This window comes from Cupressus sempervirens, chromosome 6, assembly GCF_028749045.1.
Source record: "Cupressus sempervirens isolate cs-2001-9-10 chromosome 6, ASM2874904v1, whole genome shotgun sequence".
Taxonomy (NCBI): Eukaryota; Viridiplantae; Streptophyta; class Pinopsida; order Cupressales; family Cupressaceae; genus Cupressus; species Cupressus sempervirens.
Window position 1 is genome coordinate 684443292 of NC_143123.1, and position 72089 is coordinate 684515380.

Below are 72089 nucleotides of genomic sequence, written 5' to 3' on the forward strand. Positions count from 1 at the left end.
ATGAAGAAGAAGAATCAGAAGAGGAAGAGGAACAAGTGCCCCTATAGGGAAGAACTCAGCTAGCTAGAGCCATAGATTTGCAAAGGAGAAAGAGTGCCATGGGTACCCTACCATCCAGTCAAGCAGAAGCATTAGAGCTCTCTTCTTCAGAAGATAAAGTACAACAGTGGGTAGATGAGCATAATGAAGAGAGAAATGATGTTTTCTCAACATTAGATTTTGATTTCATTCTCGTAGGTATAGAGTTGATTGGGGATAATATTAGGGACATCCCTATAGGTGAACCTCAATTGGAGGACTGGATCCAAATGCCACCAGATACACAGGTTCTTGATCTTACTCCTCCATCTCCACCACGAGATACAATGGTAGAATAGGGCTCAATGAATCCTCCACCTTAGAGTACAAAGGAAGAACAAGTTTGTAAGGAGTCATCATCAAAGGAGGACCAAAAAAAATAGCAATCAGTGAAGTGTCAGAAGGGAAAATGGTAGAATATTCTCAACCACTTTCCCAAGACACTAAGGTTCAAGCTATAGGATCTACTAAGATTAAGGGTATGGAAGAAGAGCCCTCCCAGTAGGAGTGACAAAGGGAAGGAAGTAAAAGAACATACCCCTTCATCATCAAGAGCCAGGTCCTCAACAGGACCCATCCCTAGATGGATTTGAAAGGAAATAATGAGGAGTACTAAGCCTCAATTCCATGCTTCAGAGGAAGACATTTGTGACATTGTAGAGATCTTGAACAAACCTGAGTCTCCATGACATAAGGCAACACCATTGACATTTTTCACCACCATACGGAAACAATATTTATTTGCACAAGTGGCTCTCCCTCCTAAAGGCATAGATGTAGAAAGCCTTAGCCTCGAGGACTATGAATTAAAGGATGTTATGTTGGGAAGGCCTAGATGGGATTTAGCCCAACAAATGATGACTATGGGAGTCAAAGAGGTCCTCAAGAACATGGAACAATAAGAGATTAAGCTCCATGCACTTCAAAGGCAAGTTGAGATCCTAAAGGGATATCTCACTGAAGTTGTTGGTCCTCTTGATCTTGAGCATACATTGAACACTGTACTTAGAGAGGGGGGAGGTGTGCAACTTGACCCATTTTTGAAATTTTGTTAGGAGTGGCGAGAAAGATTTGAGGAGAAAGGTGTTACAATCATCACAAGGAATTGGAAGTTACTGCATGCTACAAAAGAGAACGTGAATAAGATCGTAGCAATTTTGAAGTAGGACTTTAGTATCATGGATAAGGTACGTACCTGGAGTAAGGATTTGTAGACTCTAAATCCCATAAAGGGCCAAAGATATCAGGTTTTGATTGATGTATATACTAAAAAAGAATTAGACATGATTGATGATTGGATAGAGAAAATAGCAGATAGCAATAAAGTAATGGAGACATTACACGAGGAGATTCATCGGCTCAAGGACCAAGCTTCAGAGCGAATTTTGGAAGCAGAGAGACACTACAGTGATGCATGCTTGGATATTTTTGAAGATGAGGAATGAGAGAAGTTGTTACCTATAGAGATAGTAGTGGAAAATTTCAAGAATATTTTTGTGGAGGTTGCTGATGATGAGGACATCCAACAAGCCTTCAGGATAGAAAAAGCCTTGTTAGAGTTAGATACCAAACTCGAAGATTTTGCTGATACTCAGATTGAGGTAGACAATTATAGACAAAAGGTCAAGGATAAATATGAGGCTTTAGATCTTCTAGATGAGGCTAAGATAATGGAGATGATAGAGAAATTCAAGGGCAAACATCCAAACATAGCTTTGGGATGAAGAAGAACAAAACCCAGATGCCAGAATTGAAATTTTGACACTTAGTAAAATTTTGAGATTTTTGACCCTGTCAAGGTCTGCAGCTCCATAGGTCCATAGCCCCACAATTCAGAGGTGTACCGATAGTTAACTGCTAGTTCCAAAAATTGCACTTTTCATGCATGGGAAACACATTCTGACGGTAGTTTAACTTTGACACACACCTAGTAAAGGACCAACTTCTATTTTTGGCACCCCCAGACACTCCTACTTCAACTGAAGGCTTCCTCCTACTTTCTTTCTCATGCTTTCTCTATTTTTGACATGTAAAGGGCTCATGCATCCAATTAATGAATAAATATGGATGGAGTCCCTCTAAGCACCAGATTAATTGTTAGTCTATATATATTTAGTTTGTTTTAATGTTTTAAAAGCATTTTATTGATTGAAGATATCTCTCACTCTCAACACAAATTGAGGAGATAATTTCTTATAAATACCCTATTGTAAAATGTAACAAGGGCCGCCATTATTATGCAATAAAATTATGCTTTTGGTGCTCACATTTGGAGTATAGTCATTCTTGCTTGAATGTGTCATATTTTTGTAAATTTTGTTAATGAGATTGTGATTGAGCCAAAGGTTTATTGCGTTGTTTCTGGTTGTGTGATCTTTTAGTTCTGGTGTTTGCTATAGATTTACAAATTTTGTTGATGTAATGAGCTTGAGAAGAGATCATCAAATTGTGCCTGTATAGCTTTTCATCTTGCATGATCGCACTTTCTATGGCCTTGCAATTTAATGAAACGTGAAATATCATATGATTGTTAAATTTTCTCACTAACGATTGCATCAATGGATACTAGGAAGTGCTGCTCCTATTTTTCATTGGTTTCCTACCTATTTCTTCAAAATTTTAACTCACAACATGTTGTTTTCTATAGCTTATGTCTGTTTGGGATCTCAATCTCAAGTTATTTCAATTTCATGTTATTTTCTTTCAGTTTTGTTATTTTCCTTGCTAACCTCTTGTTAGAATAGGAACTCATTTTAGTTGCACTATTAGAATTGCATTCATTGAAAACCTAGAAAATACAAAAATATTGTTCTTTTGTGTGTGATTTTGAGACAACAAATAGATCTACTTCATTTCAAGATTATAATCAGAACCAACAAAGGCCTCCTCATGAACAATCACATTTATCTTCAACTGAGCAGATTTTGGTATGTCACAAGACAAATATTGAACCTTGGAGTTGATCCCAAAAGATTAGCTTTTCAAGAGAGGAATTGCACAATGGATTCCTGCCATTGACCTCGTGCAGAACAACCACCCAAAAAAAGTGGCACTAGAAGGAGGGCCCCTTTAGACTCCTGGAAAGGAGAAAAATTTGTCCAAGTTTTAGAATTTTTTCACTCCCACAAATAATTTGCACTTCACAAAAGTTCAAAAAATTTCCTGAGTTTTTTGATAAATTCAAGTCTGTAGCTTTTCAACTCCATAGGTATGTACGTTCACAGGTCCACAACTACATAGGTCCATAGATCCACAACTTTTTAGGTTTCCAGGTGTGCAAAACTCTATGGTGCACAAAATTCAGAGAGGTGAGAAAGTGTACTTCTGCAGAGAGGTGCTCTTTTTCTAGAATTGATGCAAGCTGGAGAATATTGATCCTAAATCCCCGTTTCAGTGAGCATTAAGGTCTACACAAGGTGCACACAAATTTCTTAAGCTTACCCACTTCTGCAAACCACCTAGTGACAAGGGAACATCTCAAGTTCAACCACCACCATTGAAACTTTCATCATCTTCTTCAACTCCACCTCCACTCCAACCACCTGGTAGACCACCACACATTTCGATAACTACTCCTCAACAACCACTGTTAGGTCTACCAAACCCTCCAGTGGCTTTTTCTGCAAATTTTGTAGACTCACCAATAAATTTGAGAGGTGCACTCCATGACCTCCCTAAGAATCACAAGAAGTTTTGCCCCAGATTGATCTATGGTGAGACATGAACTGCCGAAGATCATGTCAAGCTATTCAAGGAAATTTGCAACCGCAAGCAAGTTGCGAATGAGGATGTGGTTCTTCATTTATTCCCCTAATCTTTAAGGGAAATTGCCTTCAATTGGTACATTAATTTTCCACCTGGATGCACTGGAGATTGGGACACATTCGAAAAATGATTCTTGGAACAATTCAAAACATTCATCAACCCAGTTGTGATACATCAGCAATTCATATCAATCAAAAGGAACCTTGCTGAGATAGTTTCTCACTTCAACCATCTCTTTCATATGGCCTACTACAAGTTGGAAATGCCATACACTATACCGATTGAAGCTGCTATTTAGATTTATTTGAATGTTATGGACCATCTTATTGCAATTTTTCTGAGAAGACTTCCTACAACAAATATTGACACATTGGATAAAGTCTTCGTAGAAGCGATCATGTTCATGAAGCAAGCTAATCCTAATGGAGGAGGAATGAGGCTTTCAACACAAGTAATCACTACAATACCAACATACACCGTGGGAGCACCCACGATGCCTAGCCAATTCATACCTATGAATCCAATTCCATTACAACAGGCACCCACTCCACAAAATCAAATGATAACATATCCAGGGTATGAGCCTCAAAAAATAGCTTTCTTTGAATAGAAGGCCATAGTTCCCATGGAAATAGACAATAATCTTATTTCAGAAGTTGGTCAAATGAAGAAGACTATGTCACAAATGAGCAATGAATTGACATGTCTTAGATTGTCACAAGGACAAAATAAAAACTTCCAAAGAAAAAAAATTGGCCCCTACAACAACAATTTTGGTCAAAATTACAATAGGAACTTCAATGGGAATAACAACAATAACAACAACGCAGGAAACAACAACAGAGGAAACAATTTCAATCCTCTTGATCGCAACAATGGCTTCCAAAGATAGAACTGACAATGGAATACCTGTCAAATAATGGAAGCATTCCTGCTAATAAAAACAACAACAACATTTAGTATGCTAATATCAACTAGTATGATGATAGCCAAAATGCGCTCAACAATGATGGTTCTTACTATAATGGCAATCATGAGATGAATCAAAATTCATAGGTAAATGACAATCCTCCTCTTGTACAATTCAATGCTATGCTATTAGAATCCTATGATTCTACACAAAATACACAAGTGGAACAACCAGTGAGTGAGGAATTCTCATTCCCATTTAGTCAAGAACTTGATATTCAGCATGATGAGATGTTTGCCTTTCGCAATTACAATTGAAATATGTATAATCTGAGAAATAGAAAGGAACCTTTGATGGATGGGATTCCTCCAAGTTTACAATCAACTCCACCTGATCCAAGAGCAAGTAACAATCTGCCACTAATAAGACTAGTGTATGGAGGACAACATAATCCAAACCTAGCTAATGTACCAACTATACTAAGAATCCTGCTTGGTCCACTGAAAAGTACAATGCGGTAGAGGATTTGAAAAGAACTAAAGACAATATGTCTATGTTTGACATGTTACAAAATTTCCCACAACAAAGAGAAGCTCTTATGAAGACATTGGATCATACAAAAGTTTCCCACAATACGAATGTTGTTCCTCAAAAGATAGTATCTCAACAAGTGAATGCTGCAGAAGTGATGTCCACTATGTTCAAAGATAAAGTTGAGGTACCCCAATTTTTGCCTAGCATCAGGATATATGGGAAGAATCTTCACAATTGCCTTATTAATTCTGGAGCTTCATGTAACAGAATGCCATTATCAATAGCTCAAAGGCTAGAAGTTAGTCCTCAACCCTCTAATCAAGTGGTGATATAGTTGGATAAAATGGAGGTAAAAGTCATTGGTGTATTGAAAGATGTGTGGATATAGTTGATAGTTGACCCTTGGATTTAGGATGTTATTGACATACATGTGGTTGATATCCCTAAAACATATGGGTTTCTTCAGAGTAGAGAATGGAAAAAATGTTTGAGAGGATGGTTTTCTACATACTTCACTCAATTGTGGTTGCCATGGAAAGGATTGAACAATCAAATCAAGATAGATGTTGAGCCCAAATTGAAAACAATGATCACATATTACAATACCCTAAATGAGATAGAATTCTTACAATTAGATTTGGGTTCATACAAAGTGATGGTATTGGATATGGTTCCAAACACTTTACCTCAAGATCAGAATGAAGAACTTGAGGTGCTAGTACCCAAAAGTGAAATCAAGACATAGTTCATAGATAGTATGGTGACTAATTTACAATTTTTAGGAGAGGAAGCTGATCCCAACATCCTCCTCCTTCCAGGATTTTTTGCTTGCACAAAGTTAGTCACTCTGAGTTCAAATGTTCATCATGTCAAGAAGCAGTAGCAAAGGTACTGACACACATAATGGAAAACAAGGATAAAAGAACCTCAACAGCTAAACTCACAGAAAGCCAAAATCTGGTGAACTCATCCAACCTTGTTGAAAAAATTGAAGAGGAAAGCAAAGATCTAAATGTGTCATACAATGATACCTCTTCAGATGGGAGAGGTTTGTCTTTTGCTCCTCTAGGGATGATTAAAATTCAAAGGAGAAGATGATATGTGAAAGGTAAAGGATGAACTTCAATAGTCATTCATATTGAACCTAAAGTTGAGGAAATCAAAGAACTGATAGGGGAAATTCAAGATAAACAAGAAAAACACACACTTCCTCTATCTACAAATTATGAAGGGGACTCATCAAGTCCTGCACAAGGAAAGTTACAATGGGTCCCTAAGAAACAATCATTCAAGGCTCAAGTGAAAGAGAAGTTAAGGACAAATAAGCATACAATCAAAAAACCCAAGGAAAATGCAATTTGAACACTTTGCTTCAATGGTTCTAGGTGCAAGATGGGAGCCGGTGCAAGTATTGAATTGGTCAACCCAAAAGGTAGGTCTTTCTATGTCACATATTGGTTACAATTTAGATGTACTAACAATGCTACAAAATATGAGGTATTAATTTGAGGACTTCTCTTTGCACTAGAGAAAGGAGTTACAGCTCTCAAAATTGAAAGAGACTCTCAATTAGTTATACGACAAGTAAAATCCATATACTCTTGCAATGATAAAAGATTACTTTCTTATAGAAAAAGGGTATGGGATATATTGGATGACTTTGAAGCCTTAAATGTCAAATCCATTCCAAGAAGAAAGAATATGGGTGTAGATGCTTTTGCCATCTCAACTAGTGCTTTGCAACCAGTCAAAAGAATCAAGTTAAAAAGATTTTTAGTGGAATTGGTTACTATTCTGTCCATTCTTGATAATATCACAAACTTTCAGGTCTTTCAAGATGACCAACATAACTTAATTTTATCATGTGTAGTCACCATTTTGAGGGACAAGAGATTGATGATACACCAGATGACAGACCTAAAGATGATGGGCTTGAAGATGAAGATGAGATTCTTAATCTAAAGACCAACACTATTCCAAAAGGAATGGTTAAACTAGAATGCATCTTTGACCATGATGAATCAAAACTCAATAGGAGGGTAACCCAAGAAAAGGGAATCGAAGAATGTGACTCATATAATTTGGGTATTGATGAAGAACCAAGAATGGTACAGATAGGAAAAGCATGCAACTCACAGAAAAGGGAAGACATGCTCAAATTACTCACCAAGTATAAGGATGTCATTGCTTGGAGCTATGAAGAATTAAAGACTTATGATCCTAAGATTATCATGCATGACATCTCACTGAAACCAGATGCCAAACCATTCTGAAAAAGAAAAAGATCGGTAAATCGTATCGTAGAACCATTGATCATGAAGGAAGTAAAGAAGCTATTGGATGCTAAGATCATATTTCCTATTCGCCATTCAACATGGGTGGCAAATTTTGTTTCTGTACGGAAGAAGACTAGAGAGGTCCATCTTTGTGTTGACTTTCATAACTTGAATCTAGCATCTCAAAAAGACAACTATCCTTTACCCTCACTAGATAAGGTCTTATAGACCATGAATGGTTAAAAAATGATTTCATTCTTGGACAATTACTTAGGGTATAATCAAGTGATGGTCGATGAAGAGGATCTACTAAAGACAACTTTCACAACAAAGTGGGGAACTTTTGCCTACAAAAGAATGCCCTTTGGACTAATTAATGTGGGAGCTACATTTCAACGAGCGATGGATGAAGCTTTCAAAGGATTTATTAATAGATGTATAGTTATCTACATATATGACTTGACTATCTTTTAAAAAGATCAAAGTACCCACATTGCTGATCTAAGATAGGTATTCAATAGATGTCGCAAATACGACATATCTCTCAATCCTAAGAAATGTTCATTTGGCGTTACTAAAGGAAATCTCCTAAGACATGTTATTTTTTAGGCTAAAATCTTCATTGATCTGGATGGAGTCAAATCCATTCTAAAGTTAGCACCTCCACATAGTCAGAAGGAATTGAAGTTTGTCTTTGGGAAGATAAATTTTGTACGAAAGTTCATAAGTGGATTTGCAGAGATAGTTTGTCCCCTTAATGATTTACTCAAAAAGGGGGCTAAGATGGAATGGGTTCTAGAGATAAAGAAATCATTTGAATATATCAAGGTTTCCATTTCTACGGCCCCAGTTTTGGTGAGTCCTGATTACAAGTTACCTTTTAAGATCTATTCCTTTGCTTCTGAACATTCTTGTGCAGGCATCCTGACACAAAAAAGGGAGAAGGAAGATGAAAGACCAATCACTTTTATGATTATTCCTTTGAAGAACACAGAGTTGAATTATTCAAACCTTGATAAACAATCCTTTGCAATAATCAAGGTAGTAAAGAAAATTTACCACTACATACTAAGAAGTAAGGTGTATGCAATTGTACCTAATCCAACAGTAAAGACACTCTTGATGCAAAATGAACTTGGTGAAAGGAGAGGAAAGTGGATGGCCATACTTCAAGAATTCGATCTCAAAATTCAATCTATGAGATTAGTTAGAGGTCAAGGGTTGTCAAAGATGATAGTTGATAACCAAGATGGAAATGAAAAGAAATTCAAGTTATGGTTGTATCACAAGTTGACATTAATTAGAGTGTGGTGACAAATGTTTGGTATCAAGACATTGTTTATTATCTTCTACAAGACCAATGCCCAAAGTGGATGAATAGTTCACAATGTGGGACTTAAAATGAAGTGTGAATCTTACATACTACTTGATAACAAGTTGTATAAAAGGAACTATGAAGGGATTTATCTGAAATTCTTGGGACGCAAAGAAGCCAAGGAAGTCTTGGAACATTTCCATGAAAAGTATGGTACAAGACATGGTTCAGTAGAAGCAACGACCCACATGATTCTAAGATCGGGTTATTTTTGGCCCTCAATATTCAAAGACACTTTTGAACATGTGTGTTTTTGCCATATATGTCAAACCAATGCTAATAGAGAAAGGAATCCAGCAATGCCCTTATAGCCTGTGTACAAGATATGCCCCTTTGCAAAGTGGGGGTTGGATTTCATTGGTCTAGTCAACCCACCATCATCATCTGGACATGCATTTATTCTCATAGCTATAGATTACTGCACACGATGGATGGAAGTAGAAACATTCAAAATAGTGATGCTAAGGTGGTGACCGACTTTTTAGAAGAACATATTGTTACCAGGTTCAGAATGCCATTTGCCCTTGTATGTGATAACGGGTCTATATTTGCATCCGCATTCTTGACCTAGTGGGCATTTGAAAATCAAGTCATTATCAAGTTCTCTTCAAATTACTACCCCCAAGGAAATGGGGTAGCAGAATCTACAAACAAGAACTTGATCATAGTAATAAGTCAATTATTGAAGGAGAATCCTAGGGATTGGCATACACAACTCAAATATGCCCTATGGACGGATTAAGTGAGAGTCAAAAATCCTTTGGGGACTTCTCCATATTTGCTTCTTTAAGGACAAGAGCTAGTGTTCCTACTTAAACTCAGAATTTTGGTTTTGAAGTTCATGAGTGGGTATGTTGAAGATGTTGAAAAAGTACAAATCAGATTGATGAATCTTTTAGAGATGGATGAAAAATGAATAACTATAGTGGAGCACATGGCTAAACATCAAGCTGTTGTCAAAAGATGGTTTGACAAGAGAGCCACAATAAAGTCATTTAGGATTTTTGACCTTGTTCTACTCTAGGATAAGGCAAAAGAGAAGTTGGGAAATCATATTAAGTTTCAATGCTTGTGGATAGGCCCTTATCAAATTGCAAAAATTCTAGGAGAAAACACTTTTAGGCTTAGTTGCTTACAGGGGGGAATTTCTTCCCTTACCCATAAATGGGCAGTTTCTAAAGTATTATTTTGAAGGCTAAAAGACAAAAAAAAATTAGTTAGATTTTATTTTTTCTTTTAGCTTAGATTTTCATTCCTGCAAGTGTGTTTGCTTTCATGTTGCATGTTTTCTTTCAGTCATGTGTTTCCTTTCAAAGTTCTATCAGTCCTGGGGGGTAAGGTGTACTTGAGATTTCCTCTTAAGATTTCACTAACCACTCTTTGGTCCCAATTTTAGGAAGAGGTATTTCTTTGTCAAAACATTTGGATGATTGTGTTTCTTATACCAACTAAGCAATCAACATTTCTTGTGGAAATAGGGGATTTCTAGTCTAAAAATTAGATGCCTAGACCAACAAGTTCTCAACACTTTGCAAATTTAAATATTTGATTATTTTATGTGCTGTCAAATTGAAGTAAAAAATATGAGAGATGATCCACTCTTCAATTGGTTTAAATAGGAGGGGTCTCCTCGAAAGGTTGCTAAGATCATTATTCGGCGTAAGAGTTTCTAAAAAGTTCTAAAAGAGGAATGCAAGGGGTGTTTATAAGAGATCAAATCCAAGAAATGACACTGATGTTCTGACTACACAGTTTAAGCATAGTCAGGATACAAAAAGAAAAAAGAAAAAAGAAAAGAGAGATAGAGAAATACGGTGTTAAGACTGAGGGATTCTAAAGATCTAAAATGACAAAAGATACGTTCTCAAAACACAGTATCTTGTATTCAAAATATTGCTTCATCAAAAGTAACATTCTGAATGACATGAAGCAATTATTCAAATGGCTAGAAAATTAAAAGAATGTGGCATCCCGCCAAGAGGCCTCAAACTGATTCTCTCATCTAGTCAACCAATTGATTGATGAAAAGCCTTTGTGGAGATTCTGAATGAATGAGCTAGGAGGAGTGGAAGATTGTGTCAAGTTGTCAAAAAAGTCTAATAGGCAACATTCTAAGGTGTTAAAGGGAATGAATACATAATGCACACACTGAGTTTGAAGGTTTTGAATTTTAAGATTTTTGGTTGCCAAGTCACCCAAAAGATGCTCGAGGTGCCTGAAGTTTGGTTGGTGTTTAACACATGTTGGAGAAGTGCTTGTTGATGAAGAAATGCCTTGGTCATTTCTTCCTTTTTTCAAGGCTATTTTTTGTGGTGTCCACAACACACACCCCATTCCTCAACTAGGAATGTGGGGACCCCCTACTTTTTCAACTCCTGCACTCACAGTTTGAGAGTTGAGAGAAGAAATTTTATTAGAGTTAAACTCTTAGAGTCATCAAATTTTATTTTTTAAATCCATCATGCGTGCATGCGGGCAGAGTGCATGTCACACACCTGACCCGATGTGAGGAAGGGTTATAAAACCCCCCCAAGAACTCTTCATGCACCATTTTTAATTTTGAAGGCAACAAGTTTGACTCCTACGCTAAGGTGAGAAAAAGTGTCGCGGCATTTTTTATTTTGTGTGCCTGTGCCAATAGTGGCAATGCTTTTTTTTCTCGCACTCATGACATGATCTCAATGGCAACACTTTTTATTTTGTGCCCACACCAAGCATGATGACATTTTTTTGTCTTGCGCTCATGGCATGATCTAGGCAGCGGCGCTTTTTTTTCGCGCCCGCACCAAGCATAGCGGTGCTTTGTTGTCTTGCACCTGTGGCATGATCCCAGTGGTGATGCCTTTTATTTCACACCCTCACCAAGTGTGGCGATGCTTTGTTGTCTTGCACTCGCAGCATGATCTTAGCGGCAATGCTTTTGTATTGTGCCCGTGCCCATGCCAAGCACGGTGGCACCTCTTTGCTTGATGCTTGTGACCGTGGTGCCTTTGATGCCTGCATCTTTGTTGTGCCTGATACATTGTGCCTTCGCACCCACACACCACTAGTTGGCAATGCTCACTTCAAAACCCTAATTGCGCCCGTGACACACTTCTCACCCTTGAGGCGCATTCATGCACCCATTTTTATTTTTTCAAAAACTTATATATATATAATTTTTAAAAAAATATAAAATTTCAAATAATAATAATAATAATAAATAATAATAATAATAACAAATATATATAAAGTAAATAAAATGGCCAAGGGGACTTTTTTTTATGCTCATTTTAATTCTTTAGCTTTTACATTATCTTTGGGCTAATAACATTTTTCTCACAATGTGTAGGTGATTAAATGACATCCACGTCTAGAGTAGCACCCAAACCTATCATGTTCAAATTCTAAGGTGTACCCTCGAAGTTGAGATTCCATGATGACTATGCAAAAATTTGAGATACCGACTTAGGACACACAGACTTAGGAGAATTCTTTAGGATTTGCAACAAGCCAATAGAGAGATCAGCCATGATGTCTGCATTGATCCATTCCAGATTGGTGAATACAGCATCACATCTTGTGTCGATACAATCGACTAAACTAATCATGGCTCTGTCACAACATTTTGTTCCTAACGAAAGAGTGGTCAAAAGCATCACAAGGGAAGCAATGTTGGATCTTCGACCCAACAACATTGAAGGGCCTTCCATCTTTTGAGAGTAGACCAATTCATTAGGCTCTCATATGAAGCAACTGAGAGATGGTACAATGAGCATCAACTAGAGGCCATTGACATCATACAATCCTTGTACCTCATTCAGAAGCCTCCTTAAGGATGGATAACATGAAAAGTGGATATGACTCAAGGATACATGAAGGAAGACATTGGATACTCTATCATTCTCCTGAGTAGAGTCATGGGCTTACCCGCAACAGGTCACCTCAGCACCTTCATGGTCAACTTCATTCAGACCATCAGACAGGCAAACATACCATTGGACTGGACCACCACACTAAGTGAAAACTTGTGTGAACAATTGAGGACAGTGAAGGACAAGAAGAAGTTTTACATGACTTCTTACATAGTGTACCTACTTGTAGCAAGGGCGAAAAAATATCCCAATTTGTATAGGAGAGGCAGTATGCAAGATCCCAATGCCTGGCCATACATAGTCTACCCTCAGTTGGTGAAGAAGAAAATCTTAACGTAGAGTAAGGAATACAAAATCGTGAATGATGCATTCATCTTTGTAATCATTCGATTCATTGAGGGAGACTATGGGAAGAGGTTATCTGATGAAGCCAAAGCACAAATCACAACTCTTGGAGCCTACTTCACCTAGTTCAAAATGTTCACCTATCTACGGGTAGCTGGTGCATCCATCAATCCTAAGAAGCTCCCAAGATACCCAAGTGACAAGTTGATACTATTGGAGATCTCTCAAAAAATTGAGTCAGCCTATGAGAAGATAAAGAGACAACGGAGACCCCGTTGGGCATAGTCATTGGTCATAGGACCGTATCAGGTGAAGAGGAAACATGATATTTCATCCTTTGAATGGGAGTGGGAAAACTATCCTCTTGAAGAATACAACTCTCCCCAGCCATATTTTGATAATGTCAAGAAAGTGGAGAGTTTGGTAGGAAGAGACTTCCATCATGAGGATGGTGTTGAAGATCACTAAATGAATGCTACAAGTGACTATGATGTCTGCATTAGGGACTACTGTAGGATGACTTTGTATCTAGTAGAAAAGGCTCTCCAATTCAACATCCCTGATGAGATAAGGCAACACGATTCTAAGGAGTTATTGGACCACTTGTTCAACATAGATAAAATTGGTGAAATACCTATTATTAATGCTGAGGTTGACAAGGAGGAGGCAGATGATATTAATCATCGAGCGAGGCATGTCATTAGAATGACAAAGGATTGGATCAAGAAACCTTTTCCACTTGATCCAATTCCTAATATTGTAATCTTCCATGCACATGCTCACCTAGAAAGAGGTAGAGGAAGGAAAGTAATAATTCCTACCTTCGTAGCTCAGTCTCCTATCAGGCCAGAAAAAATGTACTAGCTCGATCACCCAGTTGGATATTATCACCCTCTTGAAAGGAAGGGAAAGAACAAAAGAAAGAGGATCTCTCCTCAGAGGATTCAGAAAGAACAAGCCCCTCCCCAGTAATAGGAATAGAGTCCACAAGGGTCCCAAGAGACTGGAGCTACCCAAGTCTAGGATGAACCATAGTTGCCTATTGTTGTGTCTAGCCAACTAGAAGAGGGAGAGATTCTACAAGTCTCCTTTCCTCCTACGCAAGATGAGCCAACTTCTCCTTCTACCTCCAAGAAACAGAAGAAAAGAATTAAGATTTGGATGAAGAAAAGGCAAAGGATCAGTAGAAGATTGGTGCCCAATCCATCTATTCTCGAAAGTATTTTGGAGGGAGATTAAGAGGAGGAAGAAGAAGAATCAGAAGAGGAAGAGGAACAAGTGCCCCTACAAGGAAGAACTCGGCTAGCTAGAGCTACAGGGTTACAAAGGAGAAAGAGTGCCATGGGTACCCTGCCATCCACTCAAGTAGAAGCATTAGAGCTCTCTTCTTCAGAAGATGAAGTACAATAGTGGTTAGATGAGTAGAGTGAGTAGAGTAATGATGTTTTCTCAATGTTAGATTTTGATTTCATGCCCATAGGTACAAAGTTGATTGGGGATAAGATCAGGGACACCCCTACAGGTGAACCTCAATAGGAAGACTGGATGCAAATTCTACCAGATACATAGCGTCCTGATCTTACTCCTCCATCTCCACCATGAGATACAATGGTAGAACAGGGCTTAGTGACTCTTCCACCTCAAAGTATAGAGGAAGAACAAGTTCATAAGGAGTCATCATCAGAGGAGAGACCGAAACAAATAGTGATCGGTGAAGTGTCAGAAGGACAAATGGTAGAATATTCTCAACCACTTTCCCAAGACACTAAGTTTCAAGCTACAGGGTCTATTGAGTCTAAGGCTATGGAAGAAGAGCCCTCCCAACATGATACAACTCCCAACAAGAGAGACAAAGGGAAGGAAGTAGTAGAAAATACCCCTTCATCATCAAGAGCTAGGTCCTCAATAGGACACATCCCTAGATGGATTTGAAAGGAAATAATAAGAAGTACTAAGCCTCAATTATGTGCTTCAGCGAAAGACATTTGTGACATTGCAGAGATCTTGAACAAACCTAAGTCTCCATCACATGAGGCAACACCATTGGTGTTTGTCACCACCATATGGGACCATGATTTATTTGCACAAGTGGCACTCCCTCCTGAAGGCACAGATGCAGAAGGCCTTAGCCTTGAGGATTATGAATTAAAGGATGTTATGTTGGGAATGCCTACACAGGATTCAACCCGAAAAATGATGACTATGGTAGTCAAAGAGGTCCTCAAGTACATGGAACAAGAGGAGATTGAACTCCATGCACTTCGAAGGCAAGTTGAGATCCTAAAGGGATATCTCACTGAAGTTGTTGGTCCTCTTAATCCTAAGCACCCTAAGCATACTTTGAACAATGTACTTAGAGAGGGGGGAGGTGTGCAACTTGACCTATTTTTGAAAGCTTTTTAGGAGGGGCAACAAAGATTTGAGGAGAAAGGTGTTACAATCATCATGGGGAATTTGAAGTTACTGCATGCTACATAGGAGAGTGTGAATAAGATCGTAGCAATTTTGAAGCAGGACTTCAGTATCATGGATGAGGTACGTGCCTAGAGTAAGGATTTGTAGACTCTACAAGTCATAAAGGGCCAAATATATTGGGTTTTGATTGATGTATATATTGGAGAAGAATTAGACATGATTGATGATTGGATAGAGAAAATAGCGGATAGCAATAAAGTAATGGAGACATTACATGATGAGATTCATTGTCTCAAGGACCAAGCTTGAGAGAAAATTTTGGAAGTGGAGAGATACTACAATGATGCATGCTTGGATATTTTTGAAGATAAGGAATGAGAGAAGTTGTAATGAATGGAGCTCCCTCTAGTAATCTATGGTACCTCTTATCTAATGTGTGGGTATCATGTCTTTTGCTTCTCTACCAAGTCAAATTCTTGAAAGTATGAGTTTGAAATTTGTTGTTTCTTAGTGTCTCGTAAATATAGTTTTAAGATCCCTTTCAATTGATTACTTCCACATTTTTAGAAATGTTATAGTGTTTCACCTACAAAGGAGAGTATGTAGCATCATCACGATTTGATGATCATTCTGAAGCTAACTTCAGCTTTTAGATCAAAAGTGCCTAGAGGAAAGTCCATGGCAGGAAGAGAGGGTTGGTTTCAGGATGCCCTTTAGCATTTGACAATACCACAAACAAGGTATTTTTTGGCTCTTTCCATGAGAAATACTGATACACTATTTCCACAACTTCCTTATCCCCATAGAAGTAAAGGAGGTAATAGAAAAAAAATCATTGATTTAGTGTGAAATTTTGAAAATTTGGAGCCTTTTCCATATATCATTTAGTGTGTGCCCTTGCAATCAATGTATTTCACATTCAAAATCTTCATTCTGAAGTTTATCTTCCCCTATGGACACTCCTTTTGATGGATGCATCTATCTATTCCAAAGTAGGCAAATAAGAGGAGGGCAAAGCCTATGGTATTTGATTGTGCACATATCATTTCATCTTCAATTTAGACAGATTTACCATCATCGTGTGATTAGGATGCATAGCAAGAGAAACAGTGGGCAAAAACTTGTTACAATTGGCATTACAACCGTCAATTGCATATACTTCAAAGTTTCCTTGACAAACCTATTTTATGTATATCCTGAGATCAATGTTTGGGAGAAATTGTGCAACATTTTTTCAATAAAAATTTTATTGAAAATTTGATTTTAATAATATATTGTGAATTACATTGTTTTGAAATAATAATAATTATTTTTTATTGTTAAGAATGGAGTTTATTTAATTTTATGTTTAAATTATTCTTGAATTTTCATTGTGATAACACATCTTTTTTACCATTGATTTTTTAAACTCATAATTATTAAAAATATTCATAACTAGAATTTAGATTTTAAAAAGAAAGTATAATTAATATATATATATATATATATATATATTTTTTATGTAGTTAGAAATAATTTATTAATTGAAATTTTATTGATAATTAAGTAGGAGATGGGTATTGTGAACTATTACTCATGTAAATAGGTCAATTAGTTTGACTAAAAAATGACACGTAAATTCTAAGAACAATATGACAACTAAATTATTATTATTAAATGATGATTTTTATGACAATTTATATTTAATTTTGATATATTTTTTAAAGAAATTGTGTTATTCACTAACATAGTGAAAAATAATATAATCTTGTGTAAAGTCAGTTTCATTTACTTAACCTCTCTCTACTCACAATACAATTATCCATATGTGATTTCTATTCACATAACATAAAAATATCAATTAATTACACAAAATTTCAGATAACAAACACTAGTCTAGCATTAAGGTAAGTTCTAAGAAAAAACCCTAAATGGAAAAGATGGACTTTTGTGAAATTGGAAATGAAAAGGAAAGAAAAGAATTTGGTTTAGGTTTAGAAGATCATGATGAATATTTTATCTTTACAATTATAGAAAAGTAGTTGTTCTTCAAGTTGTGTGTCCATTTGCATTGAAATAGAAAATATATTCCTTCTATTTCACTATTGTTTTGTTCTAGTTGGTTTTTTTTATGATTATAATTAAAAATTGGATATTAAGATAGATGAAAAAAATCATATTTCTTGAATGGTAACTATTATTTTTCTAGTCATTTGATATCATCTCAAATTCAAGGGGTTTTATATCACAATGTTTCTCTTTATGTAAAGAGTGTGTACTTCACAACAAACACTACTTTAGCATTACAGTAAGTTCTAAGAAAGACCCCTAAATGGAAAAGATGGATTGTTGTGTATTTGGAAATGAAATGAAATGAAAAGAATTTGGTTTTGGTTTAGAAGATCCTGAAGAATATTTTATCTTTATAGTTATAGAAAAATAGCTTTTTTCGTCAAGGGTGTCCATTTGCATTGAAATATAAAATATATTCCTTCTATTTCACTATTGTTTGTTCTAGTTGGTTTTTTTATTAACCATGATCTTACTCGATACTTAGATGTGATATTGTGTTCTTATGATTGTAATTAAAAATTGGATATTAAGATAGGTGTTCTCCAACATTTCTTTCCCTCTCTCTACTTTAAATAATGAAAGAATGAATATAATCATTACTCTTTTGTATCACATGGTGAATCTAATTTAATCATTATCCCTTTGCGTCATCTACCTTACCCGCACCCCCCTCCTCCCCCACCTCTCTCATATCCATAGATACATTTTTATCTCTTTCCCTCCTTTGAATCTCTCATTTTCTTTTTCTCTTATTCCTCTCTCCCTCTATATCTCCCCCATAATAGTTACCTCTCTATCTCTCTCAATTAAACATATTGAAAAATAGGATAGACAAACATACAATGTAGAGAGAGGGGGAAGGGAGAGATGGGTACAGTGATAAACAAAAATAAAGAAGTATAGATAGAAAAATGTAAAAAGGGAGGGAGAGGGAGAGGGAGAGGAAGAGGGAGGGAGGGGGGGGGGGGGGGGGAGAGAGAGAGAGAGAGAGAGAGAGAACTAAACTCCAAATCCTTTCTCATTTTTGGCCCCATTCATCCCATCACAGATAACCGATCTAAGAATTTTTTAATGGACTAAAATATCTCATAGTGAGATAATGTGTCAGGTTATCTTTGCTAACCTTTGTGTTATCCCATCCTTGGATTTTGTAGAGGGTCAAAATGGTATCCTACAAAATGGATAACACAACATGTTAACCAAAAATTATGCATGTTAACCCACCTACGACATATAAGGAAGGAAGCTTTGCAAAATAGCAAAACTTTGCTATTTCAGAAAGGCAAGGAAGGAAGCTTCGTGAAATAGAAAAAGTTTTCTATTTCGCAAAGGGCATGAAAGTGGCATTGTGAAATAGTGAAAATGGACAACACAGAATTTTAACCACCAATTGTGCATGTTAACCCACCTATGGCATATAACAACCCACTGAGAATATCTCAAATCAGTTACTATGATGGGCTGATTGGGGTTAAAAATAGCCAATAAGTTCTTCATCAATGTTTTCACTACACAAAGTTCTCCTTACCATCAAATTTTTTCCATCCCTAGGGCCATAAAATATTATAAAAATTATTATAGCAAAAATGGGCAACACAACATGTTAACCGCTGATTGTGCGTGTTAACCCACCTATGACACATAAGGAAGGAAGCTTTGTGAAATAGAAAAATTTAGCTATTTTTTGGAAAGGGCATGAAAGTGGCACCACAAAATAGCAGAAACAAAACACCTAACATGTTAACAACCAATAGTGTGTGTTAACCCACCGATGACATATAAGGAAGGAAGAGCCTAACTAGTTTCTCCATTTTGCTAGGAGCATTAATGGGATAACACGAAATGTCTTCCCAATGCCACATGGTACAAAATTATTGGTTGGCACATTTCCAAATGCATGGTGGAAGAGGAAACATTGATTTCACGATTTTGCAGGTCACCAAAAATGACCCTTGTGAAATGCAAAAATGGGGATAACATGCAAGTTTTCCCACCACCACGTGGCACAAACCCATTTGTCATAACTCAATGTCTCTATTTCAGAAAGGCAAGAAAGGAAGCCTTACGAAATAGAGAATTTCAATATTTTAGAAAGAGCATGACAATCACTTTCTGAAATAATGAAAATGGTTAACATGAAATGTGAACCCTTGTCAAAGCATGTGTAAACCCACCTATGACTCCTACACCTAGTTGATCTTTAATCTCTCTATCTTCAATCGTTAACACGAAACGTGAACCCTTACAAAGCATGTGTTAACCCACCATGAATCCTACACCTAGTTGATGTTTAATCTCTCTATCTTCAATGGTTAACATAAAATGTTAACCCCTATAAAGCATGTGTTAATGCACCTATGACTCCTACACCTAGTTGATGTTTAACCTTTCTATCTTTAATGGTTAACACAAAATGTGAACCCCTGCCAAAGTGCATGTTAACCCATCTATGAATCCTACACCTAGTTGATGTTTGATCTCTTTATCTTCAACGGTTAACAAGAAATGTGAACCCCTGCCAAAGTGTATGTTAACCCACCTATGAATCCTACACCTAGTTTATGTTTAATCTCTCTATCTTCAATGGCTAACACAAAATGTTAACACCTACAAAGCAGGTGTTAAACCACCTATGACTCCTACACCTAGTTGATGTTTAATCTCTCTATCTTCAATTGTTAATACAAAATGTCAACTCCTACAAAGCACTTGTTAACCCACCTATGACTTGTACACCTAGTTGATGTTTAATCTCTCTATCTTCTTATTCACCACCACATGATGATCTACCAAGACTCTATTTCTTAGAGGTGGTTACACAATCAACAAAAGAAATTGTGATATGGGATAACATGTAATGTTAACCCTGCCACATGCAATAGCCTACCTATTTTTTCCATTTTGCTAGGAGCAAAAATGGGATACCATGAAATGTTTTCCCTACACCACATGGAACAAACCTATTGGTTGGCACATTTCCCAATGCACAGTGGAAGAGACAACAATGATTTCATAATTTTGTGAGAGTAAGGAATGAAGATTTTTGAAATAGAAAATTTTGCTATTTTAGAAAGGCAAGAAGATGAGCATTCCAAAATAGCAAAATTCACTATTTTAGAAAGAGCATGAAAGTGCCTTTCCAAAATAGCAAAAATAGTTAACATGAAAGTTAACCTTGGAAAACACACATGTTAATCCGCAACTTGGTCAAAGACAAAAATGAGCTAGCTCGGCAACAGAGGAAACCAACTTCACTCGGTTAAAGAACAAACCAAGCCAAAACTGAGTCACTTAAGCGAAGAGTAAACTGAGCTAACGTGGTCAATGAAGAACTCGAGCCAACTTGGTAAAAGAAGGAACTAGATAACATGAAATGTTAGCCACAAGTTTTAGCATGTTAACCCAAAACAAAGAATCCATCCCATTGAAGATCTCTATGATCGGCTATCAGAGATGGACTGAATGGGGGACAAAAATGGCCAACATTCTTGGTGACTCAATGTGATGCTTTCCTATTAAGCATAGATTAATGACCTTAAGCAATCCATTGGGCATGGAGTCACTAGGAAGAAATGATGCATTGTCCCACCTGTAACTTCATAGAATTCTGCAATTAGAAAAAAAAAAAAACCTTTGGGGAGCTCTGGAAATCTCAGGACAGCCCTAGAAAAGGGAGCAAATATGCATACACACTTCTTGAAAAGCTAAAAAGACCTACTCTAATATGTACAAAAAAAAGAAGCTTTCTAGCACTAGATATGGATAAAAACCAATAGGAACTCAAACTTTTCTTGTTTAATAACAAAGAAACCAATAGGAACTCATCATGAGAGATATAGACAAAGAGTAAAACATATATAAATAGAGAGAGGGAGATAAAGATATATGGGAATGGAAAGAGATAGAAGTATACATATGAGTAAGAGAGTTAAGGAGATGTGGATATAGATAGATAGAAGTGACAATGAGAGAAAGAAGGTGGATATATATTTATTTTTTTGAATTAGGGTTTACAAAAATAAAGAGTAGGGATAGAGTGATATAGATATAGATATATAAAGAGATATAAAGAAATGGAGTGGGGGGGGGAGAGAGAGAGAGAGAGAGAGAGATGGGCATTAGAGAAATGGTTCGGTGGTCTTGTAACCATCTCTAAGATAGGTACCTCCTCTATCCTCACCACTCAATAAGAAGAATTTTCTTTTTAATGGTGCCAAGAGATGACTCTAACTGGGTATGGAATGGGAGAGGGAGAGAGATATATAGGTGATGAGAGAGTTGTAGAGGGGCTCTTGACCTTTTGTACTTAAACCTTGTACCATGAACCATTATCCTAAATCATATGTAGAGTGGGAGAGGGAGAGAAGTATATAGGTGATGAGAGAGTTGGTGTAATTATATATTAACTAATTACCATTTAATTAATCTTAATTAGGATAATTAATTGCATAGTAGTTCAAATATGATATACATAGGATTTTGTACCTATATTAAGTACATGGTGTGGGAGAGTTCTATTTTACATGGGGATAGTTGTTATCATTCAAGATAGAGAATTCTCCCTCTCCCCCAAATCTCTCCCATTACCCTTCTAGACACTCTCTTTTTCATCCCAGCTCCCTATGACCCCTTTTAACCCATTTGAAAGCATAATGTCTGTCTTAAGCTGTCCAAAGGCTCCTTAACACATATATAATCATTTAAATGGGTTAAAAGAGGTTATACATTACCTTATGACCCATTTTGACATAATAAGGGATATCTAATAAGGGACACCTTATGTAATTGACATAATATTGAGGCTAGCCTTGTGCATAATCAAGGATAGTGAATTATAAATAAATTTGAAAGTGAAAAGTGTAAGTATGGATGAAAGAGAAGATGTATGGAAATGTCCAAGCATAATGTATAAGATTAAGTGAATAATTATAAGTGGAATCTATTATTGAGTCAAATATTAGGTTTAGAGAAAGATGTAAATCTCTCTCTCTCTCTCTCTCTCTCTCTCTCTCTCTCTCTCTCTCTCTCTCTCTCTCTCTCTCTCTCTCTCTCTCTCTCTCTCTCTCTCTCTCTCTACCACCTTTATTAGTTAAGAAAATTCACCCTATGCCATTCAATACAAGAGAAAGAGGAGGTTACAAACATAACTCAAGTTATGTTGACATCTAAAAGAGATCAAACTTATCTTGTTAACTAAAAAGAAACCAATTGTATGACCTCATCATGACAAATAGGTGTCACAATAAGCAATGTGTCCTGTAAAAGATAAAAAACTATGGGTGTTCATGGTAATAGAGAGGGTTATTAGATAGAGAAAGAGATAAAGAGAACCAAGTATAGGGAAACATAGCTCAATATATAGAAAAGGAGATGTAGAGGGAGAGAGGGTGATATAAAGAGATAGCTCAACTTCTAGAAAGCTAGAATCTTAACTATAGAGCTAGAGATTTAAGTTATGATAAGAATAATGTTAAGGTTTAGAATTAGGATAAGGGTTTACAATAACTTGGATAAGGGTTTAAGGTTTATGATTTTTGGTACACATATGATGAAGTATGTGACATATGATGAAGATGATAATGTGACCCCTTTTAACCCATTCGATAACAATATATGTCCATAGGGGTCCTCAATCATATACTACACATACACACAACAAGACCCATTAGGATACTCTCAAATGGTTTTACATATGAGCTAGAATGCACAATATATATCCAAGAATGCAACTAAGTAGAATGCAAAATATATATCCAAGAATGGGTTTCCATATGAGCTAGAATGGCTCTCTCTCTCTCTCTCTCTCTCTCTCTCTCTCTCTCTCTCTCTCTCTCTCTCTCTCACACACACACACACACACACACTCACACAAACAACACCCTTATATTGGCATTAGAACCATAATGGAAAAATAAAACTAAAAAGCAATCTTATCATAACTAGAGATGGGAGAAAAGGGATGGGAGGGGGAGGTATTACACATCATTAAAATTAGTTGAAAACAAGTGTTGGCAAAATTAGTTACAAACAAGTGTTATTAATATTAGTTGTAAATCATCTTAGAATCCTTATATCTCTCCAATTTCATCTCTCCTTAATCTCTTATCACTATTTTATCTATCTTTGTTCACTAAAAAATGAAACCCTAATCCTAACACCAAACCAAATTTAATATTGACCTCAATCCTAATTAATCACTAAAAACAATGAGCCCCAACTTGATTTGGATCACATAGGAGATTGAGAATAGATATAAATATTTCAAGAAAGAGAGACTATATGTATTGTATGTATGTATATATGTATGTATATATATGTATATATACATGGTAAGATATTATTGACCACATTATTAGAAACAAAAACATATAATAGAATACTAAAAATAAAATCAACACTACATTACATGATTTTGGAAAAATATCTTTCGTTAATTTAGAATGATTTTAAGTTATATTAATTTAATCAATCATTGTTATATTTTATTTATGAATTAATTAAGAACTATTATATTTTATTTTTAGTGTTTTCCTCAATTCATTTTTATTTGAAGAACTACAAAGTTTGTTATAGTAATTTAAATATAATATCAATATTAATAATAAATAATATTTATTTATAGCAATATAATTATAATTTATAATATAATTGTATTTTAATTGTATTTGTTATTTATTTTACAAATTAACTCTTGTGTTAAAGGGTTAAATATTGATGGTATAATTTATGTAAATAAAATAAAGTGGGTGGGTGTGTGTGTGTGTGTGTGTGTGTGTGTGTGTGTGAGAGAGAGAGAGAGAGAGAGAGAGAGAGAGAGAGAGAGAGAGATGTGGGGAAGATGGACAGAAGGGAAATAGGGAGAGAACAATTAAGGAGGAAAGAGAGAAGGGGAAAAGGAGAAATGATTAAATGTTTAGGGATTATGGCTATAGGTTTGAGATTTAGAGAAAGACATGAAGAGTGGAATGGGAAGAGAGAGGAAAGGAGATGGAAAGAGAAAGAGATGAGAATGTGGAGAAAAGGGAAAGAGGGAGAGATAAGAGAAGATAAAGGGAAATGGAAAGAACGACACCTTTATTGAAAGGGTAATATAATATCATGTATATTCCACCTCCATATATCTCACCCCTCTCTTTCCCCATCCTCTCTATCTCTCCCTCTCTCACCCTCCCCTTTCTCCTTGTCTCCCCCTCCACCTCTCTAATGATAACTAATTACCCACTTCTCTCTATCCTCCTCCATATATCTCACCCTTTTCCTTTCCACCTCCCCCAGTCTTCATTAATATCTCATTTTCTCTTATTTTCTCAATTATTATGTCACATGAGAGAGGGCAGGAATATTCTTGTATTCCACCTCCATATATCTCACTCCTTTCTTTCCCCATCCTCTCTATCTCTCCCTCTCTCACCCTCCCATTTCTCCTTGTCTCCCCCTCCACCTCTCTAATGATAACTAACTACCCACTTCTCTCCACCCTCCTCCATACATATCACCAGTTTTCTATCCCCTTATAGGCTTCTCGTCTCTCTATCAACCCCTCATCTAGTTATATCCCTTCATCTAAACTTGCCTCTCCCTCAGCCTACCCCTCTCCTCCTCTACTCTCTCATCACCTATATATCTCTCCCTCTCCCACTCTTCATAGGATTTAGGATTATGGTTGATGGTGCAAGGTTCAAGTACACACAAGGTTAAGGCTCTCTCTCTTTCTCTCTCTCTCTCACACACACACACGCACGCACGCACACACACACCCTTATATTAATGTTAGAACCATGATGAAAATAATAAAATTGAAAGCAATCTTATCATAACTAGAGATGAGAGAAAAGGGATGGGAGGGGGAGGTATTACACATTATTAACATTAGTTGAAAACAAGTGTTGGCAAAATTAGTTACAAACAAGTGTTGTTAATATTAGTTGTAAATAATCTCACAATCCTTATACCTCTCCAATTTCATCTCTCCTTAATCTCTTATCACTCTTTTATCTATCTTTGTTCACTTAAAAATGAAACCCTAATCCTAACACCAAACCAAATTTAATATTAACCTCAACCCTAATTAATCACTAAAGACAATGAGCCCCAACTTGATTTGGATCACATAGGAGATTGAGATGAATATTTCAAGAAATAGAGATTGTATGTATGTGTGTGTGTGTGTGTGTGTGTGCGCGCGCGCGTGCGTGCATGGTAAGATATAGAGTGCATAGATAAAATTAGTTGTGTGCAATAATTATAAACTTCAAACTTCTTAAACCAAATACCAATTAAGAATATAACAATGCATAACAGAATGAAAGACAACACCATAACACTTATACCTCTAATAAAGCATTTGAGAGGTCAGAGAGAGAGAGGGAGAGGGAGAGATATTTGAGGAATAGATATCACAACATTCATCTTCAAGTAAAAGAGATATTCCTCCTCTTCTCTCTCTCATAACCTCTCCATCTCTCTTTCTTCCTCTTTTCATATGGTTTTGGGTGAAAAATTCATGGTACAAGCTTTAGGGTACATAAGGTTGAAGGTTTTTCCTTAGAGAGAGAGAGAGAGGTTTATATTTTAGGGCATATAGTTTAGAGAAAGAGAGAAAGAGAGATATAGAGAGAGAAATGGGTATAGAGATGATTCGGAGAGGGAAATAGTGAGAGATATGGAGAGAGATTGTTATAGAGTTTTGGGTATATAGATGCTTCGAGGAAAGAGTGAGTGTAGGGTAGGATGATGGGGGTGAAAGTGAGAGATGGGTAAAGAAAGATGGGAAAGGGATCATTATGGAAAGAGAGAGTGTACAATAGGATGATGGGGGGAAGAGGGAGAGAGGTTAGGGAGAGGAAGAGAGGGAGAGAGTTGTAGATATAGAGATAGATAAAATAAAAGGGAAAATGTTAAATAGTGAGAAATAGGATTCCTCCAACCATATTCCTCTCCCCTATATATTTTCCCCACCCTCCTTGCTTGTCTTTCTCTATTCTATATGGAAAGATTGATGGTATAACTGGCAAAGACAGAAAATAAAGTAGTAAGGAAATGGGGTGAGAGAGTGAGAGAGTGATAAGGAGATGGAGTAGAGAGAAAGAGAGTGTGATATGGTTATTGTATCCATAACCATAACCTTATCCTTCAATATATTCTTAATCCTCTATCAATATTTGGTCCTTTGTCTCTTATCTTCTCCCTTCCTTCCATATCTATCTTTCTTCATCCCTTTAAGCTCGATCCATATCTATCTTTCATGCCCTTGTTGATAGTACAACTTATAGAGATATATTAAGAGAGATAATTTAAGAGATCATATAATAAGAGATAGGAATATAGGTGTTGGTAATAGAGAGAGCACTTGATAGATACATGGAGAGGTGTCCTTATTGTATGAATACCATACACATTTGAAACAAGGATATGTGCAACTCAATTTTTTTCATCATTTAGTATTTTTATATGATTATGCATCTCTCCCTCTAGTTATCCATCTCTCCCTCTATATATAATTCTCCCCCTCTCCTTCTCTCCACCTCTCCCTATCTTCCTCTCTTATAAATCTCTCTCCCTCTATATCTCCCCTACAATAGTTACTTATGTTTCTCTATTCTCTATGGCAATAGAAGGTACAATTGGTTGATAGATAAAGTAGAGTGGTAGGGAGATCAAGGAAAAGTGACAAAGGGGGAAGAGAGGGAGAGGGGGACAGGGGTAGAAAGAAAGAGGGGAAATGGATCTTGGATAAAAGAGAGAGTATAACAGGATGATGGATAGAAGAGAAAGAAAGTTGGCGATGAGAGAGTAATTTTGTACAAGAAGGCCAATTACCTGAATAAGGGTATTACTAATAGCCCAATCACCTAAGTAGCTATGCCTTGAAATATAACAAGGTTAGTTGTCGATATAATTAGGCTCACTACCAAGAAAGTGAAAATGAAAACAAAATAGAATATATTGTCAAGACTTTGTAAACTATCCTCACCTCCTTGATCAATTATTTGAGTAGTTTTACATTTCTATTACATAAATACAATATTATACACTAAAAATTATGCATCCATATTGAATTGATTTTACATATATTTCAAATACCTTCCATAAACTTGTTAGCCACAATAGATTTAAGATGAGACATAACATCTTGAGTAGCATAGTGACCCTTTAACATACCAATATACTATCATGATCTCCAGTGCCAATGGATATGATGAACACACTAGGAAAAATTATTGGGAATTAAAACATCAACATGCTCCAAAATACATGCTCCATGCAAATAACAAGATGATCCAACAAAAATCTAATGCATGAAATGGTAATGCAGTTATTTCTCAACAAATGGCTATGAATCATACACAAAGAACATGCTATTAGAAAGTAAGATAATCGATACATAATCAACTGATACACCACAATTGCTAGAAACCCATTAGTGTAAGTCACTAATACACCAAAGGTTGAGACAAGGATGTTGACATCAACAATAACCATCAACCTCACAGTCCAACTCCATATAGATATCCCACTCTATCTACCCCCTCTTTGTTTTCTCTTTTCCCTCTAGACCTCCCTCTCCTGAACCCTTACCCTCTCCTCATCTTCTCTCTCATCTCATCTATCTATATACCCCTTGCCCTCTGTGCATATTCTTTAGGACAAAAGATTGATGGTACAAGGTTTTGGGAACATATATAATCCTATTTTTTAATATACCATAACATAGACCCTTACTCTAAACATAATCCTCATTCTAACCCCATTCCTTACAGTAAACATAATCATTATCTTAAACCCAATCCTTACCCTAACCCTAACCATAATTCTAACTATAATTCTAACATTTTAATTATATAATATATATGGTAAGATGTAGTTTTATATATAGAGAGACATTAGGAGATATAGAGATAGTGGGAATGGAGAAATAGGGAGAGAAATATAAAATTTCATAAATAAGTAGAGATAGGCAAGTAGAAATAGACATATGGAGAGATAAAATTGAAGAGACAATAAATATTGTGTGTGTGTGTGTGTGTGTGTGTGTGTGTGTGTGTGTGAGAGAGAGAGAGAGAGAGAGAGAGAGAGAGAGAGAGAGAGAGAGAGAGAGAAGGGGGGGGGGGGGGGGGGGTTAAAGAGGGGAGTAAACCTAGAAATGGGAGGAATATATGAGTAAGAAGAGATTGGGGGAGATGTAGACATGGAAACAATGAGAGACCTAAGGAGAGACAAGATACATATGAAGAGAGATGAGATACACATAGGAAGAGAGATAAGATAGGGGTTCAAGAAGGAATGGGAAGATGAGAGAGAGAGAGAGAGAGAGAGAGAGAGCCTCAACCTTGTGTACTTAAACCTTGCATCATTAACCATAATCCTAAATCCTATGTAGAGTGGGAGAGGGATATAGATATAGGTGATGAGAGAGTAGAGGAGGATAAGGGTAGGTTGAGGGAGAGGTAAGTTTAGATGAAGGGATATAACTAGATGAGGGGTTGATAGAGAGACAAGAAGCCTATAAGGAGATAGAGCTATAGGAGAGGTAGATAAGGAAGGAAAAGGGTGAGATATATGGAGGAGGATAGAGAGAAGTGGCTAATTAGTTATCATTAAATATTTGGAGGGGGGGACAAAGAGAAATGGGAGGGTGAGAGAGGGAGAGATGGAGAGGATGAGAGAAAAATAAAATAGAAAGTGACATAATAATCAAGAAAATAAGAGAAAATGAGAGATTAACAAAGAGTGGGGAAGGTGGAAAGGTATAGTAGTCAACAGGAAGGGGAGGATGAGAAATAGGTAAGTTTCATACTACAAACTATTAGGAAAGCTACTAGCGAAAACACCTTCCAAATGTCAATTTATCAGGGAAACTATATAAAGATCAAACCTACTGAGATGCATAGGAAAAATAAGAACAAAGAAAATAAAGGCACACACAAGATAAAACACACGAGACAAAGATTTAAGTGGGAGACCCTTTCAAGAAAAACCCACCAGCCAAGAACCAAAGTGTCACCTTGTGTATTATAGTAACAATACATTACATACAAATAATAGACTCAGGCTTAGATTGCCTTTACAATCAAACCCACTTCTACCACTATGACACTCTTCTTCAGGCTCACAACCTCAACCCTCACAACCACCTACAACAATACAATCATCACTGTCAATTGTAGACTTCACACACTCTATCAATGAATCTCGCATACATTTATACACTATGCAATTTGTTATGGAGTTTGGTATGTCAATTGCCACATAACATAACTGGTCAACCAACTCTGCTTCACACCATAACTATCACCATACTGGAAACATCCATGTACCCATGCCCGTTGTACTTGTGTCTATTGTATAGATCTGTGCTCGTACTCAGCACCTTGCAGCACCATCCTCCTACTCTGCACCCTACGACACCATGCTCGTACTCGACACCATTCGCTCATGCTCTTGTACTCGACATCCACTCCAACCATATGACATCACTCCATTTACCTCCAATCTTCATCATATGCAACATCACCATACTGCACTTGCATCATACTACACCATACTCCACTCCGTACAGTACGAGATAGCTCACCGTACGAGAGAGTTCACCGTATGGGAGAGTTCACCATATAGGAGGCACCATACGAAGTACTCCATCACCTCAACACAAACTCTCTCTTTAGGTAATGGATGTGCACCCTAAAAAAACTATATTTCTTATTTTATTTCTTGTGGGGAGAGGGACAAAGGTGGGGGAGAGAGCAGGAAAGAGAGAGGGGGAAGAGAAAGGGAGAAAGAATTTAAGATTAAGGGATTAGGTTTTTAGGATTAGGGGTTGAGAGAGAGAGAGAGGAATCTCCCTTTCCCCCTCTTAACTTCACTCTCTCTCCCCCCTCTTCCTCTCTTTGACATATCCTTTCCCCTTCTTTCTTTCTCTTTCCCCTTCTTATAACCCCCTTTATCTCCCATCCCCCTCTTTGTTTCTCCCCTCAACCTTTCCCCCCTCTCTTTCTTGCTCTCTCTATTTCCTTCATCTCTTTCCCCCCCTCTCCTTTTGCCTCTCTCCTCCCTCCATGTTTCCTCCTATCCTTTCCTCTCTCCTATTCCCCATCTCTCTTCTCCCTCTCTCACTCTTTTCATCTCTTCCCATATCCCCCTCTCCCTCTATCCCTCCCTTTCCCCCACTTTCTCCCTCTTTCCATTCTCCTTTTGTTTTTCCCTCTCCCCATTTCTCTTCTTATTAAAGCCTAAATTTTAAGTCCAAAACCCAAAAACCCTATAACCATAAAATCTAATCCCTACACTAGTCCCTAAACCCTATAACCTTAACCTTTATATCAAAACTTCATATTTATAATGGAAACTTATCAAGATGGACATACCTCTTTTACCTAAAGAGGGAGGGAGGTTGTGCTATTAAATACATGATTTGAGATAGCGACAATGATAAACAAGTCTTGTGAACAAATATAATGGCTTGCAAGTATAAATGAAAAAATACTAATTTATATCAAATCATGGATCAAATTTGAAGCTAATAAATATAGGATTATTATAGATATCTTAAATAAATATAAAAAAATATTAGGTATTCGTTAAATTTTCAATGATCATGCTATTGTATTTATAAATTATTTAATAATTACTGTAATTATTTATACTATTTACTTTAATTTATTATTTTTATAAGATTTATAGAACTTACTATCAATTATATGAAAAGTGTTAAAGATAAAGTTTTAACAATTATATTAAAAGTTACAAATAAAATTAAACTTAATAAATAAAATTAAATCAAAGTCATTACAAAAAATATCAATTTATAATTTATTTTTAATATAATTCAAGTCATATATGATAATAATTAATATTAATTTTTAAAGCATTTGTTTATTTATATATTTTAAAAATTTGAATAACGCATTATTATAATAAAATAATTACTAACATGAATTATAATAGAAACTTGAAAAAAACTAAACATTTAATTATTATTACAAAACTCTAAAAACTTTCTTACAAAATGGTGAGCGGAGTTTGGGAGAACTATAAACACAGTAAAAAAGTTTGTCTTAGAATGGGGCCCACGACAATCTCCGCTACCTTCTCCGTAAGGCATATTGACATGTATATTTCAGTACGGCCAGCATGTTGTTTTCGTCTCCCATGTCGCTTTTTGCGTCAGGACAGACGGCTCCATTTAACTCCTCCTAACTTTATATTGCTTTTGCTGCTTAAGTTTGTTCATTTTGTGACTTGTGAGGTGGTTATTGCTTTTATAAACCGCATGGTACTCCGCATGAATTTTGGGTGTGATTTCATACAGCCCATCTTTTCATAATAGCCGTACATTATTAATGTGGTATTATATATAACAATTATATCTTCTAACAGTTAAAAGGCAAATGTCTTGTGAACATAAACTTTTTTACGATATGTTTTCGGAAAAATGATGTGATATTTTAGCCGAGTAATTAAAAAAAAAAAAGTGGATTTTATAGTCCACGACACTATGCCATAGTTTTTGAATTTACATATGGTGACAGTGATATGGGACTATTTCGTACTCTTTTTCGAGAGGCGCTTGGCGCTACAAACGAGGCATACATACCCTACCTCCCAGTGGGATTTGAACTTGTGACCTCTCTTTCAAGAGTACAAGTTCTCCACCACTAGGCCAACATAGTAAAAATCAACTTTTTTCCCTTAAGTAATATGATGATCTTATTAAGATCTTTCACTAAAATTAAAACGATCATGTCAAAGAATTTATTTAAAACGAAGTCAATGGATTCTTAATTAATAGCGAAGTCCATATGGTGCTAAGTTCAAACCTTCTTCTGAACAAAGAAAAACTTTGAAATATGCTCAAAATTCTTTTCAATATTTCATCCTTTCAAGCAAGAATTATATGTTGAAAATTCAAATTTCTTCAATTTCTAGCTTTATCAGACTGCATGTTCTAGTATATAGAAATTTACAATCTATGACACTTTGTCAATTTATAATCAGTATAGAGAAGCATGACGGCACTGATCAACTATGCAATGGAGCAGCAATCATAATTAAACAGTTCTTTGAATTTGACTATTGAGTTCTTGCGCCCTTGGCCTTGATTTTCTCAGACATCAGCCATCAGGAGTGTGCCAGGAAGAGCGACCTACAAATATGTACAATTGGGTAAATGAGATTTTAGGAATTGAAACTGTTAGTATAAAACTGAAGTACATGGACTATGGCATGTCTACTGTCCTGTACCTTCTCTCCAAGTTTGAAAGGAGGAAGTCCTTTGTATGGACAGCTACCGCACCGAAATGCATCTCCGAGTCCACACTAAAAGAACGAATCCATCATGTAAGAAAAATGAAACAAGTATCCTGTTATGTTTTTATTTATGATTTGGTTACCAGATTAACCGATTTCAGATTAAATAATTGTAGGATCTAAGAGTTAATTGCATATCTCCAAATATCAATTTAAAAGCAACATGACAGATATGGTTGGCAATTACAGAAGGATATTAGTTGTTTCAGAATCAATCAAGGAATTCAGGAGCACCGTTCCTTTAACAAAGCCAGGACCTGGTATAAGAACATGTTATTGGTTGGGGAGATCAGCCTGAAAAATGCTTTTTCTGATATATTTGTGGAATCCTTTTCCACTAATGTGTTTGAAGAAAAGCAAAGCTACTATATTGATGAAGTCAGTAAAAATTATCCAAGTTTTCTTTGTTAGATTTTAATTTTTCGCTGCTGTATCTTTTTCTGCAAAGTATTGATCAATCGTTTGCCACGATGGCTTGGTTTGTAAAATTCTGACTTGGAGGCATAGGGCTTCAACTCTTAATCCATGTTTATTAAAATTCTCAAATTCAAAGCTTGGCTTGCAAAAAAAATCTCTAGCAATGGTTTAAGATGCCAGAGGCTCCACAACTCGGTGACTCAGATAATACCCCTGATTGAGGGAGACATCACCCAAAACTTCGAAATTGTAAATGCCAAAGATCTGATCTCTGGATACCTGAGAAGAAAAGTTGCCTTACCTGATTCTTTCTTGGCTTATGGAGAGCAAAGTCAAGCCTGCTTTCTGAGTTTAGGTTTAACAAGATTTGTTCTCTCTGGAGAACAATTGTCAATTACATTTATAAAAGACTAATTTGAATCTAAGATGCGCAGTGCCATGACAAGGAAAATACAAGTGTCCTCTAAAGTAGGGCTAGACCACACTTACAAGAAAGAAATTCAATCGAGAAAAAATTGAAAACATAATAAAAATTGATGCAGGACCATCTGTGGTGGACAAGAGATTCAAGTTTGAATTTGAATATTCTTCCTCAATTCGGAATATTCCTTTTGGGTGTGGACAATGGGAGTCAACGCTTGCCTTGACTCAAAAAACTTTTCCATGATGTTTAAAACTCAAAAATGGGCGCACAAGAATAAGTTCTTGGGCAGTTTCTATTTCAGTCGATGGTACAGTGGCCTGATGTTCTTGGCAGGTTTTGAGATGGAGGTAACAAGCATCTAGAAGCTTTGAAGGCAATTTCTAAGTTGGGAAAATGTCTTTCCTTTGTTTGGATGTGACTTTTGGGAAGGTAACCAAATAGGACTTTTGGTAGCTATGGTGATCAGAGGCAAAGTTTCAACATTTATTTGAAGAGTACCATTTTCAGATTTTTGGAGAAGTTTGAAGGGAAAAAGAAATTTGTTAATTGCAAGTTTGAAGAAGGTGATGAAGAAGAAGAGGCTTTTGTATGAAGTCATGTTGAATCTTGTTGCAAATTGAAGGTTATGAAGCTAGTTTCATAGGACTTTGGAGTGTGGTATTTGAGCCTACAAGGCTGCCATATTGTATTTGCATATTTACTATGCAATTTAAATTTGTTCATTTCTTGAACATTTGGATAAGATTAATGAGAGGGGTTGCTGATTTTCTGCATTTGCTTGCATATTTGAGTTATATTTTGTATGTGTTTTGGGTTAGGAGAATACCCATTTTAATTCAAATCAATAGTGATTCTCATGTGTGGTTTTCAGTCCCTACGTCATAGACATAATGTTTTCACAGTCCATGGCATTTATTTGAGACAGCTTTTAGTTATAACTGAAAAGTTTGCATCAAAATTTTTTCACAATCAGAAAGCTCTCTCAAATAAAACATAATCATGTAAATTTTCACAGCAAGGAGTTGAACAGGGGCAAAATGAAAAAGATAAATAGTGCAAATGGACGTTACACTTCCACAGGCAGACTGAGGATTGTTCAACTGATCTGCAGTCAGGCTAAATTTCTCTTGTTTTTCTTCAATCTCAGCTCGTCCGCAGGTACAATTTCTACATGCTTTCCTCTTTGTACCAACTTCACAGTCACTAACTGCACGACGACATAATATTCAACAAGCTGAAAATTTTAACAATAAAATGACTTCCCCTCCAGAGCATATACATTACTGTGTTTGTAAATGGAAAAGGAAGAAAATGGTTTTCTGTAACTAACCAGTGGGCAAGACAGGTCTTTTCAAGTCCTCTTCAGACAGAAGGCTCTCCTCATCTATGAGATCCTCCAAGTCGTCCTTTGTTTCCAACTTTAAACCTTTTATATCAGGTTTTAGTAAACAGAATGGTTCTATAGCAGACGACTTTTTGAGAGAGAAGGACGACCCTGTCTTCCAATTGGGCTTTTGTGCTTTTATCTGCAAATGGTGGTGCAAGACACAAGTAATCACTATCATTCTAAAACTTAAATTGATAAAATACATATTTTTAGACTCTACATCTCAATCCTATCAGCATACCATCAAGGGTTGAAGCCCATCAGATGAATATAGTCGTTCCACAGAACTGACAATCTCTGGTGCTATAAAACCTGCCAGAAGCATATCTCGTTCCAGGCTAGCATGCATTTGTGCTGATTGCTGTTCAAAGGATTTAAAGACAAATAGATTTCTCAATAAAAGAAACTTAATTCCCAACATATTGTCCTTTGCAATAAAAGTTTACTCCAAAAAAGCCTTTGCACTACAATCAGGGTTTGAAATGAAATGGGAGTTCAATCCCTTACATGCTCCTCGGCAACAGGAACCTGTATGAACACAAGACCCCCTTGTTTTGCAACTCTTGCTAATTCCACTAACCAGTTCAAATTATCAAATTTATTCCTCTCTGAGATATATATCACAATATCCAAGGACGCAGATTTGAACTGTAACCTTTCCCCTGAAAGAAATAAATTGAGTAAATGCCTCTGCATATGAAGCTATTATACTATTCAGACTTTGTTAAAATGTAAATATTTACAGGATATTGTGAGTAATGGATATGAAGAACCTGAAAATATTGCTGCATTAAATAATTAACATAAAGAGAATTCAGGCAAAATGAACAAAATAGAATGAAGCTTTATTTTTAACTCTAGTGTGATAAGTCAATAAATTTTTCCTAGGATAAGTGGTGCTGTAAATTCTGAAGAGGCTTGACATATACTTGTAAATGCATCCTAAGGTGCTCATACAGCTAAGTTGTGAACACAAAGGAAAAGTCAAATTCTAGGAGATGAGGTAAGTACCATGTGATTGAGAAAATTTTATGAAGTTAGCCTTCAAAATTTGATGATGTTGTTTGTACAATAGAAATTTCAAAAGATCTTACATTTATGAAAATTGATGAGTTAAATTGCATGCTATTACATTTATGAAAATTGATGAGTTAAATTGCATTCTATTAACAGCAGCAAAATGAACGAAAAGCAGCAAAGAACATTTAGGAAAAGCATTTGCATCTAAGGAAAGCATTAGAGGTAAAAAAACATAGGCTTTCTAAGAGTTATCAAAAATCTGAATATGGCAATGATTCCAAATCTGAGCATACAGGTAAGTCTAGTCACAACTAGAGAGGCAGGGGCTATGATTGTGGAAGATGTTCTAGTTTTCAAGGAAGAAGACGTGCTAGTTTTCAGGAAGAAGTGAAAGAAGCAGAGGTAAAAGAAGGGATACTGATAAATACAAAAGATGTTCATTGTTTTCATTGTGACAAATTTAGCCATTATGAGTCTCAATGTTGGCATTAGCAATTTGCTCACAAAACCACATAAGACACACAAAATCTATTTCTTTATTGTTTGAATACAAGTTCTAATAAAGAAAATGTTCATTATCCTTTTTCTCCCCCATAATGAACACTTTCTTTAAAATCTGCACTGCATTTCTCTCCTTCCTCTGCTCTAATACGAATTGGAGGTATTCAATTGCAAAATTAAACTGTTAAGATGATCTGCATATCATCGGCTCAGTGATTCATCAGAAAAACTCTAGACTGATCATTGATGTAGAATTTTAATTATACACAATTAAAAAACTGAATTATTTACTGTTTGTTTCAATCCTTGCATCTTTGTGCTGCCATACCACATTACTGCAAGAATTTAGGTTTTAATATGGCTCCAGCCAACTTCAGCCTAGCAGTTGATGTTGGTGTCGGAATTTTGGCAATGGGTGATCATAACTCCATACAACCAACCTCACAAGTTTGATCCAAAGGTGTTTCACAAGGAATGACCTCTAGCATTCCTCATGTTGTTTTACCTTTACAAAATTATGATAGTGCCTGTGATTAGCTTGAGAAATTTACTCTGATTGGTTATTTTGCGGGGAGAGTTCAACCTGAAAGCATGCTTTGTGAGTGGGTTGCCAAGCCTAGGCTTGTCATGGGGTCTGGCTTGATGGCGTCCAAAGTCTCACCAAAGGTTTCTTATTGTTTGCTTTTCCAATCCCACCCATGTGATTTGCAATCCTTAAGAATGCCCTTTCCTTGGCAAGGTGGTTTGCATGGAATCAGACTGTTTTTTTGATGCCCGTCCCCAAAAAATTAGGTATGTGTTGAAGTTGATTTATCTCACGATCTCAAGGAGACCATTGATATTCAAGTGGGTGGTCAATGCTTCCCCTAACAAATGCTGTATTTGAACTTACCCAAAACCTACTATTGTAATCAATCCTCAAAGCATAAGATTAAGCATTGTCCTTTAGCCATTCCTAGAATGAAGTCTCCATGAAAACAAATAGCTCCCCCTCATTCTTCTAAGTGTGCTAAAACCAATGAAGGATGGACTATGGTAGTCCGCAAGGGTAAACACACCATGGCTTTTTCTCAAAATTTGTCCAACAACTTGACTCATCAACAACCGGCTCAAGATTCAACTCAATCAAAGCCTCGATTGAACCAATGGGCTATTATTTCAATTTCAAACCCTGACCGACAAGGGAAGGCTTCAGCTAAGAATTTTTCTCACCCTGGAGGGGTTTGCACTCTTCAAGATGGGCCAGTGGTTTCTGTTCAACCATTTTGTCTACAACACTCTTGTAGCCCTTTTGGGCAAAATGGCATTAATGATGGAGGTCTTGAGAAATGACAGGTGGTTCCAAGGTATCTCAACCCTAGTTTTAGATCAGCTTCAATCTTCCTAAAGGAATAGTTTCTCCTCTCTTGGGGACAAGGATTAGCATCCAGGCAGTTATTCCAAGAATTACATCTCATAGAATGTAAGAAGTCTTTCTACCCTTGCCGAGAAGTATTCCATTAGGAATACTCGCCAACATTTCCTAGTTTGGATGTTTTTAGCCTTTGGGAAGTTAAAATTGTTCTTGTCATGCTTTCTACTACATGCCCTGTTATTTAGTCGAATAGCCTTGTTTTTTCCTCTTAGCATGAAGATGGTAGACGAGTGGTTACTCTTATTTCTCCTCATTGGCATTCCTTTGTTGTTGATCATGGGTCTAATCTCATACAAAGAGTAGTTTGGGTCCTTTTGTCAATCAATAAATTTTTTTTGGGATCATTACTGTTTTTCTCCCTATGATGTTGTGGAAAGAATTGCTAATAGTTTACCACTTGCAACGTGGGTTATGTGTGGTGACTTCAATATGGTTGAGGTGGCAACTGATAAAATGGCTTTTAATTGGACAACTGGAGAACATGAGGCCTGGTTTTACATATGAAATAAATTGCACCTTTTCAACTCTACTATCAATCACAATCACCCTAATTGTGTGTGGCACACTTAGTGCAACTTTTGAGTTGTCCCTAATAAAATTTTCAAAAGGTTGGATCAGATCATCATCTCAACTCAACCTTTTTGTCCAATAATATAGAGTTACCTTTCATGCCTCTTGCGAATGTTACTTTATCAGACCAGTAACCCATCAAGTTAAGTATTGAATGGAGGAAAACTTATATGCGTCCTTCTAAAATGCATTTTTTTTAACACGCCATTGCTTCATCACCAACCCAATATGGGATTCCTTGGGTGGCTATCACCTTTCTTACTCCACTCCCAATAGGTAAAGTAAAGCAAATTCAAGCCCTACCATTCTATTGTCGGGCCCCTACTTTCTATAGGGCAGCACATCGAGCACTCGCACAAAAGCCTTTAGGCTCACATTCAATGGCTTTGGAATCTTGAACCTAGGCCCATTCAACCAACTGGTTGGATTTCTTGGTGGAATGATGGCATTACTCGCATAGCACGATTTCTCCATATTTATGGTAGACAATTTGCCATGTACCAAAAACAATCTTATGATGCAAAAACCAAAGATATGCTTTCTACTATTGAAGGTTTGGCTTCAAATCCTTTCTACCCTTACTTGTAGGTCAAGGTTTCTCAACTTTGTCATCAAAATCTAATTACAAATCATTATGCTACTAGAGGGGCTCAATTAAAACTAGAGCCTCTAAGGAGTTTTTTCTTGCTTTCAAGGCTTGTCATTCTTCTCATAATGTCAAACATGTCAAGGATGGCTAGATGGTGCAATCTAAGCTACTGGATATTCTTCAAGATTTTGTCAAGTATTATGAGAAAGTGTTCATTGCGCAAGGAAATTCCCCTACTAAAGACCAAGGCTTGAAGGATTGCCTTTTAGTTGTTCCTTCTTGGCTTTTAGATTTCAAAAGGTTTTCTGAGATCAAATGTTAACCCTCAAAGACCTTAAAGAAGTTAATTATGTGGCCAACTATAAACCTCCTAGTTGTGATGGTTTCCCTTGTGAATTTTACAAAGCCTTTTGGCCTTTTGTTGGTCTAGACCTTCATAAGCTCTATCTTGAGGATTTTTAGAGTCAGTCCTTGAGACAACTAACCAACAAAGGAAATATTAAATTCATCCCTAAGGCTAGAGATCCAGAGGATATATGCAATTGGCAGCCCATCACTTTGCTCAATGTTTCTAATAAGATCATTACCAAGACTTTGGCCATTAAGATCTCTCACATTATTCCACTCATTCTTCGACCAAAGCACACTAGTTTTATCAAGTCAAGATATATCCTCGAAAACAATATTGTTGTTTAGGAAGGTATGGAATGGGCTTGTCACTCCTATCAAAAGATCATTTTTGTCAAGCTAGATTTTACCAAATCCTATGATCGTATTGAGTGGCCTTTTATCCTTGTGATGCTTAAAGCACTTAGATATGAGCCAAGATTTATTCAATATATGCAAATGCTTTTTTTTTGCATTACCATTAGTGGTCAAAAATCCTCTTTCTTTGGTCTCTTCAAATCCATCTACTAGGTTGTCCTTTGGCTTTGTCGTTGCATGTTCTCCCAGTCAATGTTTTGGCTATCTTTTGGCCTCTTCTATTTCTAAGTGAATTGCCCAACCTCAGTCACCTTCTCAACTTGTCAATGCCCATTTTGTTGATGATTCATTCTTCATGTTGATTAAGAAAAAAGGCAATGTTCAAGTGGTTCTTGAATGTCTTGACACCTTTATCAAGATATTGACCTCTGAAATGCAGTTCTGGCCCTACCTCTGAAATACAGTTCTAGCCCAAATAGAAAAGAAGCTGCAAATAGGATTACCAGGCCACTGTCTTTGGCTGGTAAATTCGAGATCTATTTGAAGTTTTGGTGGCCACTCATGTCTAGTATTCTTTGTGTTGGGCTCCCTCTAAAGCATCATACAATAAACTTGAAAAACTTTTGCGAGATTTTTTGCAGCCTTCTGGAGATGACCATCATAAATTTCACAGTCGCCTAGGAATATTAATATCATCCTAGGGAATTTGGAGGCCTTGGCCTTCTTTCTACTCAGAAGCAAGGCTTGTCATTGTGTGCTAAATGGGTCATTAGAGCCATTTATGGAAATGAAGCCTAGAAATTCTTCTCAGGCATTGAATTTGTTCTGGTTATCTAATTCACAGGCTGACCTGGAAGAGTATTGGCTTTCAAACCTTCCTAAACATGAGAGAAGCAATCAAGTCCAAGGTACTTTTGTGGCTAGAAGCATATGGTGTGCCTAGAAAGCTCAAACCTTGGCTTCCTGGGATGGGGTAGGGTTCCATGGCGACCTCTCTTTTAACTAGCATAATATTTGGTGGTCTCCAGTACTTTAGTTGTTGTGACTCCCAATTAGCTAGAGCTTCTGGTTTTTGTGCTCTGTGTTTTAACAAACATGGCATTTGCACGCTGCGAGGTCTCTTCCCTTGTGTTGCTATGAGCCTTTGCACTTGGGAAGATATGTAGGCCCAATGTCATCTTTCTTGCCCAGTTTGACAAGTTTTTTGACTTGGTGGTCTCCGTACTACCTCTAAATATGCTACATAAGCTTCGCATCCCTTCTATCGAGCCATGGTGGAAAGATTGGTGGTGATTTTTGTGTGCAATATTTTGCAATTACAAGCTCAAGATGGACTACCATTGGTTGGTTTCTCACCTACCTATGTTCATACCCCAAACTAGCGACAACAATTACATTCTTCTTAATCCACTCGGCAACATAGGTTTCTCATGGTTTGTTCTGCCATTGTTGAGCCCAAGTTGGCTCACTTCACCTAGTGTACTATTAACAAAGGCTTGCTCTTGCTTCAGTATCTAGATATGTTTAATCCTTGATGCCCTTATTGTGGGCAATTTGAGACTTCCATTCACATTTATGGTATTGCAAAAGAGCCCAACGGTATTGGGTTTGGATTCATGACTTATTTCATCCTGTCAAGCCTAAACCTTATTTCATCCTGTCAAGCCTAAACCTTTCTCCTAGCATATGATTTTGCTGAGAAATTAGCCCAAGCTTCCCTTCAAATTTTTGCAAATATGGCATGCTTTTAGGATAGAAATCCTCTTCAATCTTTGGAAAGATAAAAATGCAGTGTTATTTACTCAAAACTATCTTGATATAAATGTTTCTATGTACACAAAGTGTGTATTTGTAATAATGTTCTAGTGCAAATTCAAGTGCAAGCAAATAAAGTGGCTCTTCAATTGACCCACTTGCAAGAGCTACTTCAACATTGAAGAAATGCCCCATGTATGGTTGCCACAGTTCCATCAAAAGGACCAAAGTGCACACCTCCGAGGGTGCGCACATGTGCATGTGTGCAAGTGCACATGTGTACACTTTAAGCACATTAAAGTCTTAAACTTGATCTTTTACCTATATCTGACTACCCAACCCATCTCGATCAGAGATCGAGGTTTCACCTAAACCTAGGGAAGGATCCAAAATGACCGAGGCTTCAAACTAGATGCCTCATAGGGAATTTTGAAACTAGGGGGCCCCCATTTTTTGACTCAAAATGGGGCATGCGTTGTGAGGCCACAACATTTAGGTCTGCCATCATTTGTACAATAGTCTTTTCAGTCTCCTCATTAACTTACCAATAATTTCCTCCCATTGTCAGTATGGCCCTTTCCTTGTTTCTTAGATATGGTTCTATACTCTTCATTAAACTAGTCATATGTTCATCACTATCAACTTGACATAGTTTACTAATATGGTTTTGTCTGACGTTCTTATCCTCATCAACCACTCTCTTCTATTTGTTAGCCTCTCATAGAGGTCTTTTGGAATTTCATCCTTAATATCCTCAAATTTCTTATTAGATAGAATAATATGTCTAATAACAACATTTTCTAACTCTAATCTGTCAATCCTTGTATATAAATGATAAAACTTATTTAATCGAAAAAAGTTCCCTTCATTGATGATTGTGTTGTTTACCTTCTCAATTTTAGGCTTCCATGTCTTTCTCCTTGAGGGTGCACTTTCTAGTTGCTTTTCTACTATCTTCTGAGGTTCTACTTGACCTCGCATCTTCTTGCAAGGCAAGCTAGGCATTAGTTCTTTACATCTCTTTCCTAGTCTAGTTGTCATTTCCTTCAATCTCTTCTTCTTGGGTTTATCAGGTGACTCTTGCTTCACCTCTGCAGAGGTGAAGCAAGAGTCTAATTGATAGGGGACAAGGATGACCATCCAAGCAATTATTCCAAGAGTTTTTGTAGCCTTTTGGAGATGACCATCATAGATTTCATAGTCGCCTAGGAATATTAATATCGTCCTAGGGAATTTGGAGGCCTTGGCCTTCTTTCTACTCAGAAGAAAGGCTTGTCCTTGTGTGCCAAATGGGTCATCAAAGCGATTTATGACAATGAAGCCGGAAAATTCTCCTTAGGGATTGAATTTCTTCAAGTTATCTAGTTCACAGGCTGACCTGGAAGAGTATTGGCTGTCAAACCTTCCTAAACATGAGAGAAGCAGTCAAGTCCAAGGTACTCTTTTGGCAAAAAGCATATGGTGTGCCTAGAAAGCTCTCAAACCTTGGCTTCCTGGGACGGGGTAGGGTTCCATGATGACCTCTCTTTTAACTAGCATAATATTTGGTGGTCTCCAAGAATTCATTTGTCATGACTCCCAATTAGCTAGAGCTTCTAGTTTTTGTGCTCTGTATTTTAACAAACATGGCATTTGCACTCCGAGAGATCTCTTCCCTCATGTTGCTATGAGCCTTTGCACTTGGGAAGACATGTAGGCCCAATATCATCTTTCTTGCCCAATTCGACAAGTTTTTGACTTGGTGGTCTCTGTACTACCTCTAAATATGCTACATAAGTTTCGCATCCCTTCTATCAAGCCATGGTGGAAAGACTTCATTCTAGGAATGGCAAAAGGACAATCCTTAATCTTATGCTTTTAGGACAAGCTTTGACTTGGTGGTCTCCATACTAACTATTGTAATCAATCCTCAAAGCATAAGATTAAGGATTGTCCTTTAGCCATTCCTAGAATGAAGTCTCCATGAAAACAAATAGCTTCCCCTCATTCTTCTGAGGATGCTAAACAAATGAAGGATGGACTATGGTAGTCCGCAAGGGTAAACACACCATGGCTTTTTCTCAAAAGTCGTCCAATGACTTGACTTGTCAACAACCAGCTCAAGATTCAACTCAGCCCAAGCCTCGATTGAACCAATGGGCTATTATTTCAATTTTAAACCCTGACTGACAGGGGAAGGCTTCAGCTAAGAATGTTTCTAGCCCTAGAGGGGTTTGTACTCCAAAGATGGGCTGATGGTTTCTCTTCAACCATTTTGTCTACAACACTCTTGTAGCACTTTTGGGCAAAATGGAATTAATGATGGAGGTCTTGAGAAATGGCAGGTGGTTCCAAGGCATCTCAACCCTAGTTTTAGGTCAGCTTCAATCTTTCTAAAGGAATAGTTTCTCCTCTCTTGAGGACAAGGATGACCATCAAGCTAGTTATTCCAAGAGTTACATCTTATAGAATGTAAGAGGTCTCACTAACCTTGCCAAGAAGTATTCCATTAGGTATACTTGTCAAATTCCTGGTTTGGATGTTTTTAGCCTTCAAGAAGTTAAAATTGTTCTTGTCATGCTTTCTACTACATGCTGTATTATTTAGTCAAATAGCCTTGTTTTAGCCTCTTAGCATGAAGATGATAGAGGAGTGGTTACTCTTATGTATCCTCATTGGCATTCCTTTGTAGTTGATCATGGGTCTAATCCCATGTAGATAGTAGTTTGGGTCCTTCTGTCAGTCAATAATTATTTTTTTGGGATCATTAATGTTTTTCTCCCGATGATGTTGTGGAAAGATCTCACTTGTGGTGTTGGGTTGCTAATAGTTTACTACTTGCAACCTAGGTTATGTGTGGGGACTTCATAGCTGAGGTGGAAACTGATAAAATGGCTTTTCATTGGACAATTGGAAAACATGAGGCCTAGTTTTACATGTGAAATAAATTGGTCATTTTCAACTCTACTATCAATCACGATCACCCTCATTGTGTGTGGCACACTTAGTGCAACTTTTGAGTTGTTCCTAACAAAAGTTTCAAAAGGTTGGATCATGTCATGATCTCAACTCAACCTTTTTTTCCATTAATATAGAGTTACCTTTCATGCCTCTTATGAATACTAATTTATCCGACCACTAACCAATCAAGTTTGGTATTGAATGGAGGAAAACTCATATTCGTCCTTGTAAAATGTATCTTTTTTAACACGCCATTGCTTCATCACCAACTATGGGATTCCCTGTGCGACCATCACCTTTCTTACTCCACTCCCAATAGGTAGTAAAGTAGATTCAAGCCCTATCATTCTATAGGCAGGCCCCTACTCTCTGCAAGGTAGCAAATCCAGCACTCGCACTGAAGCTTTAGACTTACATCAAATGGGTTTGGAATCTTGAACCTAGGCCCTCAGCCAACTGGTTGGATTTCTTGGTGGAATGATGTCATTACTCGCATAGCGCGATTTCTCTATATTTATGGTAGACGGTCATGTACCACAAACAATCTTATGATGCAAAAACCAAAGATATGCTTTTTGCTACTGAAGCTTTGGCTTCAAATTCTTTCTACCCTTATTTGTACGTCAAGGTTTCTCAACTTTGTCATCAAAATCCAATTGCAGATCATCATGCTGCTAGAGGAGCTCAAATTAAGACTAGAATGCACTGGCTCAAGGTGATAGATCGAGCCTCTAAGGAGTTCTTTCTTGTTCTTGGGGCTTGTCTTTCTTCTCGTAGTGTCAAACACGTCAATGATGGCTAGATGGTGCAATCTAAGCTACTGGATATTCTTCAAGATTTTGTCAAGTATAATGAGAAAGTGTTCATTGCGCAAGAAAAATCCCCTGCCAAAGACCAAGGCTTGAAGGATTACCTTGCAGTTGTTCCTTCTTGGCTTTTAGATTTCAAAAGGTTTTCTGAGATCAAATGCTAACCCTCAAAGACCTTAAAGAAGTTAATTCTATGGCCAACTACAATGCTCCTAATTGTGATGGTTTCCCTTGTGAATTTTACAAAGCCTTCTAGGCTTTTGTCGGTCTAGACCTTAATAAGCTCTATCTTGAGGATTTTTAGAGTCAATCCTAGAGACAACTGACCAAAAAGAAAATATTAAATTCATCCCTAAGGCTAGAGATACAGAGGATATATGTAATTGGCAGCCCATCACTTTGCTCAATGTTTCTTATAGGATCATTACCAAGTCTTTGGCCGTTAAGATTAGTCACATTATTCCACTCATTGTTTGACCAGAGCATACTGGTTTTATCAAGTCAAGATATATCCTTGAAAGCATTATTGTTCTTTAGGAAGGTATGGAATGGGCTTGTCACTCCTATCAAAAGATCATTTTTGTCAAGATGATTTTACCAAAGCCTATGATCGCATTGAGTGGCCTTTATCCTTGTGATGCTTAAAGCACTTGGATATGGGCCAAATTTATTCAATATATCCAAATGCTTTTGCTTGCATTACCATTAATGGTCAACAATCCTCTACCTTTGGTCTCTTCAAATCCACCCACTAGATTCTCCTTTGGCTTTGTCGTTGCATGTTCTCCCATTCAGTGTTTTGGCTATCTTTCGGCCTCTTCTATTTCTACTAGTCATGTCAACTGAACTGCCCAACCTCAATCACCTTCTCAACTTGTCAATGCCCATTTTGTTGATGATTCCTTCTTCACATTGATTAAGAACAAAGGCAATGTTCAAGTGGTTCTTCAATGTCTTGACACCTTTATCAAGATATTGACCTCTGGAATGCAGTTCTAGCCCTACCTCTGAAATGTAGTTCTAGCCCAAATAGAAAAGAAGTTGCATATAGGATTACCAGGCCACTGTTTTGGCTAGTAAATTCCAGATCTATTTGAAAGTTTTGGTGGCCACTCATGTCTATTATTCTTTGTGTTGGGCTCCCTCTAAAGCCTCATACAATAAACTTGAAAAACTTTTGCGAGATTTTTTGTAGCCTTCTAGAGATGCCCATCACAGATTTCACAGTCACCTAGGAATATTAATGTCACCCTAGGGAATTTGGAGGCCTTGGCCTTCTTTCTACTCAAAAGCAAGGCTTGTCATTGTGTGCTAAATGGGTCATTAGAGCCATTTATGACAATGAAGCTTGTAAATTCTTCTCAGGCATTGAATTTCATCTAGTTATCTAGTTCGCATGCTGACCTGGAAGAGTATTGGCTTTCAAACCTTCCTAAACATTAGAGAAGCAATCCAAGTCCAAGGTACTTTTGTGGCCAAAAGCATATGGTGTGCCTAGAAAGCTCTCAAACCTTGGTTTCCTAGGATGGGGCAGGTTTCCATGACAACCTCTCTTTTAACTAGCATAATATTTGGTGGTCTCCATTAATTCAGTTGTCGTGACTCCCAATTAGCTAGAGCTCCTAGTTTTTGTGCCCTATGTTTTAACAAATATGGTACTTGCACTCCGAGAGATCTCGTCCCTCATGCTACTATGAGCTTTTGTACTTGGGAAGATATGTAGGCCCAATGTCCTCTTTCTTGCCCAGATCAACAAGCTTTTGACTTGGTGATCTCGGTACTAACTCTAAATATGCTACATAAGCTTCAGATCCCTTCTATCAAGCCACGGTGGAAAGATTGGCGGTGATTTCTATGTGTAATATTTTGAAATTACAAGCCCAAGATGGACTACCATTGGTTGGTTTCTCACCTGCCTATGGTTCACAGCTTGAACTAGCGACAGCAATTGTGTTCTTCTAATCCACTTGGCAACATAGGTTTTTGCAACTACAAGCCCAAGATGGACTACCATTGGTTGGTTTCTCACCTACCTATGGTTCACAGCTTGAACTAGTGACAACAATTGTGTTCTTCTAATCCACTTGGCAACATAGGTTTCTTGTGGTCTGGTCTGCTATTGTTGAGCCCAAGTTGGCTCACTTCACCTAGTGTATTTTTTATAAAAGGCTTGCTCTTGCTTTAGTATCTGGATGTGTTGAATCCTCGATGCCCTTATTGTGGGCAATCTGAGACTTTCATTCACATTTATGGTATTGCAAAAGAGCCCAATAGTATTGGGTTTGGATTCATCACTTCTTTCATCCTTTCAAGCCAAAACCCTTCTCCTAGCATGTGATCTTGCTAAGAAATTCACCCAGACTTCCCTTCAAATTTTTGCAAATGTTGCATGCTTTTAGGATGGAAATCCTCTCCAATCTTTGGAAAGTTAAAAATGCAGTGTTATTTACTCACAACTATCTTGATATAAATGTTTTTGTGTACACAAAGCATGTATGTGCAATAATGTTCTAGTGCAGATTCAAGTGCAAGCAAATAAGGTGGCTCTTGAATTGGTCCAGTTGCAGGAGTTACTTTAGCATTGGGGACATACCCCATGTACGGTTTCCATAGTTCCATCAAAAGCTTCAACAGATCTTCGCCCCACGATTGTCAACATGATCGTAGTTACTCTACCCACCACTATCATACGTCATAGTTCTAGCAGGGGAAGGGGTTGCCAACAACACTGCTCAACTTAACTACCCTGTGGTGGTTCCGCATCTACACGGCCGACTGATAATGTTGTTAGCATTATGTTGTATTTGTCATTAGTGAGAACACTTATTCGATTCTGTATGTTCACTGAGCTCATCACTCAGTCTACAATTTATACCGAGCATTCAGTGGTTGCCAAGTAAGTTCATCACTTAAGCAATTCACACCGAGCATTCCTGAAGCTACCGAGTGAGTATGCAGTCCAACAGTGTTTACCGAGCATACAGTGTTCACCGAGCAAATAGTGGTCACTGAGCTTCACAATGTCTACTGAGTTATCAATTTGTGTGATGTGAAGCCAGTGTCTACCGAGTGATGGATGTGTAGTGTTTACTGAGTGACAGCAAGGTAAACGAAGAATTCAGTATCTACCAAGTGACACTATATCTACTGAGTCTCCAATGGTTACCAAGTTTGAAGCTACGTTGTGCGATTAGTATGGACCGAGCTTCTACTTCTACTGAGTGCATGACGATGCCGAGTAATGCAGTGGACGCCTAATATTAGAGGTTCACCAAGTCAGCTTTCAGAACCCGAGTTTCTACTGTTTGGCCGACTCAGTAATATTTTGTTTACTTGTGTTTTAGCCGACCTTGTAATTGTAAATATTGGAATGGTATATATGTAATGTATTGTATCATTTGCAATATATATGAGTATCAATGGAACGAACATGTAATGTTTTGAGAAGAGTGAATGCATATCAGCAGTAGAGCAGAGTATTTAGCAAGGTCTACAAGGAGCAGTAAAGATATATCAATCACAAGAGGTGATATGTACTTCAAGGATCTAATCAACAATCAAGTTGTAAGTCAGATCCACTATTTCATCCTAACAGGTGATTCAGTTTTCTAAATCCTTTAACAGGGTAGACTTAACAGTCTTTGTTTAAATCTCTTAACAGAGTGCATACTTCATTGTATGTTTGTAAAACCTCTAACAAGGTGGATCTAGCAGTTCAAATTGCTCTTAATAGGGCAGATCATTAGAAGTGGTCAATGTAAGCCCTAACAGGCCAACTTTATACTGCAGTAGTGAAGTTTTGTGGGTACCATCCCCACCCTAGTTTTACTTTCTATTTGGAAGGTTTCTGGGTCACCAAAATACTGTGTTCATGTGTTATGAATGTTTATCTTTTCATACATGCAGCAGAATTGATGAATGAATGGTGAATGATTTATATTGTTAAGTGCTGAATTGATTTAAAGTTTTTGAGGTTACTGATTCACCCCTCCCTTCTCAATAACCTAGCTAGTCTTGATTATTTCCAACAATTGGTATCAGAGCATTGTGGTTCTCAGGATAAAGTTTGACAGCTTGAGCAAAGATCAAGGACAATGGAGATCTCCTACAGCTCGAGTGGCTCCAGCTGGCCGGATATTGGCAGAGATTCTAGTTGGCCCACTTCTTCCAAGTAGTTCCTATGCTTGCCTTTGGACATTTTTTCCTCTAGGAAAAAGAAAGAAGAAGTAGATAAAGCTGAAGATGGATGGTTCCTTCCGGATACTAATCTGGACTTCTTGACGTATGGACTAAATGAGACAATCCTGATCCTCCGCCTTCTGCAGGCACTGTCTTAACCGCTAATTATGTAACTATGATCGACACCCAATCAATCATAACTGTTTGTTTATAATATCTGATTAATAACAACAGTTATTCAATATTTATTAACTCTCTGAATGATCAATATAGATGAAAGTGCTGCAAATAAATTAGGTCTGCAAGCATACAATTGGATCACATGAAGTGTTACATTTGAAGAATGGAAAACTGGTTTAAAAATGGAAGGTTAAATTGACAGTAATATGTATATCTGAAAGCGAATTTTGCCTGATGACATAACGGCATGAAGTTCCACTGGAAGTGGTAAACAAACCCTTGATTCGATCTACTAGCTGCTGCGGGCTTCCTCCTACTTACAACTGTCTGTAACATACGTTGTTTACATGAGATAAAAGTTTTCTTTAATAGAATTGTGATAGTTCCCGACCAACTCTCTCATCAACCATTGTCTGTTTTTCCAACAATACGTACAAAACTTGGAATTCCAAAATAATGCATGTAACCTGGTAGTCCAGGATGTTTAACAATGATGACAGAACATAGAAAAACCGGACAGAGCATAAAGAAACTAATGATATCCTCAGTAAAGAGGCGGTTTGTTTCCTTAGTTCCCAGCTAAGCCACACACAATTTGTGAAATACAAAAACCACTTGTGGAAACCCATATGAGTATTTCTTCTCATCCAACTTCTATATTGTGCAAATTTTGTACCCCTTGATTAAGAACCGTGACTACGCTCCAGAATAAATCAGATCTTGCCAATCTAACTATCATAAGGGAAGGAAAAAAATGATTAAAAAAAATGAACACCTGTAGGAAATGACTACAGAAATACCCTAGACAGAAAAGTCTACTGAGGCAAATAGTCTCTCCCTATCATTATAGCCAGTACATAGTTGTATTTACGGTCAAATGTCTCCCACACATTTATGTGCCCAACAAGGGAGGGGCATCAAGTCCATAAAGGCCTTCGACCTACTTTAGGAGCGAGCACAAGCTAATGACTTTCTCTCAACCAATCCGTTAAGTGTTGGCTTAGTGGTGAGGGAATGTGCTAGCCTTAACCGTCCTACCCTACTAGATATATTAGGGTTTCCTCAAGGATTGTAACCATAAGAGGTGATGAATTCGAACTTCACAGCAGGACTGACAGAGGAAAAAGCAATGGCATTGTAATACAGAGCTACGTGAAAAGGCTTCTGATTCTTTGCATTCTACAATAAGACAATCGAGTATAGCTATCAATAAGCTAAATGAAGAAACAGAATATATATAAACTGTGTCATAAAGATTCCAAGGGTTGAAGAATTACTAATGAAGGATATCCAGATCTTTGTGATTTCCTCTTCTTTTTTTAATCTGGAAAAAGTAATTCGAAAATTTTGTCTTTCAATGTGTTTTCAGAGCATATCAGAATATAGAAGTATTCAGGGTTCAACGGCATAGATATAACTTTTTACCGACATCTAGGTCTCTCTCTAAGCCCATCATTAGGGATTAAAGGTTGGAAGCCACTTACCCGTGATAATGTTTATGTTTCTATTCTAATTATAAACATCTCTTCCGGCATTAAATCCTAACACTTCTAAATCCTCTCCAGATGCTGTGATGCCAGGTTTACAACGTTAATTTTTATACCATATCTCAAATTTTCATAGAAAATTCATTCTACCTAGCGAAAAAAGAGAATGATTTAACATGAAACATACATAACAAAACAAAGCGAGATGCGCCATAGACTTAAAGAAAACAGAGTTAATCAAAATACAAATGTAAGGAATATAAAATCTATCTTACCTAACAGATTGGCCTGTGTTAGTACACACAATTTGTTGCCCTCGTCAACCTTGTCTTGGAATGTCTGCGTAGCCCATGTGACCATCCTGCCCGGTAGACTCATTGAATCAGTCACCAACAACACTGCTGCCTCTGATTCCATCTTCACTGCTTCTTCACTCCTTTTGAACTAAATAAATACACATTTAAGTGTATTCAAAACATGCATAATCAGCTTTGAAAAGAAATTAGATACCCATTAAGTGTTTTCAAAACATGCACAATCAGCTATAAAAATAATTTCATACCCATCAAGGTTATTCAATCTACAATCAGCTTACCCTAAAACAATATAGATACCATCAATGTATTCAAAACTTGCACAATCCATCTTAACAGAGAACAGAAACACAAACATGAAAAACTCCACTGATTAAAGCAACAGATTTGTTTCAAGATATAAAGCTCCCTACTTCTCAACTCAGCATGAAAACTACACAAAACTCACAAAATCCTTACCAACTGCAACAATAACAACAATTGCAACGAGAAGTGTATCCTAATTGTTGTGATGAATTGTGTTTACATCTATGAGTCCAACGGTTTTCATGTATGTGCCCAAATTCAGACAAAAGCAACTGTAAAGCGCATTGTGACGCGTTATTTTCCTATGAAAAGGTGGCATTGCATTCATGGCTTTAAAAACTAATTCTTTCTATAATTTCAAGGTGTGAATTTTTATTGGAGGACTTTGCACGCGTGTGAAGTGGAGCACATAGCACGTGCCTACCAGAAAACTGCCCGTGGTGTCACGTGTGAAGCGCCTGGGTGTCGTGTTCCACTAGTTTGTTGAGCCAATGGGATTTAGATAGGCCTCCAACTATTTGGAGTTTCTGTTATCCGATCTTAATTGTTGGGATTTATGAATTTAAATGTTGCTAATATTTATTGAATGACATCTCTTGACATTATAAGAGATGAAGTTGGGATGGTGTTTAGAGCATTTTTAGTCAAAGAAGATTCAATAATAATAAAAATTGTCTATCAATAAAAAAAAAATTGTTCAAACCTATTTTAAGACTTTGTTTTAGTGTTGTTGAGGTTTTTTGTAGTAGTGAAATTTGTATACTAAGGTCTTTTTCTATGAGATTTGGGATCATTTTAAGAAATTGCCTTGATATAATTCTATATTGACATGCGACAAACTTTTGTGTTGAGTTTTAGCTCCTTTCAAATCATTGAATAAACCTTGCTCTTGTACACATTCTCATACCCCTTTCCTTGTCCTTATTGTATTCAAATTTACTTTCACACATTCTTGTCATTTACTGGCCCAACCTTACATATATTTCTCCTTGATTTCCAAATTATATATCTCTTGTCCTTAGTATTTCCATGGTGTACGATTGATTTCATATTACACATACATAATCCAATAAAATTAATAGACCTCCACGATGTTCCATTACGCATTAGGGACCAACTTGGGAATCATTTATTCAATCAATTGTAATTGTTGTCACTTGCATGTGTACTATAGATAAGTGTTTGCTTACAATGTAATGAAACATGGAATGATCTCTCAATGTGTGGGCTCTAATAGCTTGAGATCAACCTCCTAAGAGAGCTAATTCTCTTAGAGTTCACCTAATCTAACTTATGCTACTGTTGTTGTTGTTCTTGTTGTTTTGCAAGAAGCTACTATCATTGTTGTTGAGATGAGAAATGGAAAACATGAAATGAAACTTGAGATCAAAAAGATACACAAATTTAATTTTTATACATATAATATTATTTTGATGCACGACATGATCGACAACTTAAACACATCATACACAACTCATAATTTCATGTCTTTGCATAAGTGTTTCGTAACTAGGTTCAATATGTCAAGGATGACTTCTAAAAGGAACTAGAAATATTATCACAACTTAAACTATACTCTTACTTGGATGAACACAAGGTGTGACCTAAAAAAAATTGCATGTGACCTAAAAAAATTTACACAAGGCAATGAATGTACGACAAACTCAAGGGAAAATAACATTGCTTCAAGATTACATTAACCATCACGACCAAACTTACATGATAAAACAAATCTATGAAGGTGAAATACCTTATTTCATTGATTAAGGAGTGTTATAGATACACTTGAGCTTGAAAATGCTTTTTTAAAATCTTAAATTGAGTTATAGTGAGTTAAAATACTAAAATAGGTGAGAAAGAATTATTTCCCAAGTTACAATGCTTCATCCAAAATGCAAAAATCAACTCAAAAATGGACCCTATGATTTCATTTATATTATGCAACATTTTCCTATCAACCAATCAACCTCCTATAAGAGACAAAGATGTATTATAGTTGTCGTTGAGTTAAACCTCTTAGTTGAATTTCTCATGATTCTACTCCTTGGAATGCTAAAGGTGGAAGAAGTCATTGTTGGTGAAATATGACTCATGAAAGGTGAAACATATGTAGTCAACAACTTGTCAAACTATCCTATATATTCTCAAATATATAAACAAATGGTTATTAATAATGCTAAGTAGGTTACAACCTCCATTCTCAAGATCATAAGGCATGCACAAGAATATGAATATGAATCTAATGGAGCACGAGATATCTTTCATGACCAATATTTTACATGTGCTACTTAGTTATAGGTGTTAGAATATATAGTCCACTAAACCTTAACCATATGAACAATATAATCAGCAACCATAACAAGATACTCATACACAATAACACCAAATATGTTAACTAGGGAAACCCCTGATCAAAGGGAAAACCTTGGTGGGAATGGTACACACAAGATGATATACTAATATAAACATTCCTTGTTAGAGGATGGACCTCATTAGGAGTCAATAAAAAAATTTAGTACATATTAGTCCTTGATAGAAGACTTTGAATCCCTGTTAGGAGCTGTAGAAGGCAAATGGACCCACTGTCCAAACAACTTCAAGGGCAAGACCAATGAACTCATTGTCCAAATGATCTATGTATTATTCCTTGCAAAATAATAGAATAGAATTGAACTTCTCCTTTCTCTTCCTTTGTCCTATCAACCATACTTCTACTTCTTCTAATCTCATTATCAGATCACCAACTTCACATCTAATAATCCCTTGGATTGCTTACTTGCATTTTAAAAGTATTATGCTCTTGTTCCCACTTCAATCTCAATCCACACTATATCACTTCTCCCAATCGAAGAAAATATCTTTCCTTTATACCATGTCCTCAAAACAGTTCCTTGAGTAGGCCTTGAGGCTTTCCCAATTAGTTATATTAAGATAATTGTTTTGCAATCACATAACACTATCAGCTCATAGTCTTAACAACTTCTTACACGTGTGACTCTAGGACTTGTGCACTTGCTGACATCATCACCAAACTATCCTCTATCTTTTTATAACTTCACATATCTTGATTCTATCTCTATTAGGAGATACAATCCTATCATCATAAACTACTTATAAGGTACTTTGTCTTTGTACTGGCCTTTGTAAATCAAACATATATTTAGCATATCTTCAACTTGTTAGATGCGCACTTAACCTTGTCATTAGGACATAGTGTAGGACATGCCCTTAACAACGCTTCACCTAAGCATTGAATCTATGTCCATACGACCACAATCTATGTATGCTACTATGTCAGTCTTCACATAAACCATACTATGTTGTCATCAATGACAAACACGGTCATGAATGCAGCATGTTAGTCATGCTACATAATCTCCAATGCTTATGATACTCCCCCAAAGGAGTACCATCAGCATTCATGCAAACAATCTCCCCCTTGGCATTAATGAGAACATAGATGAAAAACATCTAAGTCCATGAATACCAAATAATCACTGTTGTTATAGTCATCTTTTAAAATCCTCTTCATCAATCAAATCTAAAATCCTTCTGGAACATTGCTACGATGTAATGCCTACCCTTAGTTTAATTTTTAGATTGTACTGTCAAATTCTTTTATGCTTGTTTTATGAGTATTGGTACTTGTTTACTAAATTTGATTAGACATTGTTTCATACTCAGTTGATTTATGTGATGAGTTACTTAGTTATTTCATGTGTTCAGGATTATTTTGATGATGATATATGCATGTTCATTTAGTGATTTTCAGTTATCTCTTGATGATAGTTCGATGCATGATTTATATGTAGTGTTATGGTTACTTACCCCATACTTGCATGTGTATGGTGTACTTGTCTATTTTACTTTATGACTGATGTTTTTGATATGGTTAAGGGAGGGAATCGTAGTCACCTGCTCTTCGAGATCCACATGATGCACCACTCCCTGCCATTGCCTATTTAGTTTAGATTATATGTGTATGCATATGCTTAGATTTTATGCAAATTGCAAGTACCAAGCATCGACTTCCCTGAATTGTTAGGATGAGCGTGCCCTATCGTAGTATCTCAATGGTAAAAGTGGGGAGATAATTCTTGAGTCCAAATCCTGACCTAAGCTGATTGTCCTAGAAAGTAGGACAAGTATTTGAGTTGTTTACTTGTCCAAATTTTTCAAGTGACGCGAATTCATGATTTGACCCTAGAGTTTGATTATGTTCTTTGCCTTCAGTTGAGTTGTTGTGTTTAGTCTTGTCAGCCTATTGTAATTTTTGTTATAATTAAATCAAATTAAAAGATAATTTAACAAATATTTTATTTTAAAAATTCAATATTTAATTATATTTAATTAATTGAGAAATTTATTAAATAAAAGAATTAAATTTAAAATATAAGTCAAAGTTCTAATTTTGTCTTAATTATATTTATTTAATTTTATTATTATTATTTAGGAGTTTTATTTTAATAATAAACTCTAAATAATGTTATTAGTTAAATTAGTAAATATTTGATTAAAAATATCTTATGATTTAATAAGAGAGAGAAAAGAATTGATTTAATAAAGATATTTTAGTTAAATTGAAAAAAGGTTGCACGTGAAAATTAAAATATAATAAAGTAATTAAGGAAAAGGGGATTCGCATGATTGCACAACCAAAGCCCTAATTTGGGAGAAAATTCTTTATTAGGAAATTAGAGTTTATTTCTCGATACCGAGGTTTGGAGGAGTCAATTTTCGAGAAGAGGGTTTTTGACATAAAAAGGGATTTGTTTGTGAGCTCTGCATGTTCATTGTTTTAGCATAAGATCTAGGTAGGATCTTATGAGTTTTTGCACAGTAGTTTCTTCTATGAAATCATTTTGTCTTCTTCATGATTGACAGATCTGTTTTAGAATTTATTTGGGTTGAAACGCTTGTTTGAGAATATTGATTTCAATTATTGAACTGTCTGTGATTTTAAATATGAAAATCTTGTTTGAGAATTTGATTATTCTTCATTTGAAAAACTCTATAAACAAATTGATGATTTTGAAACCCTCTTTTTTTAAGTTTAGAGATTCATTTTTAAATTCAGGTAGGGTTTGAACAATAAAGGAATCAAGAATGTTATATATGGATTCGATTGATTATTCGTATTTGTTCTATCAGATGTGGATTGGAAAATTATCATATATATATATATATTACCATGATAACTTTTAATTACTATAATAGTTATAAAAATATAAATTAACAAAAAAATAAAATTGATTGAGAAGTTTCATTTAAATGGGAGCATTGATTTTGTTTTGTTTATAAAACAAAACCATATGTGTGTGTGTGTGTGTGTGTATGTATTGTATATATCTATGTATACATACATATACATATGTGTGTGTGTGTGTGTGTGTGTGTGTATGTAAGATTATATATATATATATGTGTATATATATATATATATATATATATATATATATATATATATATATATATATATATATATATATATATATATATATATATATATATATATATGTATGTATGTATGTATGTATGTATGTATGTATGTATGTATGTATGTATGTATGTATGTATATGTGTGTGTGTGTGTGTGTGTGTGTGTGTGTGTGTGTGTATATACATACATACATATATATAGTTTGAAGGTGGGCGGGGCCACCAATCCCCAGTAGCAATTATTGGGCCATGAAAAATGTCAATGTTACGAAAGGAAAACACTTAGAATTTTTTTTTAAATTTGTGAAAAGCATTGTAAGCAAAATGATTCTCATGGCTACATAGCCACTACCCCAATCCCCCACCCACCCTATGGCTACATATGCAGGCCACACGATAGCATGTTGTTGTCGTAGCAGCAAGCCATAAGTACAAGCCGGTGGGCCCTTAAACATGCTTAGTTTAATATTATTTTATTATTATTATTAAATTAAAATTTAATAATTTAGTTTATTTAATTTAAATAATAAATGATATTATTATTATTATTTTAATATATAATTACTATATTATGTAGTTTTAAATATTTATTATTAATAAGATATTATTTTATTAATAAGATAATGAATATTTGAATTAATAATTAATGATTATTATTAGATTTTGATGATAATAAATAATTGTATGAATGTTTTAATATTATTTTTAATTGAATATTTTTATCAATTACTTTATTAATAATATATTTTAATGAAGTAGATTGATAATCGTAATTCAATTTGGGAAAATTGATGGGTTTTAACAAGCTCAGATTTGGTGATATGATTCGATTTAAATGGGATAATTTTTATTACTAGGAAAATTTTATTATTCAAAAATCTTAGTAATTGTCATACTTTGAAAAGATAGAAATTGAAACCCTACTTGTATATCGAATCTTGTGTCTTGAAAATGAAAAATGAAAACTTGGAAACCTATAAGTGAAAATTGAACTTTTGTGTTTTCAAAACCTAATGAATTATGAAAATTAATTTCCCATGTACTTTATGTGATGTGTGGTTTATTGATGTTGGGTTTGGGTTGACTTAGTACTTTGACCAATCAGGATGTTTACTAGAGACTTGGGAGTTATGTTCTTTGATGATATTATGTTTATGATATTTTCTACCCGCCCATTGTGATGTAGTCACATGTCTTCTATGATGAGTTTGATCTTTTGTTTGCTAATGCTTTCCAATTGCTTGGATAGAACTGAGGTGAATGTTATGAATTTTCCTGGTGTAACCTTTGAGTCGATCAACTATCTTTGGATGTTTTCAAGTTGCTTATATAGAATTGAGGTGATTATTGTGTTTTATCCTTTGGTGTTTTTTAGTTGCTTGTATAGGACTAAGGTGATATTGAGATTGGTTTTTAGGTGTTTTCCAGTTGCTTGTAAAGGACTAAGGTGAATACTAAGTTTTATCTATATGTGCTTTCTAGTTGCTTGTAAAGGATTGAGGTAAAAACTGTGATTCTATGATTTGAACTTTATGAGCCTAAGGTAGGTAATCTATGTGTATGTTGGAAAGTGGATGTCTAGGTAACCCATTGTAAGTTGTTTTAATAAGTGATAATATTTCATTAAATGAGAGTAAAATGAATTAATAAGAGTCATTATTTTCCCTCGCCCATGCCTCGAGTGCTAGTAAAGGCTAGGATGGGAGTAGAGAGGATGCTTGGTTAAGACCTTGATTCATTTGTAAGCTCTATTTATACGAAAGGATACCAGTGTCACTTAGAGACATTAGGGGGCCAAAGTCCAGAGAGGTTGCTAGGGTAACCTTAGAGTTGGCTTATGTGATGAAACTTTCCCACTTGTATAGTAGATTTCCTTTGTGTCTTTGTTGCCTCCGAGATTAGATGATACTTGTATCTTGGTACCCTTTGAGATAGCTTGCTTTCAAGTGTTTCCTTGACCTAGATGTTGGTTTTGACTTGTGGTTTGATATCTATATGGTACTTGAGTTCATCTCGTTAGCACAATGGGAGTGGGCCATTTAGGTTCCATGAGGTCAAGTGGTAGTGCATTTTTCTTATATCATTGAGATTTGAACATTGGATGTTGTTGTTGGATGTACCTGTGTAGTTGTACCTTTCTTTCTGATCTTGTATTTATATTGGATGGTTATACCTTGTTAAAATGGACTTGATTGCCAAAGATCTTATGAGATGATGTCTTTATTGATAATGCATATTCTTTGAGCTTTTCATACCCTGTGACTTGTACAGTGGATGATTATGAATTATGATTATGCCAAATGGCATCTTATAATTGTATATTATTAAAATGGATTTGTACTTATGATTATTCTTGGATGTGGATTTTTTATGTATTAGATTTATTATTAATTAAACTTAAATGTGATTCAACATCATCAGACCCTTAGGAGATGTAATCTATTTATGATGGTTGTATGTATGTGAGTTATTGCTTCCATTATCTTGTTGTTTATTATCTTTTCTAAAAAAATGTTTGAAAAACTTAGTGAATCTTTAGGTTAATTTATTTTTGGGTACCCTGGTGGGGCGTTACATCTATTTTGCAACTCTTAGGATTGGCATTAGTTGTTCACACACTAAAAAACTCTCAGCTTCTCCCCCATACAATGTTACTCCCTATTGATATCAACAATACTTATCTTCCCTTTTTGGCATTAATTCTTCATGTTGTGTATCTCCCTCATAGGGATGTCCCTTCTTCTTATTTACTTGAATCTTTCTAAATCTCCCTAGTTAAAATGTGCTCATCTCTTCCCATTCAACTATCTATCCCCCATTTAACTAGAGGATGTTTCTCATATGAACTTCTCCCCATATTTAGGAGATGTCACACTTCTCTCCCCCATATTTAGGAGATGTTTTTCATGCATACTTCTATCCCCCATTGACATCAATGAAAAAGTCTTCATTATATCCATCATATGCTCTAAGTCTTCAACTAGCTCGAGTGTACAAAGCCACTATTTAAGACCAATTACCAAGAGTCCTTAGCGACTCTTCTCATCACAGATACTCCCCCATACAGGAAGCATCAACATTCAGTCCAGTCAAATAATAGAGCCCTGTACCATCAGATTGATGCAATCTTTGCACATCTGCTCTAAAGTAGGCAAGGGCATAACCCCAAGCATGCCTCTTAAGTACTCAAATGTATCTCTAGGCAAGGGCTTTGTAAAGATATCCACAATCTGATCTTTAATACTAACATACTCCAATCTGATCTCTTTCTCTACAACCTTCTCTTTGAAAACATGATACTTAATAGATAAATGCGTAGTCTTAGAATGCAATGCTAGATTCTTAGACATACTTATTGTACTTGTGTTATCACAATACATGATAATCGATTTTGATAATTCTATCCCAATATCTTTTAGCATCTGCTTCATCCAAATGACTTGATTACAATTATTTGTTGTTGCTACATACTCTGCTTCAGTTGTGCTCTATGAAATACAATCTTGTTTCTTGCTCAACCAAGAAACCAATCTTCCTCCAATAAAAAATGCTCCACCATTGGTGCTCTTTTTGTCATCCATATTGCATGCCCAATCTGCATCAATATAGGTACATAAAGTGAAATCACTTGATCTATCATACCATATCCCATAATCAGATGTTTTCTTCAAATATCTAGATATCTTCTTTAGCGCTACATAATGGCATTCCTTAGGATCAACTTGAAATCTAGCTACAATCCCAACTACATTTGATATATCTAGTATGGTATGAGTTAGATATTGCAAATGTCCAAACATGGATCTATACATCTTTTGCTCAACCATAGGTGTCTCATCCTTGCTAGATAACTTGTGTCCAATTATCATTTATGTGCAAGTAGGCTTACAACTTTCCAAGCCAAATATTTTCAACAAGTCTTTCAAGTACTTAGCTTGTGAAATGAAAATACCATCATTGTTTTGCACAATCTGCAAACTTAGGAAAAACTCAATTTCTCCAATCATGCTCATCTCAAATTCATTCTTCATTTCTTCATAAAACTTATCACTTGCTTCATCTTTGCCTCCAAATATTATGCCATCAACAAATATTACTATATCATCAAACCATTCTCAATTTCTTTCAAATACAAGTTATTATTTGTTGTACCTTTGGCAAATCCAAGCTTTGCCAAATATTTGTCCAACCTTGCATACCAAGTTCTAGGTGCTTGTTTTAAACCATATAAATATTTCTTCAATCTGCATACTATATCCTTGTCTTCTGTCAAAGGGAAACCTTTAGGCTGCTCAATATAAATCACTTCTTCAAGTTCTCTATTCAAAAAGGTTGATTTGACATCCATTTGATACACTTTGAATTTCTTATTTGTTGCATAAGCCAAAAACATTCTCACTACTTCCATTCTAGCTACAAGGGCATATGTTTCCTCATAAGCTATTCCTTCTTGCTATGAATAACCTTTGCATACTAGTCTAGCTTTGTTTCTCACAACTTCACCTTGATTATTCATCTTGTTTCTGAATACCCATTTAGTTCCTATAACATTCTTGTCTTTAGGTCTAGGAACCAATTCCCATGTCTCATTATTTGCGATCTACTCTAGTTCTTCCTTCATTGCTTGAATCCAATGACCATCTTTGCATGCCTCATCTACACTCTTAGGTTCAACTTAAGAAATCAGACATAAATCCTCATTCACTCTATTTCTTTTCATTACTCCTTTTTCATTACTTTCAGTTATCTAGCCTAGAGAGTGATTCTTTGTCAGGTTCTTGTTAGAAGTAGGAGTTTCTAACTCAACTCTTATCTCATCTCTTGGTTTAGATCTTTGTTCTCCTCTTTGCTCAAAAATTTGCATATCATTCTACAAATCATTATTAGTCTCAAAGAAAACTTCCATAATTTCTCTAACAATTCAAGAATTTTCTTCTTCCTCATTAGAATTGCAATCCATCATTTTCTCCTTAATTCCAAACTTTTCATCAACTTTCACATTTGCACACTCAAAATTTATCTTAGTTATATGGTTAAAACATTTGTAAGCTTTTCTTTTCAATGAATAACCAAGAAACATATCTTCATCACTTCTTGGATCAAACCTACCAACATCATTATCTCTCTTAATGTAACACTTGCTTCCAAAAAGTTTAAAATACTTTATTGAAGGTGTGTGACCAAACCATAAATAATAAGGAGTCTTATTTGTACCTTATTTGATCTGTACTCTATTCATGGTGTATACTGTCGTACTGACTGCTTCTCTCCAAAATGTCTTGGATACATCATTCTCAAACATTATTGGTCTTGTTGCCTCTGATACTAATATGTTTGTCCTTTCTACTATCCCATTATGCTCAGGGGTCTTGGGTCATGATAAAGTCCCTTAATTACATTTTCTTTACAAAATATGTTGAATTCTATAGAAGTAAATTATGCACATCTATTTGATCTCAAACATTTAATCTTTACATCAGATTTGTTCTCAACTCTATTCTTAAATATTTGGAACTTCTCAAATGCTTTAGATTTTTCTTTAAGAAATGATACCCACATCATTCTAGTAAAATTATCAACAAAAATCATAAAATACCTTTCTCCATAGAATCCTCTTGTTCTGGTAGGGTCACTCAAATAAGTATGAACAATTTCCAGCTTCTCTGTAGTAGTGAACTTCTTGTTAGGAAATGATAACCTTTTTCTGCTTAACCATGATACACTCCTTGCAAACAAAATTAGTAGGCTTTGTGATCTTAGGAAAATCTCTAATAATAAATGTGGTACTAGCCTTCACAATATTATCAAAATTTATATGACAAAACATTCTATGTCATAACCAACTTTTATCCACCTTCACAACCAAACATGTCATCTCAGTAGGATTCAACTGAAATACATTATCTATGGATCTTGTACCTGTATCTATCATCTTGCCATCTTTATCTTTGATAGTGCAAGTCTTCTCTATAAACTATAGTTGATAACCTTTATCCACCAACTATCCAACACTCAACAAGTTAGGCTTTAAACCATCAACAAAATAAACATCATCAATGTTAGTTTTCCATCAAGAGTAATATATCATATCCATGTGATATGACAAGCTGCATTGTTACCAACTCTAACAATACCTCCATTATGATTTAGGAATTTAACAAACTTATTCATATCACTAGTCATATGATGTGAACATCCTTTGTTTATTATCCAATCAGATTTCTTTTCAAGTTGGGAAACTAGAGCCTTTTCTTCTCTAATTTCTTTATCAAGATTATCTTCTATTATGACTACAAATCCTAACTCATCATCACTTTCACTCTGAACTCTTTCCTTAGATTCCTCATCTTCATTTGCATATAGACAATTTCTCGGTATTCTAGGCTTAAAATTTCCTTTATACTTTTTCTCTCTTTTAGGACACTTAGATGTGCAATGACCAAATTCATTACAAGTCCAACATTTAAAGATTCTCTTACTATTTGGTTATCTTTTTACAAGCAGGGCTATACTTTCTTTAGATCTAGTTCTACTACTGCTAGCAAAATCTCCATGGGTGCTTGCACTTCTGGATAAGCATGGACAAACACTTAAGGCACTAAAATATGTCTCCACTCCTGTCAATTCTACAAACTATCTCAAACTAACTTCTACTACTTCCAATCTTCCAAGAAAATTTTCCCTAGTGAGCTTCTCATTACAGGGTATCAAAAGCTCAATCATCTATGCTATTTTCTTGAATGGTGGTGTCAAAATTTTTACAATCTTCCATACAATCTCATCTTCTTCCTTGGATCCACCACGTGATTTGATTCCTAGAATAATCTCAAATAGTCTATCAACATAGCTTTTCACATATTCATCTTCCAACATCTTAGCATCTTAAAACAAGCATATCCAATTCTATAATCTTACTCTTTTGTATGATTATTTCCTTCAAAATTAGATTCTAAAGCTTTCCAAATCTTATGAGATGTTACTACTAATTTTACTTGACTTATTCATTTTTAGGAAGAGATGACAGTAAGGCTTCTCCAGCTTGCATATTGCACATGAACAAATCTCTTTTTACTTCACTACATTCCTCAAGCTTCTCTTCTTTCACAATTTCCTTGTCACTCTTTTTCAAAAGCCTATAACTTGGACCCATACATAGTAGATGAGTCTTAATCTTTTCTTTCCAGCTGTCATAGTTAACCCCATCAAACTTAAGACTATATTTTATGAAGTGACTCACCATTGATCTCCCAAAGTTGTTAAACTTTCTCTTCAAGGACATAAAGCTCTGATACCAATTGTTAGAATATATATAGTCCACCAATATAATGATAGGACTATTCTAGGGTCATGTAGATAGTAGATCAACACTCCTATTACACAAGTTACCATTAATCAATTAAGAACAACTTTTCCTTTTGGCTATCCTATCTATTCAGGCTTGCTTATTAAATTTGAAATTTATTCTAGAATTCCCCAATGATTTGTTTGAAGTTGAAAGGGTTGGAGGATATTTCTAAGGTGTACTAGACTTCTTTACAACCATTTCCCACAATCTATTCATTTGGTTTCTATACAATCCCCTCAAACTCATGTAAATCCTATATTAGGCCTAAAAGCCCTGTGTTAGCCCTCCTGATGGACTAAATAGGGATTTGTGCAAAAATTTCCTCAAGGAGACTCCAAATTGGAATTACATGTTCCAAATTCTTCAAGATTCTTGGGGTCTCATGTTCCCAACTTCTATTGGATGCCCTATCCCTATTTTTAAGGGTTTGCTAGGGTTTAATGGCTTTTTAGATCAGCCAGCAACAAAATAGCTCTTGCTCCTTCCCTAGGGATCTTGGATAGTTTTAATTGCACATGTGTTGGATCCATTCAATACTCTACCATGCCATAACACCCATTCAATCCAAAAAGCTCTACCCTTGCAAGAATACTTCTTTCCTTGGCTCAATTTATAGTCAAGTACATCATTTTCTTGACTAGGGCTTCCAAGGAATTGGCTTGGCCCTAAAATCCTAACTCCATCCTTCCTAACATATAATATACAAGATTTATACTAGAATTCCTCAAGGTTTCATGAGGTCTCAACCATGGGGAATGTTGGTAGACACCATTTTGCCAAGTTTTCCTAGTATAAGCCAACAAGTAGACAATTTAGCAAAACAAATTTTTTTGTGAACACCAATGAATTGTTCGATACCTCAAATCCAAAAAAATAAAAGTAGGAAAAATTAAAAAACTAGATTTCAAAACTAAAACACAGATTCAATCACATGGCAATCCAAAACTCAAATTTCCATTCCAACTGTCATGAATTTGTTGTTCTATTGTATAATTTTGTACAATGCCAAAATTATGAACCATACAAAAGTGACTTGGAAGGATTTACATAACCATTCCATGAATAATTAAACCAAATTTTTCTCATTGGTAACCTCCTGGTGTATTTTAACCAACTTTAACAAGAAAAGTTACACTTTTTGCAAAAATTGTCAATGTGCATTTTTTGCAAAATTGACAATTTTTACATTTTTGCATCTTAGACTTGGTAGGACTATACCTTATAACTCCAAAACATAAATGGATGGTACTTAGGCTATAATTAGACCATTTCAATGTCTACCTACTCTTCTATTCTTACTTATCCCTCTAAATAAACTTTTTTGCATTTTTTGCTCCTAATTGACAATAAATGCATCATTACATCTAATTGCCCATCTCACGCACTACATTAATGTTTGGTGTTTCACATGCATGACTCATGAATCTTTATTGATATCTTCTAGGTCTTATGTCTTATCCAGAATCCTAGACCCTTATTTTCTTCTTAGTGACCTATCCTAGGTGCTCCTGCACCATACTCCCCTAATGAGCTAAAAAGTCCTTCCAGGACTTTAAAAGGGAATGAAAAAAGGTCAATTCCCTTCTTCTTGAAATCTCCTTCTAAAACCCAAGTGTCTTTAGTATATGGTCTTTCTTTCCACTTTACAAGATGCTTCATGTAGGTCTTATTCCTTGTCACCTTGTGCATTTTAGAACTCAATACTTTTTCAACTTGCTTGAACTTGCTTGAACTTGCTTGTAGATGGCTTGGGTAGGGTTGCTACAATGTCTTGCAAGTCTACATCCTCTATTGGAGTGGAAGATGGAGTGGGACCCTTGTATACTACTAGATCTACAACATTAAAAGTAGTAGAGATGCCCATATCTGTCAGTAGATCAACTTGGTAGGCGTTGGCCCCATAATTGGCTAGAATTTTGCAAGGCCCTACCTTTCTCATCTATAGTTTGTTTAATTATCATTTGGACAGTCTATTCTTATTAAGATTGACCATGACATAGTCTCCAACTACAAATTTCACATCTCTCTTCTTGGCATCTACCCTTTACTTCATGTTTTTTGTATTATGCTCCAAGCTTTGTTTGACCATCTCATGAACCTCTTTCATGGAGATAGAAAAATATTTAGCCACTCCACTAACCTTTGCAACTACCTTAATGTCCCTTAGCTCAATAAAACCTCTAGGATGCACTCCATACACCACTTCAAAAGGACTCTTCCCTATAGATCTATTGATAGTATCACTGTAAGCATACTTTTCTTGTGCAATAATGTGGTCCCAACTTTGACCATACTTTTTGGTCAAACATCTTAATAGCTTCCCCAAGCTCTTGTTGACCAGTTCTGTTTGCCCATCCATTTGAGGATGGTAGGTATATCCAAATGAAAGGTTAGTGCCCAATTTATGCCATAGAGTCTTCCAAAAATGACTCATAAACTTAGTGTCCCTAAAAAACGCAATGCTAAGAGGCAGTCCATGTATCCTTACCACTTCCCTAAAAAAAAACAATTAGCAATAGCACATGCATCATGTGTGATCTTACATGGCACAAAATGAGTCATTTTGTTGAATTTTTCCATAATGACATAGACACTGTCATATCCTTTCTTTTTTTTTAGGTAGCCCTACCACAAATTCCATGCTCAAACATTCCCAAGGCCTTTGGGGAATGGGCAATGGTTGGTATAACCCTACGTTGGTGGCAACTCCCTTAGCTTTCTAACAAACAAAGCAATACTCCACATATTTCTTCACATCCTTGCTCAATGTAGGCCAGTAATAGAACCTTTGGACCAAATTTACTATTTTATGAACTCTAAAATGGCCACTCAAAGAACAATTATGCTTCTCTTGTATGAGGTTTTCTTTGATAGATCCCTTTGGAACACATAGATGTTTTTCTTTGAACAAGAGGCCTTCCTGCAAGGTAAAATTAGAGTATTCATGATGAAAATGGTTAGTATAATTAGTACACACCTTATAAGGTTTGGAAAAGTATGGATCATTAGGATACATCTCCTTAAAGTTCTCAATCCCCACACTTAATCTGCACTTCTTGTACAATCGGCAACATATGGCTAAGTGCATCTTCAACCTTATTTGAAATGTCTTTTTATGTTTTATGGTGAAGGTATATGCTTGAATATACTCCACCCACTTGATGTTCTTGTAACTCAACTTGTCTTGGGAATTAAGAAAGCTTAAGGCCTGATTATCAGAATACACCACAAATTATTTAGGCAATAGATAATACCTCCATTTACTCAAGGCTTGGACCAAGGCATACAATTCAAGATCATGGGAAGATAAATCCCTTTGAATTCATTCATCTTTTCACTATGAAAGGTAACTGGTTTATCCTCTTGGCTAAGTACTACTCCAATGGCAAGGTTAATGGCATCACACTCAGTAGTGAATAGCTTCTCAAACCTAGGTAGGACCAAAATAGGTTAGGTGGAAATATGCTATTTCAACACTTCAAAGTTCCTAGTGGCTTAACTTGGCTCTAATCCCACCCTTTATGGTCTCTAACAATGGTGTACAAATATGGCTAAAATGCTTAATGAAATTACTATAGAATTGTGCTAAGCCATGGAAGCTCCTAACCTTTGATACAAACTTGGGTGTTGGCCAATTCAGTATAGCCTCCACCTATTTGGCATCCATCTTGAGTTGTCCATGTGAGATGAAAAAACCCAAGTAGACCAACTCCTCCTTCATAAAATAACACTTTTCCAAGTTGATGGTGAGTTGAGCATCATATAACCTTTTCAAAACTAGACTTAAATACCTTAAATTTTCTTCCTTTGTACTACAAAAAATCAAGATATCATCAAGGTAAATTACAACAAACTTACCCAAGTAATCAACAAAAACTTCATTCTTGAGCCTCATGAATGTGGAGAGGGCATTTGAAAAACCAAAGGGCATCACTAGCCACTCATACAACCCTTTAGTAGTTTTAAAAGTTTTCTTCCACTCATCTCCTTCCTTAATCCTTATTTTCTGATATCCACTCTTCAAGTTAATTTTGTTGAAGTACTTTGCATTGCTCAAACAATCAAGTAAGTCTTCAATCCTTGGGATTGGGAATCTGTACCTAATTGTTATCTTGTTGATTTCTCTTGAATCTCTACACATCCTCCAAGTACCTCCTTTCTTTGGCACCACAAAAATTGGCACTACACATGGGCTTACACTTTTTCTTATTAAGCCATGGTCTAACAACTCTTACACTTGTTAGGCTATCTCTTCATGTTGGCTAGGTGTCATTTTGTAAGTTGCCTTATTAGGAAAAGTTACTCTAGGGATGAAGTATATCTAATGTCTAATAGCTCTCTTAGGTGAAAAGGTGTGCTTTTCATCACTTACAATGTCATCAAATTGATTTAGTAGATCTTGTACCTCTTTAGGCAATTGTGATCTAATTGTGTTTTGTGCATTTTGGGGCTTGACAATAACAACATACCCTATTCCTTCTCCTTCCTTCATGATGTTGAGGAACTCTTTCTCACCTACCATGAGTCCATTAGGTTCCATCATTGTGTTTCTCTCCCCTTCCAAAAAATATTTAATGGTGTAGGACTCTTCACCTTTCTTGAATTTGTATACATTCTTCCTGCCATCATATTGTGCTTCTCTGTCATATTTACATGGCCTCCCTAAAAGGAGATGGCATGCATCCATGGGCAGTATATCACAAAGAACTTTTTCCTTATACCTTCTAATATTTAAGTCTATCAATGCTTGTTCTTTCACCTTTACATGTTGTCCCTTATTTAGCCATGTGACCCTATAAGGATTATTATTAGGAAGCTTTTTAAGTTTCAATTTATCTACTACTTCTTGTGACACTATGTTATCAATAGAACTAGAGTTAATGATAACCTTACATACCTTGTTTTGTACCTTGAGTTTGACCCTAAATAGATCTCTCATTTGACTTGTATCCTCCTTCATGGGCTCCCTAATGAGTGTCCTCCTAAACATCAGATTCTCTCCTTCTTCTAAATCAAGCGGGAGATCTGCTTCCTTCTTGTTTCCACCATCTTCTTGAGCATAAGCCACCTTCTTTTCTCTTGATGAAGAAGCCTTCTCTGGAAACCTATAAGAGGGGTGTCCAAGTTGGTTGTAGTTATAATATTTCATAGTGGTAAAGTATGAAGGTCCTCTTCCTTGCTATTACTTATGCCCCTAAAACTATTATTGCATCTGCCTCTTTGGTTGAATCCTCCTCTTGGACTGCTTGAACCACTTGCCTCATTTGGTTTACTAACTCCTTGGGGTCTATTTTCTTGGCCTCTTCCACCACCAAAGTTCCCTCTTTGACTACTTTTCTCCTTGCCTTTACCTCTACTTCTATTGTTGAAGTCTTGCTTCTTCTTCAACTTTTCCTCAACCTTAAGTGCTAACTAATAGCACTTTTATACTATGTTAGGAGTCCACAATTGAATCTCCTATTGAATATTCCACCTTAAGACATTAACATACCTTTTTTTCTTGGTTCTTTTAGCTTCTTGCACCTTGGATCTTAGGCATAGTTTTTGGAACTCTTTAGTATAAATTGCCACATCATTATCCCTTTGATTGAGATTCTACCTTTTGGTATGCATCTGCACTTAAAATATCCTAGAATGTAGGTTTTCTACATTTGACTCACCATACTCTTCTAATTTTCATAAGATTTCTTCCCCTCTTTCACTCTTTCATCTTGAATGAACTTCCACCATGTAAGAGCTACTCCTCTCATTCTTGCCTTTGCCACTTTCACCTTTTGAGCTTCTATCACATTCTCACTTTCAAAGTAGTTCTCCATGCCTTCCAACAATTCCAAGACATGGTTTGTATCCAACTTGCCACAAAAAAGGGGTACTCCTTCCAATGCTTTATGATTCAATGATTTTATGGCCCTAAGAAAAGATTCATCTGCTATTTCAAGATCAGGTGTGGGTGCCTCCTCTTCATTAGACACCTGTTGCTTTTTCTTGCTACATTCCTCTTGTTGATTGACCTTATTAGTTATTACTTCAATATTGAGAGCTTATCTCCCAAGGGTTTTCTCCAAGGCTATTATATTAGCCTTCAACTCTATATCCTCATCATCCTTCTCTTGAACCTTCTTAGCCAACTCTACATTTTTCACCATGGTGGATCCTATGGAGGTCTCTCCTTCACTGTTAGGTATGCACTACTACTTTCCAAAATCAAATTTTGGCTCTGATACCGATTTGATAGGACTAGTCTAGGGTCACGTAGATAGTAGATCAAAACTCCTATTACACAAGTTACACTTAATCAATTAAGAATAACTTTTCCCTTTGGCTATCCTATCTATTGAGGCTAGCTCATTAACTTTGAACTTCATTCTAGGCCTCCCTAATGATTAAATTGAACTTAAAAGGGTTGGAGGTTCTTTCTAGGGTGTACTAGACTACTTCACAACCATTTCCCACAATCTATTTATTTGGTTTATATATGATCCCCTCAAACTCATGTAAATCCTCTATTAAGCCTAAAAGCCCTCTTGGGATTTGTGAAAAACTTTCCTCAAAGAGACTCTAATAAAAATTCATATCGGAATACCTTGTTCCAAGGTCTTCAAGATTCTTGGGATCTTAGGTTCCCAACTTCTATTGGATGCCCTATCCCTATCTTTAAGGGTTTGTTAGGGTTTAATGGACTTTTAGATTAGTCAGCAACAAAATCTCTCTTGCTCCTTTTGTAGGGATCTTGGATAATTTTACTTGCATGTGTAGTGACTCCATTCAATAATCTATCATGCCATAACACCCATTCAATCCAAAAATCTCCACCCTTTTAAGAATACTTCTTTCATTCGCTTAATTTCTAGCCGAGTACATCATTGTCTTGCCTAGGGCTTCCAAGGAATTGGCTTGGCCCTGCACTCCTAACTCCATCCCTCCTAACATGTAATATCCAAGATGTCTATTAGAATTCCTCAAGGTTTCATGAGGTTTCAACCATGGGGAATTCTAGTAGACACCATTTGGCGAAGTCTTCCTAGTATAAGCCAGCAAGAAGACAGTTTAGCATAACATTTTTTTGTGAACACCAATGGATTGTTCAAAACCTCAAACTAAAACAAAACACAAGTAGAAAAATTCATAAACTAGATTTCAAAACAAAAACATAGATTCAATCACATGGCAATCCCAAACTCAAATTTCCATTCCAACTGTCATGAGTTTGTTGTTTTGTTGTATGATTTCGTATAATGCCAAAATTCTGAACCATACAAAAGTGACTTGGAGGGCTTTATATAACCATTCCATAGCTAACTATACCAACTTTCACTCATTGGTAACCTCCTAGTGTTTTTAACCAACTTTGCAACTTTGACAAGAAAAGTTGCACTTTTTACAACAATTGTCAATGTG

At 36.0% G+C, this 72089-nt stretch overlaps 1 protein-coding gene across 2 annotated transcripts; it reads right to left on the bottom strand.

Annotated features, from left to right (window-relative positions):
- Positions 1-32449: 32449 nt before the first annotated feature.
- LOC149554043 (anamorsin homolog 1-like) lies at positions 32450-52235 on the bottom strand. 2 transcript variants are annotated; one of them, XM_089789373.1, is made up of 8 exons: positions 52061-52235; positions 51563-51731; positions 35646-35800; positions 35380-35499; positions 35082-35277; positions 34822-34958; positions 32845-32919; positions 32450-32746 (listed from the first exon to the last, which is right to left on the bottom strand). In XM_089789373.1, the coding sequence occupies exons 2-8, from the start codon at positions 51702-51704 to the stop codon at positions 32708-32710; spliced, it is 864 nt and encodes a 287-aa protein (XP_089645499.1). In that variant the 5' UTR covers positions 51705-51731; positions 52061-52235; the 3' UTR covers positions 32450-32707. The 2 variants fall into 2 exon arrangements, with proteins under 2 accessions (XP_089645499.1, XP_089645500.1); XM_089789374.1 differs by lacking the exon at positions 52061-52235 and adding an exon at positions 51883-51972.
- Positions 52236-72089: the final 19854 nt, after the last annotated feature.

Excerpts from the sequence above, each read along its gene's own strand:
- LOC149554043 (XM_089789373.1), bottom strand. The coding sequence starts at position 51,704 with ATGGAATCAGAGGCAGCAGTGTTGTTGGTGACTGATTCAATGAGTCTA. Across the intron at positions 34,959-35,081 it reads AAGACCTGTCTTGCCCACTG|TTAGTGACTGTGAAGTTGGT; the intron begins GTTAGTTACAGA and ends GTCGTCGTGCAG. Across the intron at positions 32,920-34,821 it reads CTCAGTCTGCCTGTGGAAGT|TGTGGACTCGGAGATGCATT; the intron begins GTAACGTCCATT and ends TCGTTCTTTTAG.